This window comes from Platalea leucorodia (genome assembly GCF_965183815.1).
Source record: "Platalea leucorodia genome assembly, chromosome: W".
NCBI classification, from domain to species: Eukaryota; Metazoa; Chordata; class Aves; order Pelecaniformes; family Threskiornithidae; genus Platalea; species Platalea leucorodia.
This window is the reverse complement of record NC_138859.1, coordinates 8,342,531-8,414,619: the sequence shown is the minus strand read 5'-3', so window position 1 is coordinate 8,414,619 and position 72,089 is coordinate 8,342,531.

Here is a 72,089-nt window from a genome sequence, read left to right as displayed (position 1 = left end):
ATTTTTGCACAGCCACTTGGTAAAATACCATATAACTCTGTGAAAATGAAGGGACTAATATAATTGCTGCTCTGCTTTGCCCCAGTGAGAGGGGGGAGATCTGTCAAAATATGGGGAAGCAGGAGAGAGAAGGAAGGAAGATTATTAGCAACGCTTCCCCCATTAGTTCCTGTCTCCTCTTGTCAGTCATGACACTGGCCTGTGCATGCCTATCAAGTATGATAACAAACACTGTGAATGATTCCAGGGCTGCATCAGGGGAGCAGGAAACAGGAGCAAATAAGGTCCAAGACTTGTTTCTATGGCTGTGGCACACTGCCTGTGGGAACCCACTGTCTGTGGCATTGTGCCTATGCAACTGCCAAATACTGCTCTGCTGGGGACAGTGTAGTGATGCTGGGCATGCCTCAGCACCGCCACAGGACTCGTGGAAAGGAGGGTCATTTCCCTATCACAGGCCACATGAGGGCTGTGTCCAACTCTACCTGAGGTTCTTGACCTCAGCTGAAAGCAGCTGTGTAGAGTGCAGACCTAGTATCATCAAAACGACCAGGAATGTTCCCACTTGCTTAAATTGTAACAGGCTCCATATATAGTAAAGTTGTCATTGTACCTAGGCTTCTCTGCAATATGGAGGAACGGACTGTGGATATCACCAAGCCCACCTGCCAAGTTTTTTCATAACAGATGATGTCTCTGATGTTGGAACTTTTACTCTACAAGTGTCATTCTGTAACAAAAAATCTCATTTTCTAACTCCACATGCTGAATGGCTCTCAAATCCATTTTTTACTTACATTAGATTTACTATCATTTTCACTTCACTCACTTTTATCTTGACGGAACACTCAAAAGTTAATGTGACTCCGAAGCTTTTTAAATGGTCATTAGGCACCTTTTCCAGTGAATCAGATATGAACATAGAGCGATAAAACTGCCTTTGGAGAAGTGAAATTCTGAATGACCACAGATGCACGTTTCAGCAATGTTTGTTTTCAGCTGAATGAAAGCAGTGGTTACTTTCTCTAATGCAATGATTTCCAGCTGTGAATTTGACACAGAAAAAAAGCTGAGGTATCCTTAGGCTGATTAATGCTGCTTTCAGAAAACTACCTAGGTAAAGAGCTTTTATGAGGATATGGTATGTATACTGAAAGTGTTTGTATTGTAATTGGACTATTTGTGCAGTGCTGATAGGTCATTTCCCTTGGAAACGATACATTAAAAAAGATATGATGCAAATAATAGTAGTAAAACATGCTCTTCAGCAATTAGTAGCTGCAAAAGATGAAATATTGGCTACACTGAAGATAAAGCAAACTTTGACAGTGACATCACTGAGATCAGAATTTCACTGAGAGAGCTTTTTGCATCCTAAGTCAACTGCAAGCATTACTCACAATGACACAATCATAAGGGTCATATCATAGAATCATAGAATTGTTAAGGTTGGAAAAGATCCTTAAGATCATCGAGTCCAACCGTTAACCTATCACTGCCAAGTCCACCACTAAACCATGTCCTCGAACACCACGTCTACCCTTCTTTTAAATACCTCCAGGGATGGGGACTCAACCACTTCCCTGGGCAGCCTGTTCCAGTGCCTGACTACCCTTTTGGTGAAGAAGTTTTTCCTAATATCCAACCTAAACTTCCCCTGGCGCAGCTTGAGGCCGTTTCCTCTCGTCCTATCGCTTGTTACTAGGGAGAAGAGACCGACCCCCACCTGGCTACAACCTCCTTTCAGGTAGTTGTAGAGAGCAATAAGGTCTCCCCTCAGCCTCCTCTTCTCCAGGCTAAACAACCCCAGCTCCCTCAGCCGCTCCTCATAAGACTTGTGCTCTAGACCCTTCACCAACTTCATTGCCCTTCTTTGGACATGATCCAGCACCTCAATGTCCTACTTGTAGTGAGGGGCCCAAAACTGAACACAGGACTCGAGGCGCGGCCTCACCAGTGCCGAGTACAGGGGCACTATCACCTCCCTGGTCCTGCTGGCCACACTATTTCTGATACAAGCCAGGATGCCATTGGCCCTCTTGGCCACCTGAGCACACTGCTGGCTCATGTTCAGGTGGCTGTCAACCAACACCCCCAGGTCCTTTTCCGCCAGGCAGCTCTCCAGCCACTCCTCCCCAAGCCTGTAGCGTTGCATGGGGTTGTTGTAACCCAAGTGCAGGACCCGGCCCTTAGCCTTGTTGAATCTCATACAGTTGGCCTTGGCCCAACGATCCAGCCTGTCCAGGTCCCGAGGTCAGGCTGACAGGCCTGTAGTTCCCTGGCTCCTCCTTCCGACCCTTCTTGTAGAGGGGAGTCACATTTGCTAGCTTCCAGTCAGCTGGGACCTCCCCGGTTGACCAGGACTGCTGATAAATGATGGAGAGTGGCTTGGCCAGCTCCTCTGCCAGCTCCCTCAGTATCCTCGGGTGGATCCCATCTGGCCCCATGGACTTGTGGGGATCTAGGTGGAGGAGCAGGTCGGTGACTGCCACCTCTTCAACAACTGGGGCTTCATTCTGCATCCTATCTCCATCTACCAGCTCAGGGGCCTGAAAAACCCGAGGATGACTAGCTTGACTATTAAAGACTGAGGCAAAGAAGGCATTAAGTACCTCTGCCTTCTCCTCATCCTTCGTGGCAAAGTTACCTTCCACATCCAACAAGGAGGGAGATTCTCCCTGGCCCTCCTTTTGTCACTGATATATTTATAAAAACATTTTTTGTTGTCTTTAACGGCGGTGGCCAGTTTAAGTTCCAGCTGGGCCTTCGCCTTTCTGATCTTTTCCCTGTATAACCTCACAACATCCTTGTAGTCCTCCTGAGTCACCTGCCCCTTCTTCCAAAGGCGGTAAGCTCTCCTTTGTTTTTTTTCCTGAGTTCTAGCCAAAGCTCCCTGTTCAGCCAGGCCGGTCTTCTCCCCCGCCTGCTCGACTTGCGGCACATGGGGACGGCCTGCTGCTGTGCCTTTGAGACTTCCTCCTTGAATAACGTCCAGCCTTCCTGGACTCCTTTGCCCTTCAGGACTGCCTCCCAAGGGACTCTCTCAACCAGACTCCTAAACAATCCAAAGTCTGCCCTTCTAAAGTTCAGGGTAGCGGTTTTGCTGGTTTTTTCCTTACCTCTCCAAGAATTGAAAACTCTATCATTTCGTGGTCGCTGAGCCCAAGACAGCCTCCGACCACCACATCGCCCACCAGGCCTTCTCTGTTCGTAAACAGCAGGTCCAGAGGGGCACCCCCCTGGTTGGCTCGCTAACCAGCTGCGTCAGGAAGTTATCTCCCACACACTCCAGGAACCTCCGAGGCTGCTTTCTCTCTGCTGTGTTGTATTTCCAGCAGATATCTGGTAAATTGAAGTCCCCCACGAGAACAAGGGCTAGGGATTGTGAGACTTCAGCCAGCCGCTTGTAGAATACTTCATCTGTTTCCTCATCCTGGTTGGGTGGTCTGTAACAGACTCCCACCAGGATGTCTGCCTTATTAGCCTTCCCCCTGATCTTTACCCATAAGCACTCAACCTTATCATTACCTTCGTTGAGTTCTAGACAATCAAAACACTCCCTAACATACAGGGCTACCCCAGCACCTCTCCTTCCTAGCCTGTCCCTTCTAAAGAGCTTGTAGCCATCCATTGCAGCACTCCAGTTGTGCGAGTCATCCCACCATGTTTCCGTGATGGCGACCACATCGTAGTTTTCCTGCCGCGCAATGGCTTCCAGCTCCTCCTGCTTATTGCCCATGCTGCGTGCATTGGTGTAAATGCACTTCAGTTGGGCTATAGATCTCTTCTCCAACACAGGCATGCCACCCCTTGTCTCAACCCTAGCAAGCCTGGTTTTATCCCCTCCCCCTTCGCATCTAGTTTAAAGCTCTCTCAATGAGGCCTGCTAACTCCTGGGCCAGGATCCTTTTCCCCCTTTGCGACAGGTGAACCCCATCTGTCTCCAGCAGGCCTGGTGCCATGTAAACTGCCCCATGGTCGAAAAACCCAAAATTCCACCTCTGGCACCAGCCTCTGAGCCACGTGTTGATGAGGTGGGTCTTCCTGTTCCTTTCCGTATGCCTCCCGGCTACTGAAGGGATGGAGGAACACACTACCTGCGCTCCTGATCCTTCAAGCAATCGCCCCAGTTCTCTAAAGTCCCTTTTGATTGTCTTTGTACTTCTCTCGGCTACCTCATCACTGCCGACCTGAACAACCAATAGTGGATAATAATCGGATGATTTTACCAGCCTAGGGAGCTTCCTGGTAATGTCTCTTATCCTTGCCCCAGGGAGGCAACAGACTTCCCTATGGGATGGGTCCAGTCAGCATATCGGGCCCTCTGTTCCCCTCAGAAGGGAGTTGCCTATGACAATTACCCTTCTTTTTTTCTTACCAGTGGCCGTTGTAATGCGTGGGGCTGACTGGCTCCCCCTAGTCAACCCCTTGGATGGATCCCTGTCTTTATCTTCATCCTCCTGGCCCTCGAGTTTCAGAGCCTCATACCTATCTTAACTAGTCCAATTGCACTTTAAGTTTAACTGGACTATAGGTTGCCACGTAGTACTCCAGTGCACAGATTACACTTACATCAGAAGGCTCTAGCTGAGCTAGGTGGGATGGCGGAAGCAGCCTACCCAAAGTAGCTTGAAACCAATTTATCCTGCTGAGGATATTACATGGAGATAGCTTGGGCATGTCTGCACACCACTGCAATGTGCAGGGTGGACACAAGAAAGGAGCATCTCCTGGGAGTTGGCAGAGTCTCACTGTGGCTGTGATTCAACCTTACAGTTTCTCCTGTGGCAAAACTATTTTAAGAGGTTTCTGTCCTCCTTTCACCTTCATCCAACTTCCTCTGTGAAAGGATATGGATTAAATTAAGCCCTTCAAAAAGCATTTTTTTCTTTTTATTTTCTTTTTTTTTGAAATTAATAATGTTATTGATTGAATTGGTTCCATGATTAGTCTTGTCATTCTGAAGAATGGAGTCAATAGCAGCTTGATAGTGGGAACAAGTAATTCAGGAAAGGGAAGGGTGGGAGTCTTAACCAAGCTGTATGTCTGGAGGAAATGTCCATGGAGTGATATCTCAGAAGCGTGCATTGTTCATACAATAAACAGTTTGAAGAACAGGGATCATTTAAGTAGCCTCTGGATCTGCTTGTGAATAATGTCTCAATGCAGAGCACAGGAAACTTGTTCTCACTGGAAATGTGTGAGTTTTGATCTAGTTTTAAAGTGAATTATTTGCTTGAGGAAACTGTATGATTGAACTACATTTGAAATAACTTCTTTGTTTCCTTTATTGCCTGTCGTCGCATTAGGTAAATATGAATAAGTGATGAGGTAAGTTCATTTGCAGAAAGAATTAATATTAGAAGTGGGACTGTTTACAGGGAGAGTGTCCTGGTTTCAGCTGGGATAGAGTTAATTTTCTTCTTAGTAGCTGGTAGAGTGCTGTGTTTTGGATTTAGGATGAGAATAATGTTGATAACACACTGATGTTTTGGTTCTTGCTGAGCAGAGTTTACACTAGTCAAGGACTTTTCAGCTTCCCCTGCTCTGCCGGGTGCACAAGAAGCTGGGAGGGGGCACAGCCAGGACAGCTGACCCAGACTGGCCAAAGGGCTATTCCATACCATATGACGTCATGCTCAGTATATAAACTGGGGGAAGAAGAAGGGGGAGACGTTCGGAGTGATGGCATTTGTCTTCCCAAGTAACCGTTACGTGTGATGGAGCCCTGCTTTCCTGGGGATGGGCTGAACACCTGCCTGCCGATGGGAAGTAGTGAATGAATTCCTTGCTTTGCTTTGCTTGTGTGCGCAGCTTTTGCTTTACCTATTAAACTGTCTTTATCTCAACCCATGAGTTTTCTCACTTTTACTCTTCTGATTCTCTCCCCCATCCCACCGGGGGGGAGTGAGCGAGCGGCTGTGTGGTGCTTAGTTGCTGGCTGGGGTTAAACCACGACAGTCCTTTTTGGCGCCCAACGTGGGGCTCGAAGGGTTCGAGATAATGACAGATTTACTTGGAATGTGCTAGATGATTGAATTTATAGCTGTTAGTGCTGTTTAGGTATTAATCGGCAGGCTCCTGTGCTTGCCATGGGGCTTGCTTGCCTTACTGTATATTAGAGTCTATTGCTTGTTTGTGGCTGCTTTTTGCTTTTGCTGCTTGCTGAACTGCTTATCATCTTACTGTACTGTGCCTGGGAACATTTTGATAACAACAACAGCCCTGTGCCTGGGCTGGCAGATGGCCAGGGCATCGCTGCTGTTTCTGTGCTGCTGTACTGGACAGGCTGGAACTCCAGTGTGAACTCGAGTCAAAGGGACTGTGACATGCGGATGAGTCCATGCAGGAGCAGGACACCCCGAAGTGTCTGTGGATGTGGATAAGCCCATGCCAGAGCAGGTATGTCTCGAAGCATCTGTGGCCATGGTTATGTCTGTGCCGCAGCAGGGATACCTCTTGAAGGGATTGTGGCCCAAGGATAAGTCCACGCTGGAGAGGGTACACCTCGAAGCATCTGTGGCTGTGGATAAGTCCGTGCTGACACAGGTACACCTTGAAGCATCAGTGGCTGTGCATGAGGTCATGCTGGAGCACCTCAAAGTGTGTGGCCATGGGTAAGGCCATGGTGGAGCAAGTTTACTTCTGAAGAGACTGTGGCTGCGGGTAGAGGCCATGGTGGAGCAAGTTTACTTCTGAAGAGACTGTGGCTGTGGGCAAGGCCACACTAGAGCAGGTATATCTCTGAAAGCATTGTGGCCCATGGAGAAGGCCATGTGGGAACAGGTGCACCTCTAAGTGACTGTGGCTGTGGATAAATCCATGCCGCAGCAGGTATACCCCTGGAGAGACTGTGGCTCATAGACAAGGCTCCACTTGGAGCAGGTAAACCCCTAAGGGACTGCAGTCTGTGGATAAGTCCAAGCCGGAGCAGGGGCAAGTGGAGGAGTCCATTGCAGTGTTGAACCCAATGGTCTGGTCCAAAGGGGCCAGGGGTGGAGATTGTAATGGAAATACCTTTAAATTGTTGTAACCCAGGATTTGAGTTGCATGTTATGAGAATTACTATAGCAGGAACCCCTTGTTGCTAGCCAGGCTAGGAGCAAGGGGAGGAGTTCCTTGCAATGTTAATCCTGACCCAAAGGGGCCAGGGGTGGAGATTGTAATGGAAATACCTTTAAATTGTTGTAACCCATGATCTGAGTTGCATGTTATAGGAATTACCATAGCAGGAACCACCTGAACCAATGGAGGAGAAGCCTTACAAGAAGCAGTGCAAGTGCAGCAGTGACCCGACCTGAGCTGGCTTTGGTGCCCAATAACTCCACGCAACACACCACCTCTCCTGTCCTGAGTGACCACCATCACAGATGGAGCCCAAAGTCACGGACTAAATGAACTCAATGGACATTATGTGGACATTTGTGGATGTTTATGGACATTTTACAGACATTTTACAGGAGTGGTCCATAGAATAAGTGGGGTGATGGTTAATGAGGATGTATTGAATAATGTGGGACCTGAGCATGACGTAAATGGTATGGAATAAGGGGTGGATACTGTCCTGGTTTCAGCTGGGATAGAGTTAATTTTCTTCTTAGTAGCTGGTAGAGCGCTGTGTTTTGGATTTAGGATGAGAATAATGTTGATAACACACTGATGTTTTGGTTCTTGCTGAGCAGAGTTTACACTAGTCAAGGACTTTTCAGCTTCCCATGCTCTGCCAGGTGCATAAGAAGCTGGGAGGGAGCATAGCCAGGACAGCTGACCCAGACTGGCCAAAGGGCTATTCCATACCATATGACGTCATGCTCAGTATATAAGCTGGAGGAAGAAGAAGGAAGGGGGGACATTGGGCGTGATGGCGTTTGTCTTCCCAAGTAACTGTTACGCGTGATGGAGCCCTGCTTTCCTGAGGATGGCTGAACACCTGCCTGCCGATGGGAAGTAGTGAATGAATTCCTTGCTTTGCTTTGCTTGCGCGCGTGGCTTTTGCTTTATCTATTAAACTGTCTTTATCTCAACCCATGAGTTTTCTCCCTTTTACCCTTCTGATTCTCTCCCCCATCCCACCTGGGGGGAGTGAGCGAGCAGCTGTGTGGTGCTTAGTTGCTGGCTGGGGTTAAACCACGACAGAGAGTTAATACTGGAAGATCTTAAAATGTTTTTAAAAGGCTATGGGAATAACACCACCCCTTCAATTAGGAGGCATTTCTTTTAATAACTTCATAATTGTGCCTTGATTTCACTGAAAGACTGGGGAAAAGCTTTAGTAAATGAATGCTTTTGGTTTAGCTTTGTGTGTCGTTCCTCTGACTAGTTCAGCCCCTGTGCTGTCAGTTTTTCACACATCCATTGTGAGTAGGGTTGCATTTTTTGCATGCTCCAGATGATAGAATTGGTTTTAGAAATCCTTATGGCTATAATGCTAATCAATGATGTTGTTAGCTGAGCTACTGAAGAGATTTCCTTTGCAGTACCCAATTAACAATACCAAGATACAGAAGAACTGTACGATACTGCTGTTGCGAGCGATCCAAAGAAGATGTTTCTTCTCATTATTATTTGCTATCACTAAGGCAAATAAAAAGCAGTCAGAATCATGTATTTCTGCAGTATTTAAAATCCTCAGAGAGATAATAGATTGTAAAAAGGAAATCCACTCCTTTCCCAATTGTAACAAGGCGTAGATTGGATTTATAGAGCTGACGTGTTTTGAACACCTAGGATGGAATTTGTCTTGTTGGGCCAAGTTCCAGTTGCTTTCTGGTCCTCTCTTCCTCTGACAGCTCTTCCTTTACTGAAAGTTCACATGCCATAATGCTTTGAGATAGAAAAAAAAACACTGAAGAGAGGAAAATTGTACTTTGTGAGATCTGTGACTTCACTGATACCAAAGACAAACTCTCTTTTTATGCCTTTATTTATATATTTCTGTTTTAAATAAAAATTACACTGAACAAAAGACATTGGTGCCGTTATTAATAACACAGCTGAATCTCAGCTCCATTTAAAGAATTCAGTGAGAATTCAGGCAAGCAGTCAGTCATTTATAGAAACACCCTGTGGTCAGCACACTGACAGTTCTCTCCAAAAAACTCTGGCCAGAAGCTGCTTCTCAATGTATTGGTCTTTTGTAATCCTAGCCCATGTTAAAGATGTAGGGGCAGCATTGGAACACTGATGTGACTCGTTTTTAGTATAGCTTATCCCTGTATAATCGACATCAGAGATTAAACTTTGACAGATTTCTAGGGCAGCACAAAGCACTACATGTCTAACTTCTTCCAAGTTAGACACTTCCATTTTTATAGTTATGATCTGTACCTGATGTTTCAGCAGTGCTTAGGATAACCTGGCACTTGTTTTCAGAATACTTTATTTTAAAACTTATAGCTTTATTAAATTTTATCCACTTAATCTGAAATTTTCACTCCTAAAGATATGAATCAGTCCAGCAGTATGAGGAACATTTCACTCAAAACAGTTTACTCTCTGAGAACAAAGAGAAAAGGTATTGTTTTCCCCATGTTAGAAAATTCTGGAAATTTTGGAAATTTCTAATATCTTCTATTTAAAATCTGGCAAATTTGTGGCATTTATACCAAGGATATGTCTTGTGCTGTTATGGTGAAAATGTCCTAGACATTATTTCTGCATACAGCCCAGCCCAGAACTGTCTGAGACACTCCCAAGTTTTAACAGTGAGATGCTATGGGCAGTAGATGATACTGATCCAGGAACCAGAATCAGAAACAGGGACACTATATTGCCAGTGTTTCCTTTGACCTCATTGTTGGGTGCAGGCAATGAGAAGGAGGTGGAAGGCCCTGGACTGATATGAAGAAAATACAAGAAGCAGATGTGGGAGAAGGATGCGGACTGCACAGGGAGAGGGAAGTGCCTGTTGTCATGAAGCTGTAACAGAGATCCAGGGAAGAGCTAGGGAGAGACTGAGACTGGACAGGGAGCACAGAAAAGGAGAGTGGGCCTGGATCTGAAGCATATGTAAAACATGGTTCTAATTAATAAGCCAATGAAATGAAAGGCTTACAAGGGAGACAGACAAGTCAAATGAAACTGAGACTGCCCAAGCCAAGTGATATGGACTTGCTCCACACTGCTGAAGAGGAGACTGGAACAGACTGGATGTGAAAAATGTTATGAGGACAAGTGGCCTGGAGACTGGACTGCAACATGTGCTGTTCTTCTAATGCAGCTCATTGTGCATTTGTGAGGGTATGTCATAACCAGTACATTATCATATAGAGTTCAAATCTGTGTTCAAATTTCAAAGCACAGAGAACATGGAAAGAAAAAGTGCATAGAATTTCCAGCATTGCTGGAATGTAACTACTGAATTCGGGTAAGAAATCGTTCATCTCCCTGAGACTAGGACTTGCATTCATTTATTAAATGTAATTAAATAAACCCTAGATGCTGCAAGGAAGAACAAAAAATAAAAACATAACTCAGCCCTCTGTTATCAGCATAAAATGACAGTTATGTTTCCATAGCAATAGAAACTGGTGAATGAGCTACTCACACTGCATGCCAATTAACACATCCAACTCTTTGACATGACTTTAGGTTGCTATAGCAACCATTTTTATACTAGTGTGTCAGGTTATCAAAATTAATTACAAATGGTATCAAAGGAGTTGTAGTTCTTTTGATTCCATTAATCTCATCATATTTTTATATATTTGCTCATTGAGAGCTTGTAAGTATAGAGAAGGCAAACCTGTGAACAACATCCTGACCCCAGCATCACAGGCATAAACCCAGAGTAACACCCCAGGCTGCAGGAGGTGCACTCTAGAATGACGTGGGTGCTGGCAGGGCAGTCACAGTCCTTTTTGCTCCCTCAGGAGCATCGTCGGCTGAAGAGCTGGTGCTATGCATCTCAATGAATTTGCACAATTATGTGTAAATAGGTTATAATGTACAGGGAAACCTGAGGGATCATATGTTCAGTTATGATTTTATCTCAGAATGTAGGTCTTTAGGAAGTACAGTGATCTAAAGGAACAACAGTGTAAATGAGATCCTTTGCTACATGAACAAAGAGTTGTCATACAGCATGCATTTGACTGAAGACAAGTATCTTATGGTTTTCTGGGGAGAGGAAATTGAAGGATCAAATTGTTTTCCTTTTTTTTGGCACATATGCTCTTTCCTGTTAACCATGCTCTTGTATAAATAGGACTATTTCATAGCAATGTCAAACCTTCAGTAAACCCTTCTAATCTCGCTGGTGCAGCAGGACTGTTGCTTTGTGTTGTGTTCTGTGCAGCTGCAACCAATAGAGGCAGGCTGAGGTTCCACTTTTGAGTTTGGCAGATTACTTCACAACCTAAATCACTTCTGCAAAACTCCACCAGCTTCCTCTGAATGAGACTTTCCTAGACCAATTTAAGAGACAAAGGTGCTATTCGTTCATCAAAATTGGCACTTGTTTTCTCCCAAATCTGAGGGATTCAGTAAGTCAACCATGTTTACAATGTTTCCTTTGTTCATTTTTTTTTAGCTTCATGGAAGTTTCTTTAGCCTTTTAACAGACTCACAGAATCACAGAATGGTGGAGGCTGGAAGGGACCTCTGGAAGTCATCTTGTCCAAGCCCCCTTGCTTAAGCAGGGTCACCTAGAGCAGGTTGCCCAGGACCATGTCCAGACAGCTTTTGAATATCTCCAAGGATGGAGACTCCACAACCTCTCTAGGCAACTTGTTCCAGTGCTCAGTTACCCTCGCAGTAAAAAAGTGCTTCTATGTTCTTCTCTGAGGAACAATCCATCAAGTTTCCCAGCAAGAACATAAGGTTATATATATATACACAATAGCATACACTTCCAAAGATGGAGCTCATTTACACAGCAACTTTTTAGCCATAAAGCAAATGCTGATTCCCACTAATCAAATGCCCAATATATCTTTAACCCCTTAAAGCCAACTTGCACAGCCTTTGTAAATGGTCTGCAAAAGAACTCCTTTATGTCAGAACCATGACAAAACTGGCTAGTCATTAGGACACCATCCACAATGTCTTGACCAGCTGTGTCCCTACCAGTATGAGTGTGCGAGTGCTCAAGAGGCAGTAGTCAATCAGAGCCCAGAAAGCTCTGCAGCTGGATGTTCTAGATCCTCCAGCCCTTCTTATAATTCTGCCTAGTAGTAAGTCACTGGAGGTGTCCCATCTCTATGGATTTGTTTGTTTGGACTTTTTGCTTTCCAAGGTAGCAAAAGGCACTTGACGAGACATACAGCCCAAAAGTGCATGTATTAAACAAAGGGAGGTGAAGTGGTTCTTCCCAGAAAAAAGCTCTGAACTCCTTGTTCTGTCATGATCACAGATGGTAAAGGCTTACATGGATTCAGAAAGTGAGTGGACAAAATCACTGAAGATTAAATAATACTGACAACTTTTAAATGAAAAGCTATTCCCATACTGCTAAATAAAACAGGGCCAGAGTACTGAGGCCAGTCAACTCCAGTCAACTTTGTCCAAGCTGCATAGTACTTGGTCCCAGGTTTCTTTGGTGCTTTCCGTGGTCCCAAAACATTGTAATAAGTTTTGTGTTGGGTAGGGGGGGTGTGGGTAGCTGTAAGTGAATAATGTGCAAATAGAGTTGCAGTGCACCTGGTGGTGTTTTTGCTGCATGAAACTAAGGGGTTTTAATGTATATCCAGCAGTGCAGTATGAGGGTAGCTATGTGTGCTGGACTAATGGTAGAGGAAAAGCTGCAGAAAACTGGAGTCGGACCGGATGCAGTCTTGTTCATTCTGCCAGTGAGAATGGTCCTTGGCACAAAATAGTCCCTGAACAGTGCCTGAGCCAAAACCATGCCTCAGGGCATGCTCACAGTTAAGCAACACAGACACTTAACAGTCCAGTGCTCAGGCTTGCTCCCCAGCCCAACTCAAAATGACACTCCTAGTGCTGTAAGGTTGCCATTTGAGAGAATAATCTTGGGAAGCATCAATGTCTTCTGGTCCCATTCCTATAATCTTTCTAAAGGATTTACTATTGTCAGGATGCTTAGCTAGATGGACTGTGGTCTGGCTGAATACAGCCATTCTCAGTTTGTTAAGTTGCCCCACATGTAGGAACCCTGATAGAAAGCCTTGTTCTGACACTGAATGAAAGAACTGACTCCAACTGTGCAGCAGCAATTTCCTCCTTTCTAGGACCACACTCATTGTACTGTTCCAAACAAAACTGGCATCTGGCTGAGCTCTTTTGTTCCTGCCCACATCTTTTCTTTGGTTGAATTTCTATGGCATCCCCGCATGGCAGGAAAAGAAAAAGCCTTTGGAGAGTACAGCATCAACATTAACTAAGTATAATTCATAACGATTCATGGTCACAGCCTATTTTGCATCTAAAAAGTGAGTGTTCTACAGAGGGCATATCGTATTTCTATACTTTCCTGAGATGTATGAAAAAATGTCATGTTCTTCCATCCATGACCTTAACACACATGCTTTTTAACTAATGTTGTTTTAATGTTTGACCCTCGTGCTCTGTCTTCCCTGGAGGCCTGAATCATTACCAAGTTGAAGGCTGCAGCTAAGTGTTTTGAGCAGGCTTTGTGCTATGCTGGTTCAGTCTGCTTATAGTAGCCAGCCTGTTTTCTGTAAACAGTGCAGAAGGTAATTATGTCCTGTTACCAAATAAACATTCCTCTTTTCTCCTGAGCAGCCCTCTTGGGAAACAGGCACAGAAGAGGATGGAGAGGGAGATGGAGGTGAATCCTCCGGATTACTGTATCTGACTCTACCGATATCTCTCCATAGCTGTGATTCTCTAGATACTTTCAATGACATTCTTCCTTGGGTTATCTTGTTGACATGCCAGATGCCTGGAAAATGCAGTTGTTTCACCATGACAACAAGGATACAAACATTCAGTTAATGTTTGTTAAGCCCGGGTACATCTATATAGGAAAGCACCGTAGAGAGGTGTAGTCTGGTGCAGATTTTTGCCTAGGATACAAGATATACAGTATGGGTTAATTTACCTTGTCTTCCAGGGCTCCATGCCCTACAGATACATTGTAAGTGGCTAGTGCACTGGTAAGAGAGATGCCTTCTCAGAAGGCCACTAAGAAAAGGTCAGAAAAGGAATAGGACTATATGGATATTAATAGCTATGACCAAAAAGCAGCACAAACAAAAAAACAACGACCTTGAGTGTACACACTGTGGTTTTTTTTCCAGTGGGTATACATGACTTTACTGGAGTGCTTGGAATCATTACCACCTTATTATGTATTATGTCATGGAGGCATGAAGGTCAGGGTACAGGTAAGCATTAGTTTTGGAAACAGTTCTCCTCAGTCCTTAGATCTATTGAGAGGCCACAAGGCAACATGGCCTTTTAGGTTAGGGGAAACCTCTGGCTTGTTTTTTTCCTGGCTGCTTGCTGTGTGTCAGAAGTATCAGGAGCAGATGCACACTGCATGTACACACAAACACATATTCCTAAGACATAGCTTTTTCTTTTTTTTAAGAAAGCTCTATTCTAATTTAATAAATCCACATTCTAGATACAGTTGCATTTAAGGAGATGATTTCAGTCCCTCTTCCCTTTCTGTTGGAGAAATAAAGGGGCCAACACAAGCCAGATCTGAAACCTTTGCCGTGGCTGGTTTTGGTTCAGTATGGAGTTACATTGCCAGGAGCTCCCAGGTAGCCCACAGAAGTTGAGATTGTGATTCTCTGATGATTTCAGAGACGTGTATTAATGCACCGGGCCCTCTTTAGTTTCTCACAACAAATACCTTAGGACAAGCACCTCCAATTACCAGTTTCCTTCCTCTTCTTCCTTCTATGAGCAAGTGGCTCAGGCTGGCACTGCATGCTGGATAGGAGCACAATGGAGTTGTGCTGGCAGAAAAATTGGAAGTTTTGTAGTAGCAATGCTTGCCTTCTGCACTGAAACCATGAAAGAAGAGGCAGGCTTCTTTAGAGTGGTTGGTGTCACACAGACACATGCTGGAAATGGCTGTGAAATCTTCAGAACACTAGCTGCAACCATAGAAGTAAAAAAAAGGTGTGTGTGCAAAATGTGACTCCTCCTCACTCTCCTAAAAATACATCAGCAGGTTGCATTCACCTTACTGGGTAAAATAGCATTGGGGGGGTAACAATGAGGCCAAAAGAGTCACTCATCTACACTACTCAGCTATTACAACACCTGTGGGACCTGTTCCAGGAGGACCCTGCTTAGATTCACAAAAAAGGAAGAGCTTCAGGTACCTGGGAAACTTTAAAGATGAGAGCTGAAGCCATTATGACATTTAGGTGCCTCCAGAGTTATTCAGTAATCAGAGAACAGGTTTCAGAGTGAAAATTTTGAATATACAGACCTTTGTCTATATCTCATCTTAGATATCTAAAGCTTTGCTTGGTGTAAGTATCTAGGAAAACAGGGCAGGTTTGGGAGCAGGGTGTCCTGTAGGTACTGAGACACTGAGAGGTTTCAGTAGCTGAATCGAATGTATGGTAGCAATGCAAATTCACGGGCCCTGTGTCATTATATTTTCCCATGCACGGCACTCCCTGCACCTTTGTCATTTCACTGTTTAATAATCCTCAGCTCAGTCATACCAGCTGAGCATATAAGACAGCTACAGCAGATATAAGTCACCTCAAGGAAAGTGGGCACAACTCATAAAACCCCAGAATAGAGCAGGATGTATCCCTTTGGGTTTATTCTCCACTAAAAACACACTTCAGTGTTCGTGTACATAGAAAGCATGCAAAACTGCCTGAGGTTTTGGTGGTCACATGTATGACTGATCTCTAACCACTTCTTGAGTGGGTTACATTCATGCCAAATGAAGGAGTTGTTCATGGTCACAACATGTATTTTCTTCAGCCCACATGGGTTGTGTAGCCATTTTGAAGCCTTTCATTTTTAGATTTTAATAAAGAGAAAGGAGCACAAATACATTTCCAATGAAAATAAAAGTGCTCAAAATTTCAAACTGGACCCTTTTTCATAACTTTCTTTCCCTTTCAGATTAAGAAACTCTGAGTGTTATCTTTTCAACAAATATTTCGTTAACAAACTCTAATCCATGCCCAATTTGAGTGGATAAGAATGAGGGGATTTTGCCCATGATAACACAAAAATCCCCATCATTTTGAATGACAAATCTGATTACATTAATCAAATTCTTTCTTCATAAATTCTTCATAGCAAGAGAGATTAGCAGTACAATTATTTTCAACTGACTGGAAGCCTAGAGGAAGAAACATCTGTACATTTTGGGAGGATAAAAGGTGTTTCTTTCTTTCTGTGCAGAAACAGAAGTATCCAATTCAAATACATAGTTCAAGAATGCAGAACAGGTAAAGGTTTAGATTTGTTTTTTTAGTTAATTTGTTCTCTGACATGTGACTTGAGCTGAACATGTCAGCATAAATTCATTGCAGCTTATCCTGTAATTATACTTCCCATTATAACTGGGGGGAAAAAACAGCATGCTTTCTCAAGAGCTGCTTTAGTAACATTCTTTACTGACAAACTGAGACTGTATCAGAGAGGAAAAGAATGAGTCAAATTGGAGGCACATTTCCTGCAGTCAGAATCACTAAAGGTCAGTTGAGCAAAGCAAAACAGTTGTCACTGTTTCTTTGAACTTAAATCTCTTCCATCTAGCTGTCCTTGAAAAGAAGTCAAAATAGCATCTTATAAAGTCAAGGTTGATATTTCCCTGTTGATATTTTTCATGTGTCTTAAGAGAGGTTAGCACTACAGTCTTATGCTGAATAAATCAGGTGCAAACCTTGAGTAACAAAGCTGGTCAAGATGCTAGTGGTGGTTCTGGAGCCCACTGTACTAATGAGACACCATTTTTTTATCACTGTACCTTGTTTTCCTCAACCTGAGGCTTACATAAACTGAGGCCTTACCCACAGGTCAACTGATTTAGAGGCTACCGAGGCCTTCTGCATATCACTGGCCACATAATTTCACTCAGTTTTCCTGTATGGAAGCCAAGCTCATAAAACCATAGCTCAGGGGAGGATGTATCCCTTCCTGTTTATTCTCTACTAAAGACTGGTTTTAATGATTGTGTATGCAGCAAACAGCCTTTTATTTTTTAACTTGAGACAAACCATGAAATCTGATATCTGTAGCCCCAGTCCAATAGAGCTGAAATTACTAGCTTTGCCCAGGCTTTAACCATAGCAATGGTAATCCACACAACGAACAGTTTCCTCAACAGGTTAGACTGCATGGGCAATGCACAGAGATCACTGATATTTGCCAGTGCCAGAGATTACACTTTTTTTCTCCACATGGGCTTTCACTTTCAGCAACATCCAAGATATTGGCCAGGATTGTAGACATTAGTAATAGTGTTATCCATAGGGATGGATCAGGGACCTTGTGTAGATGCAATGCAGAAATGTAGCAAAGATGAGCTCAGGATGCCATTTCCAAAAGCCCTTTTACAGACATAGTGAGTTTAGGATTAGCCTCCAAGCTAAAGCTCCAAGCCAAGCTCCTCTTAAATGTGTTGTTTTATTCTTTAGTCTTAGGCTTTGCTTAGAGGCTATACTAACCATTGGGGAAGTAGTTGTGTGGTGCTTTGCTCTGCCACTGTACATTACATTGCCTGTGACAGTCCTCAGCTGCCATGCTCTGGGTCTTCACTGGCACACTATGGCTGGCCGAGTATCTGCCCTCCACAATGCCACAACTCACCATGTCACTCCATGCTTTCCTTCTGCCAGGCTGTACTGGGTTTGTGTGGCAAGGTTTGGGGGGGGGGGGGGCTACAGGGGTGGCTTCTGTGAGAAGATATCAGAAGATATCAGACGGACCCCGCTGTTGGCCAAGGCTGAGCCAATCAGCAATGGTGGTAGCGCCTCTGTGACGACATATTTAAGAAGGCTTAAAAAACTGCTGCGCAACAGCAGCCAGAAGAGAGGAGTGAGAATATGTGAGAGAAACAACTCTGCAGACACCAAGGTCAGTGAAGAAGGAGGGGGAGGAGGTGCTCCAGGCACCAGAGCAGAGATTCCCCTGCAGCCCCTGGTGAAGACCATGATAAAGCAGGCTGTCCCCCTGCAGCCCATGGAGGTTAACAGTAGAGCAGATATCCCCCTGCAGCCTGTGGAGGACCCCACCCCGGAGCAGGTGGATGTGCCCTGAAGGAGGCTGTGACCCCGTGGGAAGACCATGCTGGAGCAGGCTCCTGGCAGGACCTGTAGAGAGAGGAGCCCATGCTGGAGCAGGTTTGCTGGCAGGACTTGTGACCCTGTGGGAGACCCACGCTGGAGCAGTCTGTTCCTGGAACCCCACTGTATTGAACCACACAGTGAGCACCAATTCACCTAGTATGCTTTAATAATGGATGGGATATGCATAATATTAACGTGAAATATTATGAGAATTTTGTGAATATTATATTTTTGTGAAATATTAATGGCACTACATGAGGATCTTACCCCACTGTCTGGACAGCAGAGCAGATGAGAGCACATGGATGTGACACCCAGTACCAAGATGTTATTCCACTGTTGGTGGAAGTGAGCAACCCCACAGCTTGTGGCAACTATTTTGGGGTTGGCAAGCCTCATGCTGGTGGTGGGATCATAACTATTTGGAGGCAATGAAAGCTATGTTCTCTTCCATGGAAAATAATGGAATTATTAAATATATATAAATATATATATATAAATAGTACACCTACATGATCTATCTATCTTTCTATATCATAAATAAACCTGTCTTTGGCCAAAGTAGGCACTCTGTAAATGCTCTTCCTTCCAGAAACCCTGACTGGGTCCCTGTGTACAGCAGTCACCAGTCCATCTTATCTTCCAGTGCACTTGCTCAGTATGTGTCCTGTGTAAGTAAGTCAGCTAAGGCTAGATCCAGAAAGAAATTTAAGCACACATTTGCCAGTTCAGATCTTTAAGTCTTCAAAGATGAAGATCATCAAAGTCTTTACAAGACTGACACTGAACCCCGGAGGTCCAAAGTGCTATGCACTAATGTTTCCAGGTGCTAAATTCCACTGGGCTCATGGAGCAGCTCTGTGTATGTGGGTACCTGGTAAGGCTGGGATCGGCTGTGAGCAGCACACCTCCATACCCTCCCCCAGGGTGAACTTTCTCCCCACTTGCCACTGCAAGGCCAGGTCTGTGGGCAGGCACGTTGAGACCAAACACACTGAACTGGGCCTCTCAGAAACCACAGGCAGAGGAGCCAGCGCTGCCCTGCCTCCGCAACCTCACAGTTAGGGCTCTTAGCTGGGAGGAGGGAAGTCTAGGCTTCAGTAGATGCTCTGGGAATATTTAAGTACTATCTTTGTATTAACTGTTCATTGGAGAAAGAACCAGAAGTTCTGTCTCCCATTGCCTGCATTAGTGCCCTAATGAGGCTATAGGGTCTTTCTCAAGCCCTCTTTTTGTCCTCATGAATGTTTCATGTGTGGAACAGCTAAAGCAGTAGTGCATGATAAAGTCCAGCCGTGGAATACCTCCCATCCAGATAATGCAGCAGAGATGTTGGTTCACACTACCCCAGAGGGCGAAGAGACAGGAACCTGTGTTTGCTTCCTCCCACGTGGGTGCTGTAACCCCAGGCAGCCGAACAGGAGCCTACCTAATCAGGACATATAGATCCCCTGTCGCTTTTGGAAGCAGACCATCTGTCAGCTGGATCAGGCAGCCTACTGAGTAACTTGGCCTCAGCCATGCTAAATCTTCCCTGTGCCTTCAAATAGAAAGAGTAGCTGGGCATCTCCAATGCAAGACAAGGGCCTTGCCAAGTGGCAGCTGTGGGCCTCTGCCTGAGCTTGGAGACAGCAGTTGCTGCCTTCATGCTCTCCTCATGCAGCCTCCATTTTGTTTGATCATGTGACCAGGGTTTCCCCCCACACGCCCCATTCTTACCTTGGGTTTCACTAATTTTTAAGCCTTCCTTTCGTATTTACCAAGTCAGTATTGCTGGTGCCTGTTTAATATCTCTGCATTGTGTGCAGGTGGAAACATTTTGACAGCAGCAGGCTGCAGGGGTGAGGAGAGGCTGGGGCTGCCCAGTGCTGGATACAGCCAGTTCCAGCTGGTTCCAGCTGGCTTCAACGGACCCACCACAGGGCACAGCTGAGCCCCTCAGCCAAGCTGGTGGCACCTCGGAGAAAGCATATTTCAGAAAGAGCAAAAATGCCAGGGAGCAGAGAGGAGTGAGGGGAAAAAAAAGTGTGAGAAACAACAGTGTAAACAAACACCAATGTCAGAGGAGGAGGGGGAGGAGGTGCTCTGGGCGCTGGAGGAGATGTTTCCCTGTGGCCCATGGAGAGGACCCCATGCCAGAGCAGATATCCACACTGCAGCCATGGAGGACCCCATGCTGGAGCAGGTGGATATGCCCTGAAGGAACTGCAGCCCCTGGGGGACCTATGTTGGAGTAGGTTTATCCTGAAGGACTGCAGCCTGTGGAGAGGACCCTTTGGAGCAGGGGAGAAGTGTGAAGGGGAAGGAGCGGCAGAGAGGAGCTGTTATGGACTGACCACGGCCCCCATTCCCCATCCCCCTGTGCCACTCGGGAGTGGCGAGGTAGAGGAGTAGGGAGTGAAGGAGTGAAGTTGAGCCTGGGAAAAAGGGGGTGTGGGGGAGTTTTGAGCTTTGATTTTGATTTTGTCTTTGTTTCTCACCATCCAAATCTACTTTAGTTGACAATAAATTAATTTTCACCAAGTCAAGTCTGTTTTGCCTGTGACAGTAACTGGTATGTGATCTCCCTGTCTTTACCCATGAGCATCTTGACCCATGAGCTTTTTCATCTTATTTTCTGCCCCTGTCCTGTTGAGGAGGGGGAGTGAGAGAGCAGCTGGGTGGGCATCTGGCAGCCTACCAAGGTCAACCCACCACAATCTCATAGTCCAGTGTCCTGAGTATCTGTTCTTCTAAGACCATGTTCCATAAGCAGAACCTATTTTCCAGGAACTCTTTATAAGGTTTACCTTCTGGCTATTTTCTTTCACCACTCAGACAGTGTTGCAGTTACAGTTAAACATCTGAATTGTTCTAGTCAATATCTTTAAACAGAAATGAACCTGCTCTTATTGTTTCCTTCTCAAGCAAAAGCCCTTCAAGGATTAAACACTTTGCAGCTGCTGTGCCTTAATCTTTATTAATCAAGCATATAAAAGTTCCTAGATCTCTTTGAAAGGCAGAAACACCTGTTTTTACAAGGGCACATAGTGATAGGACAAGGGGTAATGGCTTTAAACTGAAAGAGGGTAGATTTAGATTAGATATAAGGAAGAAATTCTTTACTATGAGGGTAGTGAGACACTGGAACAGGTTGCCTGGAGAAGTTGTGGATGCCCCATCCCTGGAAGTGTTCAAGGCCAGGTTGGATGGGGCTCTGAGCAACCTGGTCTAGTGGAAGGTGTCCCTGCCCATGGCAGGGGGGTTGGAACCAGATGATCTTTAAGGTCCCTTCCAACCCAAACCATTCTATGATTCTATACTGTCCTGCTTTCACTTCTCACTTCATGAGATGATTGTCTTCATACCCTATTATTTTGTTAACTATGTATGTCATTTGGTTATTCAGTCTACTTCAGTGCTCTACATTACATTTGTGACTTTCTGTAACAGAACCTCTTCTCTCTCTTTTCCAGCAAACATAAAAAAGGATTCTAGTAGAAAACAGAGCAGCGGTGTCTTACATAGTAAAGGTATACACTGAAGATGAATAGGAATTAACCCTACAGAAGTTCCTGTATGTTGATAAGAGGCGGGTATACTGATATAAGCTGTCTAAAGTAAGCTACTGTAACTAAATCCTGAATCAAGTTCTTCAGTTCTTAGGAGTTTGGTTACCAAACCTAGGGTTTGTAGTTCATCCACTAGAACAAGGAACAGCTGACCTTCTGTTGCTGTTAATGTTCTGGGTTTTTTTTTTATCTGATTGGCAAGAGACTTATACACTGCACCAGGCTGCAAATACATCAGAGCATTGAGCAGATTTGCTCCAGCTGGGCATCAGCTGCAGAAGGATAGATGAAGCTGTGTGGCCAGCCCTGCTGCTGCCTCTCCTTGTGGGGAGGCCCAGCAGCACCAGCCCTGGCAGCTCCAGCCTGGCTGACTCCATTGGGTACATCCAACCCAACTCATGTGTGAAAACCAATATCTGGGGTTTGTGTTATAGAGCTGCTTATTATTGTGACTGAAGATGATTTCCCATGCAGTATATTTTGTCAGTGAGAAGTAAGCTGCTATCTGCAAGCATGCAGAAAGGCTGTGCACTTCAGCACATGCAGGACTTGCACTTCTGTAAAGAAAGAATCCTCTGGAATCCCAAAAGTAAAGAGGCTGTGCCCTAAAAGCTTGGTTTCAGCAACAGGAAATATATATGATTTGTCCCTTTTGTACATGCTAGTGAATATGCAATCAGTTATCCCCATCTATAGTAAGTATGTGATATCCTTATCTGTAGTGAGTATCTGATAATAATTGGCACATAACAGTAACTTTAGGAAATACAGAGGCCCTCTGTACCTTGCTTTCTAGAGAGTGTTAATCTATCTCCTGGAGTAATTCTCAGTGCTATACCAGTAGCTTGCTCACAGTACCGTCTCTGTTCTTATAGAGCACATTAAAAAAACCCCACTTGGCCACACTAGCATGGTACCTCTACAGACTGAGGAGGGTTATTTTTTTAATAATTAATTTGCAATTACTGTTATAAAACAAAATGGGGTAGGGCAATTTTTTAATGGGACAGACACATTAAACTAACAATGTAAAGAGCGTAAGCTGAAACTTCAGATTTGGGTCCCACAAAAACTGCACTCCCATGTCTTCCCAGCCAGCTAAGCAAATCAGATATCATCACACACACGGATGGTTAGACACTTACATCATGACATGTGTACAAGTGCCTGTTTTACAACCACACTCCTAGTATTTCATTGTGATTTAACCCCAGCCGACAACTAAGCACCACACAGCCGCTTGCTTACTCCCCCCACAGCGGGATGGGGGAGAGAATTGGAAGAGTAAAAGTGAGAAAACTCGTGGGTTGAGATAAAGACAGTTTAATACATAAAGCAAAAGCTGCGCTTGCAAGCAAAGCAAAACAAGGAATTCATTCACTACTTCCCATCAGTCATGCTCAGGCCCCACACTATCCAATACATTCTCATTAACCACTACCCCCCTTCCCATCCTTTGATATAATGCACAGATATCATTCCCTTAGTCATTCGACCACCCCTGTGAAATGTCTGTAAAATGTCCATAAATGTCCACAAAATGTCCATTGAGTTCATTTAGTCCATGACTTTGGGCTCCATCTGTGATGGTGGTCACTCAGGACAGGAGAGGTGGTGTGTTGTGTGGAGTTACTGGGCACCAAAGCCAGCTCAGGTCGGGTCACTGCTGCACTTGCACTGCTTCTTGTGAGATTCGTCCTCCATTGGTTCAGGTGGTTCCTGCTATAGTCACTCCTATAACATGCAACTCAAATCCTGGGTTACAACAATTTAAAGGTATATCCATTACAATCTGCACCCCTGGTCCCTTTTGGGCCAGGTTATAGGGTTTAATGTTTCAATGAACTCCTCCCCTTGCCCCTGCTCCGGCTTGGACTTATCCACAGACTGCAGTCCCTTAGGGGTTTACCTGCTCCAAGTGGAGCCTTGTCTATGAGCCACAGTCTCTCCAGGGGTATACCTGCTGCGGCATGGACTTATCCACAGCCCGCTTTGAGGTGCACCTGTTCCCGCATGGCCTTCTCCATGGGCCACAATGCCTTCAGAGAGATACCTGCTCCAGCATGTCCTTGCCCGCAGCCACAGTCTCTTCAGAAGTAAACCTGCTCCAACATGGCCTTACCCATGGCTGCAGTCCCTCCAGGGTTGTACCTGCTTTGTCATGGGCTTATCCATGGCCACACGCTTTGAGATGTTCCAGCATGGCCTCATGCACAGCCACCGATGCTTCCAGGTGTACCTGCTGCAGCACGTACTTATCCACAGCCACAGATGCTTCGAGGTGTACCTTCTCCAGCGAGGACTTATCCTTGGGCCAAAATCCCTTCAGAGGTATACCTGCTACCGCACAGACATAACCACGACCACAGATGCTCTGGAATGGGCTTATCCATGGCCACAGATACTTTGAGGTGTCCTGCTCCCACATGGACTCATCCACAGGTCACAGTCCCTTCGACTTGAGTTCACACTGGAGTTCCAGCCTGTCCAATAGAGCAGCACAGAAACAGCAGCAATGCCCTGGCTATCTGCCAGCTGAAACAAACCTTTGAGTTTTATTACTTTGAAAACCAAGCTATTATGGGCCAAATATGATGTTTTTTCGTAACATACTTGATCTAAGATAATGCAAAACTAGTTTTTTAAAAACCAGATTTCTTATGAGCATTTGTCAAAGCAAGGAATTTTGCACAAGGGGATGAAAGAGGAAAGGAAAAGCCTTGTGAAAACATTTAAAAAATCTCTTGTAAGGCCTTTCTAGTAAACAAAAGGCATATTGTACCTCTAGGTCTGAAACTCTGATATTTCCATAATTCAATCCTGTTGAATGATACGTGTATTAACCTCATGGTTTTCAATTACTGGTTATGGCAGGATGTTTATGTGTGTCCTAGTTTCGGCTGGGATAGAGTTAATTTTCTTCCTAGTAGCTGGTATAGTGCTGTGTTTTGGATTTAGGATGAGAATAATGTTGATAACACACTGATGTTTTAGTTGTTGCTAAGTAGTGCTCACACCAGTCAAGGACTTTTCAGCTTCCCATGCTCTGCCAGGTGCACAAGAAGCGGGGAGGGGGCACAGCCAGGACAGCTGACCCAAACTGGCCAAAGGGCTATTCCATACCATATGATGTCATGCTCAGTATATAAACTGGGGGGAGTTGGCCAGGGGGTGGGCCGCTGCTCGAGGACTGGCTGGGCATCAGTCGGCAGGTGGTGAGCAATTGCATTGTGCATCACTTGTTTTGTATATTCTTTTATCATTATTATTATTATTATTATTATCATCTCTTCCTCTGCTGTCCTATTAAACTGTCTTTATCTCAACCCACGAGTTTTACTTTTTTTTTTTCTGATTCTCTCCCCCATCTCTCTGTGGGCAGGGGAGAGTGAGAGGCTGTGTGGTGCTTAGTTGCCAACTGGAATTAAACCATGACGATGTGCAAAGCAATTTTTACCATATTTTAATGCAGGTGAGGAGAGACTTTCAAGGGCACAAATCAAGGTTATGTCCCCAGCTCTCAATTATTTCAAGTAAGAGTTAGTCACATAACAGCCAATGTTGCTTTGGAGAAACTCTTTCCTATATTTTTTAATATATTTTGTTGGTTTCAGTCCCTTCATTTTGCAGGATGTGAGCCATGAGCTGCCTGTCTGTGAGGATATTAAGGGCAGACATTGTCAGACTAGCATAGCCATGCAAAAGTGAGTTTGCCAAGGGAAAAAGACAAATATGAAACTGAGCTGGGGTTATAAATAATCTGAATCCACCAGAGCTCCAGGCAGCAGGAGGCATGTGCTATTCATACTTGCTAAGCAAGAGTTGAGTGACTCCAAGATCCTGCCTAACCACTGGCCTGAAACATTGGAAAAGGACTCAGCAGACATTTCTTCTTTGGATTCTGTGCTAGCAGCACTTTGACTACTGATTTCTACCTCGCTGCTCTCTCAGGATAACCTCCAAGTATTATTTGGCTCATGTTTCTTCTCTCTTACCCAATACTGTACTCTGCAGCTGGACCTCAAAGACATGGCTTGACAGAGAGAGGTATGAGTCAGAGTGCAAACAAGCACACAAAATTTACATGCACTATCCTGACGTCCTGCTTCTTGTACATACATGTGAGTCCTCTGACTGTTATTCAGCACCATAAGTAGGTGGCTAAAGGAAGAAATACTCCTTGTATGAACAGGACAAGAAATTTCTCCAAGATTTCCATACTCATACAGATCGAATACAGATCTGAGATTAAAATGTGATAGGGACACAGGAATCAGTGTGATGGATGAGTGTAATGGCCTACCTAACATAGTATCCAATCACTCACATGTGATACAGAGAAGCTGGAAGTTCCTTTTAGAACAATGCAGCTGAGAAAGGGAAATTCGTGTAATTTTTTTCTACATATCATTGTTTTGTTATTCAGTCAGGCCATTAACAGATTCTTTGATTTGTAGCAAAGGTTGAAGTGGATATCTCTGTAACTGAAAGGCTGGGTTTTTATGCCCCCTTCCTCCTTGATATTTTTGCTGTTTTTCACCAAGCTGAACTAGGATTCTTTATACTGATGCCTAAAAATGGATTTGGAAACCTGGTATCAGTTGGATGATGCATTAGAAAGTTATTGCCTAGCAGGCACACAGAAAAATGTCATTTAGTTGCATGCTACATCTCAGCTCCCAGCAGCTACTAGGTTATGATTTACCCACTTTGCCTTTTTGTCTCTTTATTTCACCTCAGACTTGAGTCTTGCAGCTGCTTTCTCCAGAAAAGCCTGAAGTAGAAACCAGTGTTGTAACACCTGAAAACTACTTCAATCCCCACCTCTAATGCTATAGTATATTAACCTCTGATTTTAGCAGCTGGGAAGACCTCAGCTGTTTAAATAAGATCACAGATGAAATCTAGAAAAAAATGCAAGAGGTTAATAAGCAAAATATTACAGCTTTAAGGTCTGGTATTTTGCCAGCTGCCAGGACTAGCAACACATTGGGGGATGCAATGCTTTGCTAGAGGATGCTGCTGCTATCAGTGTACTGTGTGAGTGCACCTGAGAAGACAGAGGAGGTAGAAATAGGTTAAGGACAACTCCACAAAGGCACTTGCGTGGGGCTTTCTTAGTTTGGGCCAAAGTATGTTTTCTGAAAACAGATTGCTGTGCCCAGAAAGCAGGTACCTAATGCTGTACTCATTCACAGACAGATTTCAGATAGACTAGGATGGAAGAAAACAACTTCTGGTGTGACAAAGAAAGTTGTGAAAGGCTTTGGGGAAGCTCCCTGTTCGATGAATGATTGAAGTGTAGGAGCAGCTCTGCTGGTGAAGGGGCAACAAAGGAAAAAGCATACCAACTAATTCTTACCACAGCATCAAACTTTTAATGAAACATATGACATTCTTTTTCATTGTGATCAAAGCAGGTCAGTAGGCCTCAGATGAGCCAGGAGTCTCACACAATGCAATAATCTCTCATTATTATGAATGGTAGTATTCACACAGCATACTCACCCAGACTATTCAATTGCTTTTATAAGTCAATGAAGGCTCAAAACATATTTATGTGGTGTTATTATATAGTCTGTATCGAGAGAAATTAAATCAAGGGAAAGAGAGGCTGTATCATGCAACAATCCAAAAATAAATGTTTGGATTTAAATTTAAGATTACTGATTGCCTATCCTCTGCTCTAAACACTAGACAACACTCTGGTAAAGAGACCATTTGAAAGCATAATCTTGTTAGTTCTCAAGTAGCTCTGAAAAATCAAGAAACACATAACCAGTCAACTAGCATGTAGTATCAGGAAAGTACATCTACTGAGCCGACCTAATGAATTAATATGAGCAGGAAAGAGGTATCAGAACATCCATCTAATACATGAATGACTTATGGGTAATGTCTCTGTCTGCCAATGTGCAGCCAGATCTAGCAATAGCAAGCATTTCAAATGCTTATGTACAATTTTCTATTACTGTGAGGGAAGACTAGAAAGGGATCAGGCCATAATATTGCATTGAATCACTTAAAGCATAATCACAGCTGCATATAATTATTGTCCCAAGTAAGTAGCAGTTACTGACAGCCACTAATGCTGGATTTTATAGAGGTAGTCAAAACTACAGATGACTACTTTTCCAAAACACTAATGATTAGGATTAGTCTCATAAAAGCAGTTTGATTTCAACCTCACTATTCTCTAGACCTGCTGCTAATCAGGTGCTAATTTGGCTGAAACAATTACATATTGAGCTTCAATCCAGCACACAAAATGCCAAGTGAGGTTTTAATTCAGCAAACTCCTAAAGCCTCACTTTCAGCACACAAGTAATCCCTGCTGAATCCAGTGGCACCACTCAGGTGCTCAAAGTTGAGCAAGTTTAAGTCACTCTTCAGAACTGAGGTTTTATGTTATATGTGGTAATGAAGATGTAGCTAAAAAAAAAAAAAAGCTTTGTTGTGTTGTGCTTTATGGATTTATAAGGATGTGCCATGTGATCTGCAAAACTGGGGAAAACACCAGTCCTGGATTAGTCTAATGGGCTCGGTTGCCTAGTCATGCAACAGAAACAGCATAGCCAAAGGAATGTTAATGTCTCTGATCTAACTATTTTCATTGTTGCAACATCAGCAAGGTGCTACTGAAATAATCATAAAGGTATTTTCAAAGGAGTGGGGCAATGCTGTTTCAAAATCTCCTTAATGATGTCCCTGCCTTTAGCCATACCTATGGAGAAACTTCAGTGCTAATTTCTGGACCCACACCTCTGTATCAAATACCAGAGTATTTATACTTTTGTATAATAATAATAATAAAAAATACAAAAATGGCTTTTCAATACTAAGACTTGTATTACAAGCCTCACAATTTTCTTTTACTTCTTATTAATGGTATGTATATGCTTTTAAAGGAGCCTGGGACCAAGTTAAGGTATGTCTTGGTGAGATAGCTCTCACTTGGCTTCTGCATGAATGTGTTCCATGTCTGCAATCTGTGAACAAAACCTTAAGCCATTTGAAAATACTGAAATGTGTATTGGGACAGCGATTTGTTAGGTAAATCCCTCAGTTTGCTTCTGTGCCAGAGCTCCAACACATCCTAGTCTTCAATTAAAAGAAAAGAGATGGTCTTTCTTCTGAGTCACTGATTGATCTTAAACTGGCACAGACTTTTTTAATGTCAACTAAAGTCATTGTAACTCAGTCTACTAAGATTTGCTATAAATGGTCTATTCCATAACAGAGTATAAGGGGTTAAGAAATGATGAACAGCTGTTAAAAGCACACAGTGGACAATCCCATCAGGAAACACTGCAGTGAGACTGGGGCTATAAACAAACCGCTGGATTCCAGGACAAATTTTAAAAATACTGTTTCTTATAGGAACTGATAAATTCTATAAAGGTGTCCAAATGGAACATCAAAGTAAACTTGATATTCATCAGGGAGTGGAGGCTGCAAGGCTGTGAGACTTTAAAGACACCTCCATTGCCTGAGCACCATGACACAGTGAATGACTTATGTATGCTGAAAATTCAGAAGCCAAATGATAATTTTTGGTGTTCATCATTCAACAGCTTTTGGTTCTATATATGCATCAGTGGGTATAAAACTCACTACAATGGAGATGCTGCTTATGAAAAAAAACAGGTTTTTTTTTTCCTGTCGATCAGCATAGTTTATTATAGCAACTCTGATGATGATCCATGAAACTGTCAACCTCACTTGCATGAAATTCCCCATGAATTTTCTTTTTAAGAATGCTTTTAGTTGGCAATTACAATTAAAATGTCATCCAAAGTTGTAGTCTGAAGATATTGTAGCAAGTATGTAAGAGATGGAAGGAATGTAAAGGAGTAATTGAATGAGAGAAAGTGTTTCTTGGTTGTTGTAGCTCAAAAGGAGGGCTTGGAGTTTTTTAAGCTAACCAGTAATTATTTAAGAACAGGCCCTACAGAAAGAACAATAAGGTTTTTCTAGATTAAAGCATCAAATGAAGGCTTAAGTGAGATATTTTAGACAGTCTGTTCATTTCTCAGCTTTTAGGGATTTTTATCTTAATTCTGTGCAGATTATTTCTGAATTTACACTACTTGTTAAGAAAATAGAGAAAGGATTTTTAAAATTGTTTTTCAAGCATCCTTACCTAAGGAATTAAAATTATTCTGTTCTGCAAAAGTAATATTGATTAAAGCACTGGAAGTGTATGCTTTAGTGTGTGTGGAAATGCTTTGGGTAAAATTTGGCCCTGTGCTGAGTACAAGCCACTGCATCCGTCAGTCAAATATACATGCAGATAATATTAAATATTTAGCTGAGGTATATATACCCATTATAGATTTCACATCATTCTTTGTGAGGATGTTTAAACAAAGGAATGACTCTTCTGACACAATACAAGTGACCAAAGCCAGGAAAATCAAAGTCTAAGAATCAGTCTGTAAACATCAGGACAACATCTGAGACAAGGAAAGTTTCTCTATCTGAATTTCCAACTGTTGTTAGTTTGTGAATTTGCATGTCACAGTTACCTTCCTTTTCTAAGAGCAGCCTTTCACAGCATATATATAAAATAAAATATTTATATATATATAAAAATAATATGGATACATTCATATGACTATATGTATAGAATTAAAAACCTTTTTTTAAAAAAAAAAAAAAGCCTTTGTCTCTCTTTCCTTTGTCATCTGCCAGGCCCTGCCAGCATGGTTCTCTTGACTCTGGAACTGTAAAACTGCCTAATTATCTGGACAGACTGAATTAAGGCTTAACTGTATTAGATCTGAGCATTTATTTCAAAGACTCTAAATACCCCAACACCTGTGATGGGCATAGAGAATGTTATTACCGTCTTGGCAGAGTCAGGCTCTTCAGAATAATAGGACAGAAGTAGGAGATAGGAGACTTACAGGTCTGTATTTTTCTAAATGAATGTTTACTTCTCTACTGGTGACTTGGAGAAAGAGAGGTGCTGAGGAGTAGAGAAGACAAAAAGAGAAGAAAGGACAAACCTACATAATATAAATGTTTTCTCCCCTTAAAGCTGTTTTTGTGCAAATATTTTAAAGGAAAATAATTGTGTGAGGAGCAAGACTCTTAATTCAGTAGTTTTGGAATACCTACCTGAATGCAAATAATGGTCATCTGCTTACTAATTGTTTTCATTTCTGATCACGTTGCAGAAAATTCATGGTTAATGGCTCTAATTAATAACATGAGAAAAAAAATTTCCTGACTCTGGCTGTATGTTTATTATTTACATACCTGAATACAGAGGAAGGTGTGTTTCTTGTATGTGCATGCAAAGCAACTATGGCCTACCAGTGCATGGGAACTAGCAAACCTTAACCTCCATATATAGTGAAACTGAGTGGCTATTCCAGGATGCGATACCCCAACAGATGTTTACAAATAGAACAATTAATTCATCTAAGAGATATGTTTTGTATTTTCTACCTAATTGTTCTCAGGCAGCTATTTTTGCAAGTAGTAACTTGCAGATTCACAAAAAAACAGTTTAGAAACTTTTTCGGATGGATTTTGATTTTTGAGGTCATACCAATGCAACCAAATTGCTATAGTTCTGGTGCAACATTTTCTTATTTACGTGTATTGCTGTTTCTTAGAAAAAGAAGTTGCAGATCATGGGAGAAATGCTGTACCAAGGACTTGGCTGAGTGAGGCACAGCCTAGGAAGGTACTGTGCAAATTACTCAACATTACTCAAACAATGCAGCTAAATCCTATTCTACCACACCTTTGTTATTCCAATCCCAATTGTCTCTTGAACAGAAGCTTCAAATTGCACTGTATTTTGCAATCAAATTGCATGTCCAACAGACAAAGATGAGATCAGACTCTGAACATTTGTCCCAGGTGTTATTTGGTTTTCAGTCTCCAGGGATGCCCTCACCTTCTGTGTGAGTCAGCCATTCATCGTAGATGTTTCACTAAGAAAATGAAGCAAGCAGTAGCCTCTTTAGGCTTTTTAGACCTTTCTGTCAGGATGAATGCTTTAGCTGTGTAATGGGATTCACAACCATTGTCTCTTAGACCAGGATTTCTAAATTTAACTTATTTAGGTACCACCATTAGTCTTCTTGTCCTGACCTACAATACTGGACTACAACCAGTGGAAAAGTCCTGGAGGGTGGAGACATCCACATGGAGGGCTAACACTTTATATTCAGAGTATGGACAGATAAACATACAGAATTCAACTTTCACTTAAACCAAGACTGACTCAGATGAATCCAATTGTTTTGTCTGTTGGAAAAATCACAAGCAACTAAAAATAGTTCTATTCCTCCTGTCTGATGCACATAGGAAGAGCTTTGCTCTTCTATACATCCTCCAGTTGAGGAAGGATGGAATTGTATAGAACAGAAATCCCTTCTCAGTCTTAGTGCTCAGAAAATGTTTCCTATTGCATTGCAAGAATATTTTACTATATTCTTCCTTCCTAAAGGCCCTAAAACCTGTTTCATCCCCTTTGTATTCAGTGCTGAATGGCACAGCCTCAAGCCTTCTTGTTGCCAGCTGCTAAACTGTATTAGAGGCAGTTAACAAATATCTGAATATCTACCTGATGTTATTCTGCCCTGTAAGCAGTGAGTGCAGTTTGCAGAAGGACATTAGGTGGCTGTGACAATGGAAGAGAAGCCCACAAGTCCCATCTCTGTGTGTGGGCCACTTCTGGGTTTAAGATTTGCTCCATGAGTGAATGAAAACTTATCTCAAGTCTAGCTACTATCTAACCAAAGACACAGAAAACCTGATCTATAGCCATCTTCCACGTATTTCTTGTATATGGGAATCATCTAGCGATGTGGATCTGTTAGCCATGGCAGAACATCTGCAGATCTTGTAGAGATCCACATGGAGAGTGGCCTTGACCAAGGAAGATGAAGCATCTAGAAGGTCTTCTGGAGGTGGAAGGACAGGGAGAATATCTTGGGGCTTTGGGCAGACAGCTTAAATTATTCTACTAAGAACACTGATGTGTGTCGAAGGTCTCAGTACTATAACAGTCTACGGCAATAGACTATGGGAACATAAAAGTGGCTCAGACTCAGCTTTTGCAACCCTTTTCTCGCTGACTTGCACGAGCAGTTCCAGAGACAGTCTACATGCTCCAAACTGGACAAAGTGCAAAAAGGAAACAAATAGCAAGCATGGTGAAAAGTAAGTAAGTAAAAGTTTCTTACGCTTTCTTTAGAAAACAAAGTTCTAAAGCAATATTGGTAGCAAAAGTATGAAAATGTATTTTAAATCAAATTATTTTTAAATCAAAGGTATCTTCAAAGGATATAAAGCTTGCACATATTTAAAGCACCAAAACTAAGAGTATTACATATATATATAACACTTTACAGTAAATCCTTTATCACTTCTGACTCAGTTACAGGGAACAGTCTCACTTCTATCCATAAATTCCTTCTAATGAGATGCCACTTATCTCCAATAGCAGGATGTTTTTAATTAAAAGGGGAAAAGATAAATTGAAATGATACCTCATGTCTGGTATCTTTATTACTGTAAAAGGCAAATACAAATTTTTCTACTGTTTTCAGTCCAGCTCGCATTCTTAGGAACCAGATATGTAAACCTTAAAAATAAGTGTTTATGGGAAGTTGTCTTGGCCGCATCAGATTTTATTGAGCTCATATTATAATTTTACTTTTCTTTCGTGGATAAAAGAAATGTAATCTAACTTGGATAATCTGTTCTTTACTAAAGCAAACATTCCTTACAAAAGGTGGAATATGTGTATGAACTAACCTACTCACTAACCTTCAGAGATGAATGCCAGGTATCAGATAATAAAGCAAAAGAAAAAAATTTCTATTGAATTTCTGTGAGCATCCGGCATATTTAATGCTGTCATTTTTTCACACTCTCCAATGACACACTCTCCAAGCTACCCATAAGAAAACAAATCATCCCATTAAAAAGGAAAAAAATGTGAAGTCTTACATTTGATTTCCTTTTGAAACCAAAGAATTCTGTACTTTTTCTGCACCAGTGCTAGTAAAAAAAGCATCATTCTGAAATGGGAACACAATATCTGTTTTCCTTTGTTATTATCACTGGAATAGTACTTCAAAGCACACAGGGGAACACGTGCAAACAGACCAGTGAGCCCTGTGTATACAATCTGCTGGAGTTCAGAGAAAGAGAAGGAAATTATTTCCTTATAATCCCTCATGCTGGCAGTATCAGCACACACCTCGGAAGACACACAGATCAGGGAGCACACAGAGCAACACACAGTCGAATCCTGCATGAAACTGTCAGCTGCTTTCCTCTAGCATGGGCCCAGAATGCACTCCCAGGGGTTACTAATATTTAACAACCTGAGCTCGGGATTTGACTTAATAACAAAACTGGGGAAGATTTCTGTGTTTTCACATCCAACTGCATGCAGATACTGGTTTCCTGAGAATTTATACAGACAGAAAAAAATCCATCTGCCTCTCCCGCCCTTCATTTTCTTTCTTCCCCAACATCAAGCTCCAGTCCTCAAATAGCATCATGATGTGAGGAACACTTCAGTGAACAGAAGAATGACCAATTACTTTTAGTCACAAACTGAATTATTGGATACATGTTTGTCTTTCTCTTCCAAAAAGTATATACAGTGCATTAATTCTGATCAAATATAAGGATTAATTAATAACATTGAGGAGAAGACCAGAGAGGCTAATTCATTCCTTTTAAAAATTGAATTTTATCTCATATTTTTATTTAGTTTTAAACTTTTAAATGGTTAGGCCAGCAATCATGATTCCAGCAAATAAATCTGTCTTTAATTGATCTGGACTACTCCAAGTGAAAAACACTATAACCACTTGTAAGTGCCTGCTGATTTAGCTGTTTGGGTTGGATTATCAAAAGAATCCAGGAGCTGCTTGTCCAGTTTCAGAAAGATTGAAGTCCACGCTCCCTTGCGCTTCTTGGAAATGCTAGCCTTTATTAATTTAGTAAGGATAATGTCAAGCTTTTTTTTTTTTTTTTTTTTTTTTTAAAGAATCTTTAAAAGAATTGACATGCATAAGACTATCCCAAAAGAAGAAACAGTTTTCATATGCTGTGAGTATAAAGTCAACTCCCCCAGGGAGATGGTGCACATTATACGTTTTTACGCTTTTAATTTAATGCACACTGAACTAAGCTTCTGAGAAATGGTGTACTGTTCTGCAAGCATAATAATTTGTATTAAACTTAGTGTAATACTGTTCTTTCATATCAACTTTGCTTCATATTTGTGAAAATATCTTTCCACAATTTACTCTGAATGGAATTCATCCTTTATCCATTAAGCTATTTATTCTCATACTGAAGATATAAAACTACCTATCACTTACAGAAACATCCCTGGCTGTGTTCTTTGCCTATTTAAAGATCATAACTCTGAATATCATCTGTAATGTGTAGGGAAACTATTTCCAAAGCATAGCAGTGCATTTGTTTGTTCAGATGGTTTTTCTTTCCTTTTTCGCCATTTAATTTCAACACAACAAAGCACAAAAAACTATATGAACTGGGAGGTGTATGAGGGCAGTTCAGTTACAGCATTATAGAGTAACAATAAAAGAATAGCCTTCGGCTGGGGCTGCACGGCTAGAAGGCGCGTCCCCTGGGTGGCGGATAGGGGATCCCTCTCTGGAGGGTGCACCGGATAAAATTGAAGAAGGTGCCGCGAACCAACACAGCCTAAGGGAAGGCCACCCTGACAGAAAAACCACTGGCCCTCCAAGTCATGGGGGTTGGGCAGGAGGCCAACTACCTCCTCCCGGAAAAAAAAAATAAAAAGTTGCAGAAACGACGAGCATCAACTCGGAGATGGAGAAAATCAGTAATGAAGTGAGGAGGAGGAGATGGAACTGGATCGGTCATGTCTTGAGGAAAAAAACAACAGAAGACTGCGCTGTGGCCCTTGGGTCTCAAGAGCACGCAGCCGCAGACCGATCGAAGTGGAAGAACGATGTTCGATGTTCGCGCCTTGTGTGCCTCCTGGCACTGAGAGAATTCAGATCAGATCAGATAAAAGAATAGGGAGGATAAGGATCAGGGCAAAGTTCTTTACAAGAAAAACAAAGGACTAAGCCCATCTTTTGAACTTCAGTGATAGCCAGGTTTATCACTATAATCAAAGCCCAGATCCAAAATGGGATTTAGACACCTTAACCAGACTTCAGATGTTTCAGTCAAAAAGTGAGATTCAACTGCTGCTTATTTTCCTGACTTCAGTAACCACCTAGAGCTTTCTAGGTACTTCACTCTTGGTCTACAGCAATCCAGAAAGGCCTGTAATTTTGCTTCTCCAGGGGCATAATCCAGCAGGCATGCCTGATCCTCTGGATGGGATTTATCTCATCTAGCCATAGGCTCTACAATTTAGTTGTCCGCAGCTGAGATATTCACCCTCAGCTCCATTTGTGGCCAATGAAGCACTTGCAGGATGTAGTTCACCAGCCTTATTGCCTGCCTTAGTGTCCACAAAGCCCTGTAAATTCCTAATTCTCGCCATTGACTGCAAAGGGATCTTAGACAATTAGTTCAGACTTTGATATCTACTGTTCATATTAAGCCGGATGAATTCTAGCCTTTCAGACTCTTCATAAATGATAGCTTTAGCTGCTTTCTGTATAAAATGCACCAGAACACCAGGAGGCGGTAGAGGAGCCTACAGCCTTTACAGAACAGAATAGGGGTTAATGCATTCATCCAGGAAACAATTCCTTGACCTGAGGGGATTCAGATCCATCTCTTCCACTGATCGACATAAGGACCTCTTTACAATACAGACAGACTGTATATAGAAGTGGGAGAGAGGTTTACCTACCACACCATTTGCTGAAACAGGGTCAGAAAGGGATATGGTATCTTTTAATTTCCAAGATTCACTTTAACGTTAAATCTATAAGCAGCAAGGGATGTCAAGACTAAAATCCAGGACTCCTACTATTAAATGAGTGCGCTAATGACTATGCTGCTGATTGATTGATGCTCCTTTAATTCTTCTGCCTTGGTTCCGTGAACCTTGCATTCCTTTCTTCAAAAAGCCTAGGTCCGACAATAGAGGTGGACAGTAGGAGACACATATGCTGTAACAAGATGAGGGGTGTTGTCCCAGGGGTCAGCATATGCTGGTTTTGTTGTAGGGCCCTTCGAGAACGTCAGCTGTATGAAAAAGGGACCACCACTGCTATGTCTTCTCACCACACAGAAAAGGAAATCAAATGCACTGAAGAGATCTGAGCCAAGTGCCTAAGCTCCACAGGTCAGGGGCACGTCTGTGTTCAGCGTCTCCTATTTATCATCTACTCATTCAGCTTGAATTTCTGAGATGATTCTTAAATGCCTAACTCTTCTCATAATTTTATCAGGAACCTAAGCGTCTAACTCTCGTTTTTAGAGCTCCAGTCTGGGGATCAAATGGCTAAAAGCTGTATGCCACATTGCCTGACTTGCAGGCTTCCACATCTTTCCCTGGATTTGTCTCTAGAAGCTTATCAAATGTTTTATCAACAACATGAAATAACCCATATGACCAGGTCAAATTTAATTTATCCCAAAAGTCCATAGCCATAAAAGCAACTAGTAAAGAAGTGCCAGAGAGAATAGTGACCAGAGAACTGAAAGTCAAGAAAAAAAAATGGTGGAAAATTTAGCAGATGATTGAAATATTTTTCCATGTAACTGGCAAAAAAAAAAAAAAAAAAAAAAAAGGGGGGGGGGGGAGAAGAACTGGAGTAACCATTACATTCAAGGAAAAGTTCTAAAAAAAAATTCAAAATCACATATTCACTGTCCAAAGAGAGTCATGATAGTCTGAATTAGGCTGCCTTCTCACCCACTGAGTTTAGGTTGAATGCAACGCTGAAATCATAGTACTGAAGGCAGGAGTCCATACTCTTAAGCACACTGTGTAAATGGGGCACTACATCACTGCAGCTTTAGTATAAAGTATAATGCACACAACAGGAAATGGCAGCAAAATTATCAAATGCAAAATTTTATTCAACACGCAGAGCAATCTGTCTCATTTATGTTTACCTTTGGCCCCAGTTTAAGTGGCACTTCAAAGACTGCTCTCCTAAATGGGGCAGTCAAATATCAGTGTGTCATGGCTTAACCCCAGCTGGCAACTAAACACCACACAGCCACTCACTGCCCTCGGTCGGATGGAGGAGAGAATCGGAAGGGTAAAAGCGAGAAAACTCGTGGGTTGAGATAAAGACAGTTTAATTCGCTACTGCCCATGGGCAGGCAGGTGTACAGCCATCCCCAGGAAAGCAGGGCTCCATCATGCATAACAGTTACTGGGGAAGACAAATGCCATCACTCCGAACGTCCCCCCCTTCCTTCTTCTTCCCCCAGCTTTATATGCTGAGCATGGCGTCATATGGTGTGGAATAGCCCTTTGGTCAGTTGGGGTCAGCTGTCCCAGCTGTGTCCCCTCCCAACTTCTTGTGTACCCCCAGCCTACTCGCTGGTGGGGTGGTATGGGAAGCAGAAAAGGCCTTGACTCTGTGTCAGCACTGCTCAGCAGTAACTAAAACATCCCTGTATTATCAACACTGTTTTCAGCACAAATCCAAAACATAGCCCCATACTAGGTACTATGAAGAAAATTAACTCTATCCCAGCCAAAACCAGCACAAACGTCTATGTTTTCTTTGTTTTAGAAAATTTCCTCCAGGCATTTTACAGAACCTTGTCAGAGCTATTGTCATTTGCCATTACACAAAAAGGGTATGCCAATGTCCTAGTCCTGTTAATTCTTCAATATCCACTTAACTTTTAATGTGAATAGTACTAGTGACTCTTCTGAAGTTTTCTTTTACAGGAGAGCTGTGCACATGCAAAAGTGATGGTAAGATTCAGGCCTAAGCTTATAAATAATCTGTTAATAAAATGAGCATAGCTCTCATTGCAGTTGGGCTTAGGTTATTGATCAATGCTTCTAAGCGCTATCACAATATAAAGACATACTAACAGATCTCTCTTCATACACCACAATTTCTCTCGCTCACCTGAGGTGGTAGCCATGTTTTGCAATATACAATGAAGAACAACCTTCTTGAGTTCTGCTGGGCTGGTGGTAGAAGGAGCATGTCAAGTCCTGTCAGACCAAAATGCCGTGAACAGAAGTATTTCTCTTGGTCTCAGTTGTCACAAAAAAACAGAGGAGAAGTTGCCAGCTCAAGCAGATTAATGCTGCTATTGGCACTTTATGAGGTTTCACAGCACCCTTATAGCAGTGTGTTTCAGCAGACTGTGTCATCTCTGGATCACTGTGTATCCTGTATTCCTGAGGGATGCTCTGGCTTCTCCATCTGTGTCTGTCTCATTTCAGTGGCTTTCCATGACAGCTAAGCTTGCAAATGTTTTTAAGGTATGTTGGGTGTAACTGTTTATGGTCTAGTGTTCATACTGCCACAGATATTTCACTCCAGCCAAGCAATTTCATCTTCATGGCACATATTGAAAGAATCTGTACATCACATTACTTGTCAGATATCTTTGCTTTTGGTCTTCATTAATTCCTTGACACATTTCAGTTTCACATAGTACATTTTATCATTATTGCAAATAGCCTGTAGAAAATATTAGCTCCCTGTATAATTTCACTGTTATATTTATTTTATTAGCCACTTCTCCTCTTTGTTCTCTGTTATCCTTTCTACTCATGGAAGAACAGACCTGGAATATGATCACTTCTTGTCTTCTTATCATCATTATGAAAGCCTATAAGATTCTTTTATATTATATGTCATCTTACTGAAGGACGCTTGACCTGAAATTAAGCTATTTGCTTAGAGAGAATGAACTCTAAGCTGAGAAGTGCAATTCATAGCACACTCTGTTAATTTGATCACCTACATCCCAAGAGTGATTCTGCCAACTTTTCCTAGGAGCACCCAGTTTCAGCTGTAAATCAGGCCCGAGAGATACGTAGGTTTGGTACCCCAGTTGGACAATGTCAACCTCCTACAGTCACTGGAAGAAAAAAAAGAAGAAAATTTATAGCTGCCTATAGTCTTTACAAATTCATCAGCTCATGGGTTTTATTGTGCTATGAATCTTCTGCTTTAATTACAGTGGAGCCTACTGAAGAAGACTGGAGGCGAAAAGGTAAGTGGCAGTGCATTCAGACTCTGCTTTCCAGATGGTATTCAGCAGTTATTATTAGGTCAAAGTTTGGCTTTGTCCCCATTCGTTCATTGTGGCTAATATTGAAATTCAAACATCACTCCATTCAAAATTCAAAATTCACTCCATACTAATGTGTTTTCTATTTGGCAAACACAGATACCTCATTCTTCCACCTCGTCTTTCCCTGAGATCACTGCTAGGGCTATGGGAGGCAGTACGGTTTAGTGAGGAGGGAAATCAGGACCGTAAGCTAGGCCACAGGGCTGCTGTTTGACCTTCCTGTCCTTTGCCTAGCCTGCATCTTTCTGCCCTACGCTCTGTGGGCACTGCAATGTAAGGCTCTGGTCTTGTTTGGCCCCTAGTTGATATGTAATCCAAACATTAATAAGTATTAGCAGAACAGGCCAGTAGAGCCCAATTCTGTTTCATGACTTTTTCTGGAATTTCAGTTCTGGAACAAAAAATTAAATCCTTCAAATATATTTTACTAACGGAATTGACCCAAAACACCTGTCCTTGGCTAGCACATGTCAAGTTTTCAGTCTGGTTTTCTCTCACTTCTAGGTTGGAAATGCATAGAAGAACCATAACCTCTTAAACCTTCCTGTGAAAACTTTTCTTGCAACTGATATGTCTCTTCAAAACAAATGTCACTCTAGTGAAACGGTATGTTTAGATGAAGGTACATTTAGTTGAAAATATTCTGACTCTGGCCCCAGTTGTTAGTTCTCTGTAACTGAACACCAGGGCTTTTTCTCCACTAGAAAAATTACATAATCTTTGGCTTTTGAGAACTATCTGTTCTCAAAAGTGGTGCTTAAATGAGGTAATATCAGTAGGCATCTTTAAACCTAAACTGTATTCTAGACCTTGGCAATGCAGCTCTGCTGCTGATGAAGAACTGGGTAAATAACGTTTTCCCAACTCCACCCGATGTCACCAACTGTCTGTAATTTTTCCAAATTTTTTTTCCAGAAATTTTTTGTCTGAAACATGTCACCCAGACCTAAGACAGCTGAATAAGCAGGCAGTGTCAAACCTTTTTAAACAGTGCTTGAATTCCTTGATTTGAAGCACGATCTTTTTATAGTTATACAGCCTGAAATCTGTTTTATTCTCTTAGGTGTTTCAGGGTTTCCTTCTGTCATTTTCTTTATGTCCTCAGAATAGGCTCTGTAATTTAAGAAGTTTAGTAAACAGACTAGTTTTTACTGAGGACTTTGTACATTTATCAAGATATAAGAATAATTCAGATAACCAGGTAATAATGATGCCTGAAAACAGAAAAAAAAGGTCCTCATTTAAATACTTACAAAGGAGGAAAAGAACTGTAAAGGTTGCTGATAGCCCTGAAACAGATGAAAAAAAGATGAATATAAAAATTATATAAATTATATATATAAATCCCTGTATTATCAACACTGTTTTCAGCACAAATCCAAAACGTAGCCCCATATCAGCTACTATGAAGAAATTTAACTCTATCCCAGCCAAAATCAGTACACACATTGCTAGGATAATATTGGCTATGTTTGTAAAGCAATAAATGGAGGGTTTGGGGATATTGTTATAAGGACTTTCTTGGTATCTTTTTGAACCATACTCATGCTGACTAAAATTCGGAACACTACAGAAAGCAGAAGACCCAATTAAGCACCTCAAAATTTGCAAGGGATGTTAGAGATATGCAGGACTCATACTTGCCCTCTGCATATGGTCAAATGTCACTTCTGAAAATGAACGAAGATTTTGGTATTGCCACTTTGAGCCATTTGTTGCCCTCCCGAAACCTGCTGTCTAGTAGCACGCTGCCCTGGTTTCGGCTGGGATAGAGTTAATTATCTTCCTAGTAGCTGGTATAGTGCTGTGTTTTGGGTTTAGGATGAGAATAATGTTGATAACACACTGATGTTTTAGTTGTTGCTGAGTAGTGCTTACACTAAGTCAAGGACTTTTCAGCTTCCCATGCTCGGCCCAGCGCACAAGAAGCTGGGAGGGGGCACAGCCAGGACAGCTGACCCAGACTGGCCAAAGGGCTATGCCATACCATATGGCGTCATGCTCAGTATATAAGCTGGGGGGAGTTGGACGGGAGGGAGGGACCGCTGCTCGGGGACGGGATGGGCATCGGTCGGTGGGTGGTGAGCAATTGCATTGTGCATCACTTGCTTTGTATATTATTATTATGATTACTACTACTGCTACTATTTTACTTTATTTTATTTCAATTATTAAACTGTTCTTATCTCAACCCATGAGTTTTCTCACTTTTACTCTTCCGATTCTCTCCCTCATCCCACCGGGGGTGGGGGAGTGAGTGAGAGGCTGTATGGTGCTCAGTTGCTGGCTGGGGTTAAACCACGACACACACCTGGACCACTTTTCTGCAATCTGAACCAGCAGGGAAATTCCATCCAGAGCTCTGGAATTTGCAGGTTTGAGTCTACTTGCGGCTATGCAAAGCATTCCTCGTTGTACAGGAAAGCATGAATCCTCTGTCTCTGGGCTTTCAAATGCAGCCACACTGGACCAGTAGACATTGCCATGACTTGCCCAAATTTCTCGTAATGAGTTATTATTGCTTCTCCATGATCTTGATGTCTACTACAGATACTGCTACAGATAAATAAAGATTTATTCTTGGCAGTGGTTTTCTTCATATTTGGCTGTCAATCTGTACAACTGACTGCCTTCTTTTACCTACACCGGTGGCTGTATCAGCTGAAAGAAGCAACTAAGCCCTGTGTAATAGATCGAACTGACACTAAAAGTGGCCTGAAGCCCATAATGCAAAAAGTCACGTGATCCCCAGAAAAAAATAAGTTGCGTTTAGAACTGTTGCCAGATTTATAGGTTTGAGGTTTGACAGGTGGTATTTTTCATGATGTTTCTGTACTTAACTATGTTTGTTGCCTTAGCTCAAAAGTAGAAGAAAGGAAGGGATATTTCTCTTGTCTTCCTTGCAGGGCTGGAATATCCCTCTGGAGAACTACTTGTCCATGTTTCCAGTCCAAGTACTGCAATTACCTTTTCTCTCCAAGATAGCAATGAACCTGTGCAAATCACATAAGCATTTTATTGATGTAGATTAAGTGCAGACCACCAGCAAGCCAAGAGATGTTCTATGCCACAATTTCTAAAGAAGCATACAAAAGTTAGATAGTGGATTCCTACTTAAATCCTATAAATACCTATCACTGTTTTAGGAAATGCAACTCATAAAATATGAAATATTTGATGTATTGTTACATGAAAAAGGGAGTAAAAATGGTAGATAAATTATATATCTTCTACTACTATCAGTAAAAGAGATATATTTGGCAGCATGCTATTGAATTTAGTCCTTCAACAACGGCAGCAAATCTGAGTGGACTTAAACCTTATGGTCACAGCTAAAATCCCAGCAATGTACAGATGCAGCTGTTTGCTGTCTGTTATCAGTAATCTTTTATCTTCTCTTTGAAGGTAATCTATCCATCAAGTTGTACAAAGCTCAGCAGGGGTTTTTTCTGATTTCCTTTTCAGAAAGGAAACAAAAACTGGTTTTTGGTATAAAGTTTAACTAGTGGAGGCTTTTATTCTTTTCCTACTGATCATACATCTTTGGAGTAGTGAGTTGCAGGGGATCATGGAAAGAAAAATGACAGCCTTTGCTGATCTTCTCAAACATCTAAAAAAAAAAAAAAAAAAAAAAAAAGCCAAATCACTTCTGCATTAGTGGCACTCTTCCTAAACCTTTAAAATTTAGGGGGAAGTGGATACCAACAGGAATTGTAGTAGGTAAGCCAAGGGTTGGCATGGCATCGCCTGAGGGTGGCAATGCTAGCGGGAACATTTACACTGCTCCTGGGAGCATGGAGGGCTCAGGAGCATATCTGAAATGCTTGTACACCAATGCACGCAGTATGAGAAACAAACAGGATGAACTGGAAGCATTGGTTAGTTCCCAGAACTATGATATCATTGGTATTAGTGAGACTTGGTGGAATGAGTCCCATGATTGGAGTGCTGGGGATGGAGGGCTACAGGCTGTTCAGGAGGGATAGGCAGGGCAGGCGAGGTGGAGGTGTCGCACTATAAGTAAGGGAGATGTTTGATTGCACAGCTCTTACAGTTAGCGATGATATGGTTGAGAGCCTCTGGGTGAGGACTAGGGGGATGGAAAACAAAGGAGATGTTGTAGTGGGTGTCTACTACCGATCGCCCAGCCAGGATGTAAGCACTGATAATAAAATTTTTTTTTCCCTCTTAACAGAATCTTTCATTAATTTTTACAGGTTTTACCAGTCTGACACTGAAAGCACTAATGCTGATGATGTGGAGAATGTAAGTAATCATCCTGGACCAGTTTAATGCATCAACCTTTGTCTTATCCTTGTAATCAGAACTCATTTGGGGTAATGTATTTAATTAAGAGTGTAAATGGCATGATGCTATGTAGTGGGAAGGGAACCATGGCAACAGTAATAACAGCACTTACTGCCAAGTTGTTATCAATACAGATATATTACCTTGTGGTGAGTGGTGAGCAGGTCTTTAAAACTGTGCAGTTAAATCACAGAGCCATGCACTAATATTTTAGGAACACGGTAAGTGCATTTTGCATACATCTTTGTTTTCAGGGTTACTGCCTTGGACCAGAACTTCCTTTTGCATTTAGTGAATGTTTGGAATTCTTTAGGGACTGATGGCCTGATAGCTAGCAAGTAGTTCAATCTGGGTCACTTGCTTTACTCAGACAGGCTTCCCACTCATTTCAGTTTCAAGTCTACACATACTGAGAAGGGGCTTCTCTGTGTGGCCTAGTATATTCTTATACATTAAAATTACTAGTGATTAATCCTGATATTTTGCAAGAACATACGCTTTGCCATGCTTTGCCGTGCATGTGCTTTCCAGATCCATCCTAAAACTCCTTGTTATTGTCATCTTGGCTAAGCACAATGTCTAGTGCCTGCAACAATCTACATGATAAGACACTATCAGCATAGGATGAAAGCATCAGAGCAGATAGGACAACAGCAGTGCTCTTTTAGTTGGAGGGTGTTCAGACACTTTGAAGCAGGCACCTATACAAATGTAGAAGCATTCCTCAAACCTTTTACACAGCTGCCTATTTTGTAGTGTCTGAATTTCTTCTACCTGAAACAGTCTGTCAGATGCAAAGTTCTATGTGGAGTCAGAGTCTAGCTGTCACCCCATTTCAGTTTCTACATAGCATAAAGATGATAGGCAGCAGAATTGTTATGTATTGTTGGTCCATTTTTTTGTTTGTCTTTTGCTGAAATTTCTGGCACTTGTGAGAGGATAGCAGATGATGTGAATGGGATTGTTTATAGTGGGAAATCTTTATCAAGTAGGAAGACTTTATATAATTTCCTAGCTATGGTCATATTTTCATTCCAGTCTGTTCTGGCTTGTTTGCTCTATGCTCAGATCCCCTCAAAACAAGCCCTGAAGGCACTGATCTCCACTGGCCTGAGACATTTTCCAGGCACTCACAGTTCTGTTTCTGTGCAAATTCTTAATGACCCCAGTCTGACCAATGTACCAGCTGCCTTAAGTGGGACTCCAGAGGGGTTAGTCATAGTCTCTGTTTTAAGTACCTAATAAAGGTATAATTCAGGGGATCAAAGCTGCATGCTGAAGTCCCTCTTGTAGTCAATGGAGAGAAATTGGTGCCAGTGAAGGTTAGTTTAAAACACTTAAAACCAAAGGCCAAAATTAGACAGTATGAATATCTCCATAAGTATTCCTTACCTAATTTTTGAAGTGACCCAGCTGAGCAGAGGTGCTTTGAGAATGTTACACACTAAAAGAACTACTTTTCCAAGTAAAATAATGTTTCCGCTGTTTCTGATGGTCAAGGTATGCCTTACCTTTCTTAAAGCAGTCCAGTGATTACTGTAGAAAGTTGACTGGGAAGTGGTAGATCTGGTTTAAATTACCTTAAAGAAGGTCAAATCTCCATTTCTCAGGCCTGAGAATACCTTAGCCACCAGGCTAGAAGCCTCCCTACCTGCTATTGCTGCACCACTGTGCAAAAACACAGGCAAGGTTGACTGAGTGTGAGTGAAAGGGACTCCTTACCACCATGGTAAGAACACGGTCAGAAGGGCAGCAGCCCTGTGCCCAGGCTGAGCCTTCTCCCTGCGTTCCCACTCTGAAATGGGCTGTACCTTGATGAAGCCAGAAGCAGCAGACCCCTTCAGCCCAAAACTGGGCAGGAAGGTCCAGTTTGCAGGGGATTTTGGTGATTTGAAGAGAAAACCAAGAATTTTAAAATTCTCCCTGGAAAATTTTCTGTGGACATTTAAAATCATGAGAAAAGGGGAAGAAGTTGCTGGCTGATGCAGCTGGCCCAGTGGGCTGCAGCCCTGTACTCAGGGCCCAGCCTGGTCTGGGATCAGGGCCAGAGTTTAATGTAGTCAGGATCAAAAGGTTAAAATTATTACCATGTTCCTGCATTGCTGGGATCAGGGTCAGAGTCATCTGGGGCCCCTCTCGATAGGTGGTGTGCTGCTGGAGAGCAGGGAGTGCACTCTCCTAGAAATTTGGTCAATTAGCAAGTGAAAGTATAACAAAAATTGCTTTAAGATGCAAGAATTTGAATTGTGAACAGCAAATCCCTTTTAGCAAAAAAATTTTGCTAATATTTTCTTAAACAGAACTCCAAGCCTTTCAATAAGGTCTCATTCATAGCAATGTAGTAGTTGCATCTTGTGAGACTACTGTATCTGCATGAGCAGGTTGTAGCCCAGACCATAGCTCAAATAAAAGACAAAATACAACAAAAAAGAGCTGTGCAGGAAAGAAGGGGGTTGGAGCCTAGCACTGCTTTTTAAGTCAGCCCTGATGGTAGAGATAATTCTTTGAATCATTTCACTATTAGGTCAACCAAAATTGGCTTGGAAAGAACATGGGAAGACTTATTCCCAGATGCATTTCTATTCCAAGGCAAATAGAGAAAACATTATTGATAAAAGCTTCTCAAAAAGCTAACACTAAAGAAACCACTGCCAAAGTAATGAACAGCAATTAACTACAGTCAAGGAGGGCACACACACTTTATATACTCTTTCAGGTGAGTCTGTTTTCTTAGACACAAGTCCTCTCAGTTTGCATTCATTATAAACATACCTCATGGACAATGAGGAGATAATGAAATCTGTTTAAGATAGCAAAACTTAATACAAAGGCATTAATATGATAGATAAATGTGCAGTTCTATATACTAGCTTAAGTCATAAATTAATCTGTTTAATGGTTAAAAGTTCAAATTGTGCACATAAGGAAAACAAGGATAAGTTATGCAAGAAAACGTCCAATGCAGATTGAATTATATTTCTTGGGCTTTCTGAAAGTCAGCTTTCTAATGCAAAATCTCTTTTTACTGAAGTAGCTAACACTAAAAACCATAGTTTCCTCCCATCCCTCCCCTAAAACCAAACCAAATTGCTTTCCCATTAGTCATATGTTTACTGTGGTGTTTTTCATAAAATTAATATAAAAGCAATTAATATGATTGGTAAGGACAGACATTATTAGAATCCTCCTTTTGTCACTAACTTGCTGTATTTCATGGCACAGCAGTTTTGTTTTCTATTTACTTTTTTACTTTAATCTAAATCTGTGGGGTTTTTTTTTAAGCTTAAATATATTTCTTAAACTTGTTTGAAGCCATTCTCAAGTTTCTTCAGAGAATAATTCTTATTCTGCAGATCATATGTAAATCTGATCTCTTACTTAACCCACCATTTTCTTCTGTTCAGGAATTGGATGGGTAGTCAACATAATGCAAAAAGCTATCTATAAAAACATTCATAAAAGAAGTGAGAGCAATAGCAATACTTTTGAACTGAACACAAAATTTCAAAGGAATAGTTGCAAAATATTCTGCCTAACTGTAATATTCACAAGAAATGTCACAAAAGTGCACATCCATCAGTATTCTGTAGGGACTGTAGGGCTTAAAGCATTTTTTTTAATCAGCAATGCAAGAACATGGTAATTTTAACCTTTTGATCCTGACTACATTAAACACATCTTTCAGCATTTGCAGACAGAGCTGAGAATCACATTGTTCCTTTGATAATTTGATAATGGGAGCTGAATTTGATAATGGGAGCTGAAAACATTTGGCTTCTCACATGTCATATCCCAGTGCCATCCCACACCAAATCAAAACCTCATTCACTTTGAAAATATTGCTAATTAATAAATATAAGGGAACTTGACATAAAGATGAATCTTTATTACAGGACCCCAAAGGTGAATTTCGAGAGTGTCCTGAAAGGTCATTTCGGATCAGTGCTTATCTAAAACTATCATCTAGCTTGTTTGGGCTTTCACACAGCTATTACATTAATGGAATACATTAGACTGATGGCCACTCTGGGCCAGAAACGTGAACCTGGAGATCACACAGGAATGTAATTTTTCAGATTTTCCTTTTATTTACTACTTTCATTTGTGCTAACAGTACAGAAAGTAGGCTATCTTACTACATTTTATCAGCTCATCTTCTGGTCCTGACAAGAAAAAGTAGAGTTCCAAAAATGGAAGGTAATAATTCCATATAAATGTATTTAACTATTTCAGAATCCCTAAAAGGTATCATTCTGTTTCACCTTGGACAATGGTTCATATCGGTTCTTCTTTTTTCCTGATCCAGGAGTCTCTAAGACATCTCTAAACATCTCTAAAATATTTAATTCACCTGCTGGGTTGCAGTGAATACAGGCAAGCAATGGAAGCAGAAAAGACATGGTTTGATTTATGCTTTTTATGTATTCCTTTGAATTTATGCTAATGTGTCAGAGTATTGCCCCCAAAGGAGAATCATTATGATATTCTGAGAGACAGCTGGATATTGCACTCAAATTTGGATTTTGTCATGAGTAACCTTTGATTTAATGAGTGTATATTACAAACAGGTAATAGGTATATTACAAACAGTTTATCATCTCAGAAATCAATGAAGGAACTTCCAAAAGAAGCTAAAGCAGTTTGTTGCTGCCCATTGCCCTAATATACTTTTAAGGAATTAAAGGAAATAAAAATTTTCCATTAGGGACAGCAGGACCTTGAAGCATATAAAGGAATAAACTTCATTTTATGAGACTAAATGAAGAGGTTAGCAAATGGCTTACAGTCAACACTTAGAAAAAGTTGTAGTTTTCAAAATGATTAAAGGCCATTTGCTTTCCTAGAACTCTCCCTGGAGTGACAAGAGGTCACAAAGGGATGGTTCATTTTATTCCCATCTCTTTGCAGTTTTATGAGGTGGGTAACATTAGCATCCCTGCTCCTTTGTTCCCAAAATCTCAGTGGAAAGACCTATGCCCTTCAGGTCTTACTGAACTGACTTTCCTGCAGGAGATTGGAAGGATTAGGGAGATTAGGAAAGAAAATGGGATTATGGAGAAAAGAGGAAAAAGGTGGTTTATATTTTTTAATGATAACATTGTAATGTCTTATTTCCAAGTGAGGAGGTCAGGACTTTCTCCCTAATGAGTGTATTAAACTCTGGAAAGTAAACAGCTTAAACTAAGGTAATCTGGAGTACAAGTTACTTCAGCATCTTCACATGTGTCTATCTTTGGCAGCTCAGCATTAGACAGGCATTGAACTAGTAAATGTCTAGGAGCAGCACTTGACTATATTTCATATAGTTGCAATTTTTTTGTTTCGGCAATTGACACAGATACATAAGGATAAAGGTGCCAGTAGCATTTGTTTTACCTATTCATGTTTTATCCATGATACTTAGTATTACCTTAGAGGTCATTTCTCATTTCTCAGATATGAGGGATATGACTTCACATTCCCAATTTTTAAATCTTTGTACAGTGTGTGTCCTTGATACCTCAGTAAAGTCACAATTTAAAGAGAAAACACATCTGTCTCATAAGACCTAGGTGGAGTCACCATATACCAAAATATACTACTTATTTTGGGATGGCTTATGAGAAAAAAAGAATCCAAAAATAGTCTGAAAATAAGATACAACTTTAAAAGAACATTTGTCTGTTGAGAACTGAAAGTTGTATTTGAAAGTTATTATCTAGTATCATATCCAGTTACTAGATCACTATAGGGTCATAATGAAAATGCACATAGTGGGACTGTAAGACTTTATGGCCATAGCTCCTAAATTAAGACTGACTCTTAACTAGGCATTACTGGAAACGTAGCAATTGTGATTAGCTATTCTAGAGCCTCTAGTGGACTTTGTTGTCATTCTGTACCCATATTTTCATTTTCTAGGTCCTGAAATATCCCTTCCCTTTCTTAACTTAGCTATGGTGCTTCAGAGAGGACTCCATGTGCAATAGCAGTAACAGGAGATGATGATTACTGCATGCTTGGAGTGGTATTATAAGGTACAAAGTGAATGACTTCATGTAAGAAGTCTGTCAGTGACTTTTAAGTTATACAAAAATCAGAGTTCTTTATTTTAGATGTAAAATGACTTTTATTCAAAAAAGCAAGGAAAGCATCAGGAAAGTTCATTTCATATTCTTTGAAGTAAAAAATCAACAACACTCCATCCAAAAGCTTGAAATGTGTTCTAAAGTACTTCCAAAACAATTTTTAAAGTATTGAAGTATTGTGTATTATAAGCAAGCATAGTTTCAAGGACTTTTGCACTCTCTTAGGTCCTTGTGACATCATAAATCACAATGGCCCTAGTTTATATTATCAACAAAATCCTGCATGGAGATGTAACTTCAGAATTTAGTATTTGCCTCTTTTTAATTATACACAGTTCTTACATACAGGATCTACCTTACTTTCTCAGTATACTCTCCTTGAAAACTCCTTGTTAATGTAGAGAACAGGGATGCATCCAACTTTGCCCTTCTCTGGAATGACATTCCCAAGCATCTTTTATTTCCCTTCCTAATCTCTCTGACATTTGCTTCTGGGTATAACATTCCCATAATATTTTCTGGCCTTCACTGCATCCATCTCTTTCCAGTTCAAAATTTCCCAATGATTCCTGCTTCCTAATGATAGTCTGAATAAAATCATGCTTTTTGTGATTTAAAACTCCTAAAGGTGAAGTCCTTTTCAGGGTGCAGGGTATGTGAGAGGTTGCTTTTTATAGCATAGAACAATGATGATAACACACTTGACTGCAGATGCCGTAAATAACAGAAGTATAGCTACAACTGCAAATCATGCTTTTTCTTTGCTTACTTTTTTTTTTTTTTTGATCTGACAGCAGTTGAGTGGCAAATGTGTGTAGCACAGACAATTCTTTTGGTCCAGTCCACAAATTCTCCTTTAAATATTGTCAGTATGTCGAAAAGATTGGTATCCAGACATGCATGCATACACACAGTCACAGACATATTAGCACCTGTTATATGGGGAATGGACACATCACGGCTTATTTGCCATGGATAAATTGGTATGCAATCTCTTGCTTGACAGTAAGCCACATACATAGGCAAGTTACTTACCAACAAGAAATAATACATTGTTATTTTTCCTTGGATAAACAGAGCTGCCAGTACACAAATCAAGGTAATCTGTTTTAATTACAACAAATGCTAGGAAAAATCTCTTTATTAGTTTAGATCTCCACTGATACAGGTGTACAAGGACTCCTCATAGTAACATGCATTAATATTCTCAAGGACAGATATACTGAATGTCACATCTGCTCTCGCTAATCTCTGAAGAGGTATGATGCTCTCTCAGAACTAATGCAAAAATGAGTGTCCCTGTCTTTGATTTGACTATCACAGTACTTGTACTTTTTGTTTTCTTATAAAGCTTCCTCGTACAAAAATAATTCACAACTAAAACGGGATCCTTCTGATCAAGGTTTCCTCATCCTGCTTAGTCTCTCCACTCCACATTCATAAATATCTTGAGAGCTTTCAAGCATCTGAAGCCATTGTGCTTCACACAATTGTTCTTTTTTGTACTCTGTGAAGGAAATTACATGAGGGCAAGCTAAAATTCCTGCATATCATATTTCTCACTATTGAAGGGCTGTCTCCTTGAATAAAAAAAGCAATAAGTCTATCTGAACTGACATTGGCAATTGTTCATGTACTTTACAGCATTATACAATTAGATGTGATTTCAAATCAAGAAGTCCTGGAAAATCATAGGGATCACTTTCAGGACCGATAATGTCTCTGAACTGGTCAAATTTTGCTGGATGAAGGATACATTTTCTGAAATATAGCTCTAGGCATCAAATTATTTGATTAGTGTTTTCCTGCATGATTTAACCCTGGCTGTTATAGTACCCCATTGTCAGCAATTGCTAAGCTATTAATCCCTGTAAGCATATTAAAATTAAACATATGTAATGGAAACAAGTTGCTGCTCACTAGGGGTAATTCTTAGTAAGTAGAGCCAAAAAGCAAATTACAAGGAAACTCATTATCGCTAATTGAATATTACTAATACAACTACTTGCTGGCAGATAATAGATAAAGTATTCAATACCATATAATAGAAGAATATGCTAAATTGCTTTTCTCTCCTTTAAGCTTGATGAAAATGAGACATGCAACTAAGTGCAAGGGAAAGAGTCTGTCTCCCCCCTCTAAAACTTTTTGGTGCCATTCCTTAGCGAGAGAGGTAGGAGATCTCCAAGCTTCCAGACTGATAGCTTTTTGATAAAAACCAACCAACCAAACAAAGAAACAAAAAACCCACTATTGATTTAATGTAAACCTTTTTCAAAGTGTGACAGTGTTATCCCAAAAGCGGGGTCGTTCACCCATTGTGCAGAAGCCAATTAACACACACAGAGCCAAGGTATTTTATTCCCTTCATATTTGCACAAAGATGGGTGCTAGGTGGCAGTTCCACAAATCTAGCACACCTTTGTACGAAACTACAGCATATTTATCCTGCTACATGATTAGTATAAACCTGCCCAAATTTACACTTATTGGTTAGTGATTAACATTTCATACACTATTGGTTTACTGTATTTAAATTAGCCTCACTTGCTATGCAAATTAGCACGCATGCTCCTTTCAGGTGGGAGGGGGGCAAGTCTTTTCAGTCCTGAATTGAGTCAGTGGTTGCGATCTCCCCTCACCGCATTTACCTTTCACCCAGTTTCTGCAGTTTTATCAGATTTCATGTTTTTCTGGACACCATCCAGTCTTTGGTGCCAAGATGGTCCCTTTTATCAGTCCGTTAGCTCTTCTTCAAGGGTATAGCCGTTAGTTTTCCACAGTTCGTTAATTAAACAAATACTTTTTTATCTTTTAGCTCCTTCCCAGATTCCTTTCTCAGAGCACAGGTGGTTCGTAGTTTTGCTCAGTGGAAAATTCCACTTTTTTATCTGCAGGATATCAACAGTTTTGTTTCAGGAAGACAAACTATAATGTCAACAACTGTCAAAATGCATTATTTCAACATCCAGGTTGAACTGAGCTAGAGCCAAAGAACCTTTCTTTTTTTTTTTGCAAAGTAGTGTCAGAGTAGTGTTTCAATGTATTCCAAACAAACATATTGGATTTCCTTTCCTATGAGACTTATCAGTGTTTCAGTTTTATTTCCAAGAAAACAAAACTTCTGTCAAGTTCTGGTATCAACAATTCCCCAGAATGAAGTAGTGCAACAAAACTCATGTGTGTAACAAAAAAAAAAAGGTCCTTATATCCTTATTCCGATATCTAAGGACTTCCTAACCAGCTTTCCAGTTTTTGGAGTCCTAAAAAAAAAAAAAAATTTTAGATGAGGCAGGAGAGAAACATCAGGTAAATATGTCAATAAAACCTATAGCAGGTAGAACAATCATCAAATGAAATAGTGGAATCTTGGCATTAAATTTGGACTTAATAAACTCAGTAGGATATAATTTAACTACCCTTTATAGCCAGACATGTGGAGACAAGTAGGGGCAAGACCAAGTTCACTGAAAGAATATAATAGCCTTGCATAGGGGAAATAAAAGTATCTGAAATATTCAATACATGGAGTCTTCTGTGAAAAGCAAAGGCAGTGAGAAAGAAGAGGAGGGACTGCAATGGGAGCATTTGAAACTGCCACCAGAGTCCAAACCTTTGTAGACCACAATTTAGCAGAGGTGGCATTCTGCATGGAGGCAGAGGTCAGTAACAGTATCTTAAAAGTAGGTCATATGCCTGTACTAATATGGGCCCCTTAAAGATCTGAAGAGTCTGGATATTTGGAGGGATAGGAGGGAGGAAGGGAAGGTTGTCTGCTTATGCTAATGGAATGAACCATGTACCATTCAGCTTATGCAAATCCTCCTATTTTTAGGCTTGTTTGACCTTCACAGTATGCAAACATTTTAAGTACAATAAGCTTCCGATAAATATTTATTGGCATTATCTATCAAGTAAACTATTGTAGAGGATAAAGAGGAAAAGTTTTACAGGCATTTTAATATCTTTTGAAGCAAATAGCTTAACGAAAAAAAAAAAAATTGACCTTATAGCCCCTTTTCCAGAATTTTAGTATTTTGTATGACTGGGAAATCAGTAGAAGTAGAGAACATTTTTCTGAATTTGGGAATTTGATAGCAATTTTTAATAGAAGTATCCTGGGTGTTAAGGAATTGATGGCAATTTTCAGTCCTAGGTTCTCTCCAATGGTACTTGAAGGTACTGACTTCTGTGGATACTGCTCTTCTAGAATTCACATGATATTTGGGTAAGACGGATGGTGAATTTTTGCTTTTCTTCCTAGAAGACTGGTTACAGCTGTCTACATCTGTTAGAGGCTAAGGCTAATTTCAGCACAAAAGGCTCACTATTTTTTTTTGTCTTCAGAATTCCAGGTTATTCCCAAATTTGCTGGGTATGTTGCCACTGATTTAATGCTCTGGGGTTTATATATAGGTATCTGTGCTAACACATTCTCCCTCTAATCTCCCAAACTCCAGATGAGCTTGCCCCATAAAAGGTTTGTCTTGACTTAAAACTTTTAAAAGCAAACTCCTAGCAAAACAGTTCAAGAGATCAAATCCTGAATTTGCATTTGTTATGAACATAAGACATACACTATTACTAGTTTCTTAGTATTCCAAACGCAAGTTGGAAATTCAAGATTTTGGTCATTCTGGAGAAGTTTGCCAAATGTCCCAAAGACTTTTCTGTCAATGTCTCAGCCAAACACTGAGCAAATTCATAATGTGACCTACCACTGATAGCAACTGGGAATGCTTAGTGCTCCCTAAAATCAGCCTTGAAAGCATTTCAGATCAGCTACCAAAATGCTTTGGTAGTCTTGGAAAATGCATCCAAATATGCAAATTTCTGACAGTCACTGGGCTAGGACCAATTTCTCCTAACTTTAAACATTTTTTCTGAACTAACTTTTCTTAGTTTACTTTTTGGTGAAATGAGAAATACTGATACTTCTGACTTCTGGCTCATCTAGCTAGCAAATGTGATGCCCCTCTACAAGAAGGGACGGAAGGAGAATCCGGGGAACTACAGGCCTGTCAGCCTGACCTCGGTGCCGGGGAAGGTCATGGAACAAATCATCTTGAGTGCCATTATGCAGCAAGTGCGGGACAACCGAGGGATCAGGCTCAGCCAGCATGGGTTTATGAAAGGGAGATCCTGCTTCACTCACCTGGTCTCCTTCTATGACAAGGTGACCCACTTAGTGGATGAGGGAAAGGCTGTGGTTGTTGTCTACTTGGACTTTAGTAAGGCCTTTGACACTGTCTCCCACAGCATTCTCCTGGAGAAGATGGCTGCTCACGGCTTGGATAAGTGCACTCTACGCTGGGTTAAAAACTGGCTGGACGACCGAGCCCAGAGAGTGGTGGTGAATGGAGTTAAATCCAGTTGGCGGCCAGTCACGAGTGGTGTTCCCCAGGGCTCAGTGTTGGGGTCAGTCCTGTTCAACATCTTCATTGATGATCTGGACGAGGGGATGGAGTGCACCCTCAGTAAGTTTGCAGATGACACCAAGTTGGGTGGAAGTGTCGATCTGCTGGAGGGTAGGAAGGCCCTGCAGAGGGACCTGGACAGGCTGGATCGATGGGCCGAGGCCAACTGTATGAGGTTCAACAAGGCTAAGTACTGGGTCCTGCACTTGGGTCATAACAACCCCATGCAACGCTACAGGCTTGGGGAGGAGTGGCTGGAGAGCTGCCTGGCGGAAAAGGACCTGGGGGTGTTGGTTGACAGCTGCCTGAACATGAGCCAGCAGTGTGCCCAGGTGGCCAAGAGGGCCAATGGCATCCTGGCTTGTATCAGGAATAGTGTGGCCAGCAGGACCAGGGAGGTGATAGTGCCCCTGTACTCGGCATTGGTGAGGCCGTACCTCGAGTCCTGTGTTCAGTTTTGGGCCCCTCACTACAAGAAGGACATTGAGGTGCTGGAGCGTGTCCAGAGAAGGGCAACGAAGCTGGTGAAGGGTCTAGAGCACAAGCCTTATGAGGATCGGCTGAGGGAGCTGGGGTTGTTTAGCCTGGAGAAGAGGAAGCTGAAGGGGAGACCTTATTGCTCTCTACAACTACCTGAAAGGAGGTTGTAGCAAGGTGGGGGTCGGTCTCTTCTCCCTAGTAACAAGCGATAGGATGAGAGGAAACGGCCTCAAGCTGCGCCAGGGGAAGTTTAGGTTGGATATTAGGAAAAACTTCTTCACTGAAAGGGTGGTCAGGCATTGGAACAGGCTGCCCAGGGAAGTGGTTGAGTCTCCATCCCTGGAGGTATTTAAAGGACGAATAGACGTGGTGCTCGAGGACATGGTATAGTGATGGACTTGGCAGTGATAGGTTAACGGTTGGACTCGATGATCTTAAGGGTCTTTTCCAACCTTAACGATTCTATGATTCTATGATTCTGTCTCTTAAGAGGCATCTGAAGTAGGTTGGGCAACCTTAGTGTGGATCATCCACCTGTCCCCATTCATTGCAAAGGTAGCTCAGATGTAGATGGCTGTGTGCAAATGAACCCCACCAACATTGTCTGGGCAAAGACAAAAACACAGTCCTTTGTTCTTTTGTAACTTTGACTGTCATAAATCTCATGTTGCATGTTGTAATTATTGCTAGGATGATGAGAAAATTTGGCCAGGGGCTTTATACTACCAATTTCTACATGGAGGAAAATATATGCTTGAGATATCTGAAATGGAAAGTTTGCTGCTTCTCACTGAGGGAAAACAAAAAAAGCTAAGAGTAGAAGGACAATGATAGATGGAGACAAAATTTAAGCCAGGCAAGTTGGTCGGAATATTACCTGGGAGAACAGAATGGCATGTTTAATTTAAAAACTATTCTGAAAACCCAGAACAGTTTCCCTGGAAATATTACCTTCTTAATAGTTTTATTCCTTTTCAGTTTTCAGTACACCTTCACAGGCTAAACGTACTATGCTGTCTTATGAGTCAAAGGTATATGCTCACAAAAATGAAGAAGAGTTATCAAGTTATTGAAAAATGTGTGGGATATTTTCAGGATAGCAGGTGTTCTGAACTAACTGGTACAATCTTACACAGGAATATCAGTGATCACTTTTAAAAAATCTCTAACTAATGCATATCTATATAATGGGTTAAAAAAAGGCATTAACAGCTGAAAAGTGAAATAGCTTTCTTGGGATTTTGAACAGGCAAAACCATAAGGGGAAATGAAAGAATGTTTTTCCATGGGTCACAGGAAGTTTACCTATAAATAGAGCACCCATTTGTTTCCTAGCTGGCAGACAGCAGAAAACAGCTCTTGGTGCAGAATTACTGTAGAGAAAAGGCAGAGTGAACTGCTCTGGTGGAAGTTATATGCATCTACACCAAAATGCTGCTGCTGGGGCTGGAAAACTCAAACTAGACAAGGCTTTACCTCTTAAGATTTTTCTTCTCAGCTGCGAATACTGAGAATTTTACCAACAAAGTCTCAATTCTGCAGGCAGCCTGAAACAATTACTCAAATGCCTGAAGTGTTCCAGTTATGTCAATAAGCTGTTAACTCAGGAGCAATAACCTGATCTTGTATGACCTAAATGTCTTTCCATTACTTCCAGGTTACTGAAAGTGGCAGTTCAACTCAAATGCTAAAATCCCTGTTTTTAATCCTGTTCTATGTAAGACAATAAACGGAAGACAAATAGCTCTTTTATTGAACATTAAAGGGAAGTACTAAATAAGTACCATAACAAATATGGAAGGTTTCTGTGTTATTCATCTGCATATTTCATTTAAGAAAAAGAATCTGTTACTACAGCAATACAGAATCCATGGGACTGTCACTTTCTGGCAAGCTAAACTCAACTTTGTATGTGAGAACTTGCTTATAAATGTGCTGGATTTTGCCAGCTACTCTATGGCTTCTATACAGAAGAACAAAGTGCTGCTGCTAGAGAGATCAATATTAATATAATTGGCCCTCATACCAGTTATGTATGATTCTTCCAGTCAAACTACTTACATCATTTTAGGAGCAGAATATGCACCTGATGATTTGCTTGCTTTACTGAGGTGTTACTGTGTTGACTCTAACTTCTTGCAAAGGACTTATTTGTCAAACACAGCTTTGGGGTTAAAAAAAAAAATCTGCCTGTGCACTTTCGCATCTCAAATTGGTTCTGCTGAAAAAGCTGAGGAAATAATTTAGTTAAAATTTCCATATTTCAAACCCTAGCCTTGATGGGATGTCCTGAGCCAGTGTCCAGCACCCTGCTCCCAGTCTGCCATGTTGTGCAGTCCTCCCAGAACTGTGGAAAGGAATGTGATTGCTGTTGTGCTAGACTACATGGCACATAGTGTATAGTGTACATACAGTACAAGAGAGTCGTTTCAGCTGTTCTGTTCATCTTGGAACTCTCTCTGTACCTACTTCACCTTGAAGTAATCACTTCCAAGAAAAATGAAAATCCTGTGGGTATAGTGCTGTGGAAGGGTTTTTTTTGTGGTTTACACAGCATCCCTTAACACATGTAATTAGGTCTCTCAGCTTATCTCGACCTTTGGGAGGAAGAGTTTGTTTCAGAAAGACACTCCCCATTTTAGATTCATCTGAGAATAAAAATGTCTTCCAGGCTCCCTTTTAGCCTTTGAGCAAAGAACTTAATATGACTTGCAATGCCCTACTTGCACTGCTACATTCACATGCAGCTCAAGAAAATGTTTGTCTTGCATGGCAGGTTACTGCAAATAATAGTAATCACATGTTGTAGGTGCTTTATAATTAGTGCTGACTGAACAACCTGAACCCTTTGGCTCTGATTCCAGTTCATTCTATGGCCTTCATCCACCAAGAAACACATCAATAATTTTATCTTAAATCTTGGCTCCTAATAAAATCCATGGAGAAAAGTGAAAGTTAGGGGCTTAAGTTGGGAATGTGACTGTTTGCCCAACATACAGCTCTGTTCTCCAAAGGGTGCATCTGGGAAGATCCAGCAGAAATACCTAAGCAAGAACGTCAGCTGCTGTACTGGGGGTCTGGTAGTCACCAAATTATTTCTTGTAACTGATCAGAACCCATGTCTGGGAGCTGTACCCAGAAGCAGAGAGGCCTGGGATTTGGTAGCATGCAGGTGTGTCATGATTGCATGCATCCCTGATACTTTGTCTTGGGTAGAAGCTGCCTTAACCAGCCAAGTGTTCTCTCAGCGTGCTCCAAATTATAAACATTTTTGGTGCCCTGTCTTGTAAGTGACAGATGACTCTGGCCTGGTCTCCAAGGAAAAAGCTTGGTACAAATGGAGATAACAATGTTGGCTTAGAGCAATCATGTTCAGATGTATCTCAAAACTCTTAGTTCCTTTGGCAAAATAATTACATAAATTGTACAGGGGTTTCAATTGCTCAGAGGCTTTTGTTACCTTGACAGATCTTACTATCTTGATTTTCTTCTGAGTTGAAGTGACTAAAATCCATTCTTATACTGTTCTTAGCACAACTAAGGATCAGGTAAGGGAGACAATATACAATCCATGTCTGATAGATGGCTTAAGTGCCATTAGCATACAAATCAATCTGAATCAGAAAAAACTTACTGCATTGGAGGGGTAGAAATAGCATCTTCAGGTGGATGCCTAAAGGCAAATAGGGAAATAGAGCATGTATCCGGAATGCTGATATTGTCCAGATTTTATGTAAAGGAAATCAAAATGTAAGGTGGTGCTATTCATAGCTTTTTTTTGGTGGAAAGTCTTTCATCGCTTCAGGTTCTCAAACCGTCTGGCACGTGCTTCACTGATCTTGGACAGAAGTGTATGAAGTGTCCCTTGGCTTCAGCCTTTTTTATGCTGCATCTCATGTGGAAAGTCTTTTGAGTACTACCTTCCCCTCCCAGGTCCAGAAAATGTCTTGTCTTATTTTAGTCTTTTGTATCAAAATGTTTGTTATGTCATCTATCTTTAGCCTAGAATTAACAACTTATTTCATTAATGTTTGTAAAAGACCTGTGGATAGGAGGTGATTAACGCCTATTACCTCTCATTAATTTATATTACATACGTAAATACTACATTAGAAAATTAACTCTTTAATTTTGATCTCTCCAGAAAATTCCGACACAACCCAAATTACATCTCAGCTATCAGTTAGTCAGCAAATCATGTCTACACTGGAACCAATGCAATTTATTAGACTGCTTGTCACTTATTGTCGTGGTTTAACCCCAGTCAGCAGCTAAGCACCACACAGCCGCTCGCTCACCCTCCCCTGCCCACAGTGGGATGGGGGAGAGAATCGGAAAAGCAAAAGTGAGAAAACTTGTGGGTTCAGATAAAGACAGTTTAATAGGACAGCAGAGGAAGAGATGATAATAATAATAATAATAATAATAATAATAATAATAATAATAATAATATACAAAACGATGCACAATGCAATTGCTCACCACCCACTGACCGATACCCAGCCCGTCCCGAGCAGTGATCGCTGCCCCCCAGCCAACTCCCCCCAGTTTATATACTGAGCATGATGTCACATGGTATGGAATAGCCCTTTGGCCAGTCTGGGTCAGCTGTCCTGGCTGTGCCCCCTCCCAGCTTCTTGTGCACTGGGCAGAGCATGGGAAGCTGAAAAGTCCTTGACTTAGTGTAAGCACTACTCAGCAACAACTAAAACATCAGTGTGTTATCAACATTATTCTCATCCTAAACCCAAAACACAGCACTATACCAGCTACTAAGAAAATTAACTCTATCCCAGCTGAAACCAGGACACCTGTATAAGATGAACAGTATGCCAAGTAGAGGAGCATTTTATGGATATCTTAAGTGCCATGTAAATAGAGCACAGTTAAAATGGGTAAGGAAGGGGGATCATTTCTTAATGATAGATCAATAGATTAAGTGCATACATTTCTCATCATGAAATATCATTTTGCTCAGTTTTGTCTTAGCAGTGTCTGATGGACGAGGGAGTATGTTCTTTGTATTATCATAGTCTACTGTAGCTCCTGATTTTTTTTTTATATCCCCCCTTTCTTATTGCCTCTTTCCTACCAATGTTTCTCTATGCTACTTGCGGCTTTCTGTTTATTTTTTCCTCTAAATTCTTCTTTCTTAGTTTTTAATGGGTGTCCTACAAAGTTTCCCGAGACAGTGTTAGTCAGGTGTTAGGAAATGTACCCAAACCCATCCCAGCAGTTGAATGACATCACTGTATGGTGTTAACAAAGCCATGCCATGCTGTGTGTCTGAATTAGCTGTGCAGAGTTAGACTCTCCTTGGGACTTGGTCAGGCTATTGAGAACTTCTGAGTCTCGGTGAAGCAGCCTTTGGTCATGCTTTTGCTGTTGGGAGCCCACATCTGTGTGCTGATGGAGGATATAATTTGGCTGACCTGAATCAACTTAGTTTAACTTTTCAGAGAAACCCCATTTTAAATACTGGTACCCTACAGCTCTAGTGTTATGCAAACCTGATCTGGGAACATGTGCCAGCTGCTACGAAGGGGGCTTTAATTCACCACTTCCCTGAGCTTTCTGTTCCCTGCCTGCAAATCCACAGATGCACAGATTCCTTGAGGAAAGAGTTTTCTGGATGGATTACATCCCATGCGATGTGCTAGGCTGCTTTACCTTTTTGATCTGCTCTGGTGCAACACAGGAGTAACTAGCCATGGCTAATCATGGGAGACAGGCTAATCGGGGAGCCTGGAAAAGAAAATCAAAACTTAATGCACTTTTATTCAGCAATTTAATATTGAATAAATAACCAAAGTATTTTGATAGAAGCAGGTCTCAAACTTTCAGTTTTCTTTTTTCTTTGGTGGTTACTGTAAGAAGCTCAGTGTACTACAGTTCCTTTCATCACCCAGGAAGGGAGGCAGTGTCAGTATCAGAGGTTCCTTGTTTATTTTGTTCTGTTGGATTTCTTTCATCATCTTTTGGAAGAATTTCTAGCTCAATGTCTCCCTTGGTACTTATTTTTTCCCAGCTTTTTAATTTATGCCTTCTCCTAATGAAGTTCTTAAGAATCTTCAGCTGCCTGGGACAAGAGTTTTCTGAATGCTAACCTGGGGCTGTGTCCTTCTGTGGATCATGGTAATTGTGAGATGACTTACAAGAATGTTAAGTAGCTGCATTTTGCTTTAAGAAGCATACCAGGCTATCATTTCAAATCTGCAAGGAGGCATATGTATGTTATGGTTCATCTCCTGTTCTTTATTTCAGTACTTCCTACTGAGTCTGTGAGTGAAACTGGATGCTGTATTGAACAAAGTTAACCCTCTTCTGTGTGGAAGAGAACAAACATAGCAACAACACTTGTGGTATTTCCTTGTTTTTAGAAGAAAATGCATGGCCACAAAGCCTGCTGATCAAGAGGGGTCACACCGTCCTGGCAGCAATCTCTGATCTCATGCTATGATGTTCTTTCCAGTGATGAGCTTGTGGCAATAGACATGATAACATCTGAGCTTAAGTTATGTTGTTAGGTTAGTTTACTAGACAAAATGGGGGAAGGAGAAGGAAGAATCAGGATTTGCATCACAATGCAAGTGCAGAATATTCCATATCAAACTGCTCATCCAAAGCAGACATCTCTAACCACTTTTGTCAACTGATGTGATATTAAACTGTACGTGCCCTATAATCTAGCTCTTCTGATTTGTGCTTTCAGTTTCTGAATAAAAAAAAAAAAAAAGAATCTATAAAACAGGATTCATTGTCTTAGCTCCTGAAATATATTTCAAAAAGTACTACAGGATCCATTCCATGTTTATTTGGAGAAGTCATAAAAGCAGAGGAAAGACACACTTTCTTGTCAATCGGGACTATATCCATGTCGCAAATTCAGCCTTTTCATTCTTCACATTCTTCAGCCTTTTATTATTATTTGTGCAGCAATACCAGAAGCACTAACCACAAATCACCTGCTGTGTCTTATAGCACCAGTGACAAACAAGGTGGGTGCTACCTACAATCCAATCATCAGGCACAGTCAACATGGGTTCACAAAGGGAAAGTCCTGTCTAACTAATTTAATATCTTTCTATGATAAGGTCACCCGCCTAGTGGATGAAGGGAAGGCAGTAGATGTAGTTTTTCTGGATTTTAGTAAGGCTTTTGATACTGTAGTATCAAACCCTGGAACAGGCTTCCTAGAGAGGTGGTCGGTGCCCCATGCCTGTCAGTGTTTAAGAGACATTTGGACAATGCCCTTAATAATATGCTTTAACTTTTGGTCAGCCCTGAAGTGGTCAGGCAGTTGGACTAGATGATTGTTGTAGGTCCCTTCTAACTGAACTATTCTATTCTATTCTACAGGAGCTTATAAACTAAACACAAGAGGGCACATAGCTCAGATAAAGAGAAATGTTTGAAGCAAAAGACAAAGCTGGGAAAGGGGACAAAGGAAGAGTTGGCATGACCGATGTGACAGGCTATATTTTTGCAGTAGTATCTCCTGATGAATATTGGCAATGGGTTAACATACTGTCTGAAGCAGGGAAATGCCATTTTTTGCATGAGAAAGACTGATACAAAAGGTCTTAAGTAAAGGTACCCCACAAAAAGAATCCATCAGTTTTAGGAAATGTGTCGATGAGTACTTCAGGTTTGGAGTGGGAGAAGGAAAAAGCTCTGTGTTTTGAATTTAAGTGGATATATTTGTCCACGATGACTGAGAAATAGGCTGCTAGGTCTCAGTTTGAGCTTCTGGCAAGATCTTTATGAGGAAGCATCAGAGTAAGGCTGAGATTTTTAGTTAGAGGAGAAAAAGACTGAAATTTATTTGCTGTGCATTTGTTCTTTTCTTGTAATGATCTGCTGGATACTGAATACTTCTTAATCACAGACATGTTGGTTGGAAGGGACCTCTAGAGATCATCTAGTCCTACCTCTAGTTCGAAGCAAGGTTGTCTTCAACACCAGGTCAGACCAGCTGTAGCTCTGTTTAGATGTGATGGCAATTCTACAAAATCTCTAGGGAAACCCATTCCAGTGCTGCACCAACCTCCTACACAGCCAGGAGAATGGCATAAGAAAAAACAGTGGCTGGGAGGTGAACCCAAGTAAACTGAAGTTAGGCACATTTTAAAATGTTGAACTCATCTTTTAAACTGTGAGAATGTTTAATCACTGGAGCAACATTTCAAGGGAACTGATAAATGCTACATTTCTTGTTATCTTCAGGCACAGACTGCATTTCTGCCGTGTATTTTAACATATACAAGGTATATGTCACTGAAGTGCAAGTTATCAGGCTCTGAGCAAGAATAAGGGAGAGAAATTTAACATTCTGTGATATAGAGGTGATCAGGGAAAATTATACTCATTCTTTTTTCATCCCATCTATGAATTAATACAATATGTGTATAGTGATTGTCTGCACACAGATGAGCACTAGTATGTCTGACCTGGTCATTTTTATGCTGTCTCATTTGTGGGTGAACATCTGGATTCTTTCGTTGTTCCACAGGGGGCACAAAGTAGCTTTGCAGTGCCCCTCTCCTTAGACTCAAGGGGAGAGCTTCAGAGCACAGCACACTGTCTGCAAGAGATCTGTAAAAATTTCTGTCTTTAAAAAGTCTCCTGAATCATAAGCTCATCCTAATGTTGGAAAGCCATTAGTGATTGCTTATTTAGCATAATGACTCAGTGCCTTCCTCATCACTAAAAAAGGTCCTTCCAAAATAATATAGAGTCTTGTTGGCTGGACACTATGGAGTAGCTTGTATTTCTGTCCAGTTTGCTGTGCCAATTTTTAAACATGACTTCTGAGATCCTGAAACATGCCAGAAGTATCTGCCCAGTGATGATTTTCTGGCAACTTGCACTAACACTGAAGTATCGTAAAATACAGGATTGATTCTAATTATCATCTGCAGCATTTCCCACACTAGAATCCTAAATTTTCCAGTCAGGATAATAACACCTGGTAGCATGGAAGTAAGTCTTTAGGCTTCTAGTTTCCATTAAAGGCCAAACTTTCTTTTTTTTTTTTTTTCCTTTTCAGTTTTCCTGTTATGTTGAAAGAAACCAAAACCTACCAAACAGCAATTTTAATTTTTAAGAGGGGGACTTGTTTTCAGAAAAATTAAGTCAAATGTCTAAATACCATATTAAAAAAGACACCTCATCTTTTCACTGAGTCACAGTTGATGCTGCGTTGTAACACTACTTTAATGAAATTAGAAAGCAAAGCTCTGAAAAATATTAAACATGACCTCCATGAAAAATGGACTTTTCAAAGTGGTTTTATAAAGACATTAACCAGGTTTCCATTGTTCTCTTATGGTAATTTTATTAGTTTCCTTCAGCCAAAATGATTTTTGAACAGACAAAAGAGAAAATAGCAATAAACCAAATTTTAAGCCAGTGCAAATGGATTTAGTTCTTTTAAAGTCAATAGATTTATCCCAATTTCTACTAGCTAAGGATGAAGTGCAACCATTCACTACTAAACTTTATGCTTTATGGCTTACCACTCTTAAGTGGCAGAAGCTGCTTGGCAAGCATCATCTTGTATTACTTTACAGGACAGCTTTTATTTCTTTTTTTTGCCTCAGTGGGACATTCTACCAGCGATGTGGGCTGTCTGTCCAGCATCTGTCTGAGCGTACTGCCTGCTTTTGATTATTTCTAACAGTAGCTCTTCTCCATCCATCCTCTTAGCCTCAAAAGGAGATGTTTGAGCAGATAAAGCACTTGTGGGCTTCAAAAACTTCCTGTAAGAGATGAAAGCAGCCCTTAAATCTTGAGAACCGGGGGAAGCTACAAAGGAGGTATAGTATTTATCTGAATCCTGGACTATGTCTTATCCCATGAGGTGTGTACACAAGGGGACAATGTGAGGGCTGAGCAAACCACTTCTCTGTGACATCTCATGACTTCAAGTTTTAATGTTTTCTTAACTTTCCCTTTTCTCTTTTAATGAGCTTCTATGTATTTCATGAAGCTCCCATTTCCAAAGATTTTCAACTCCTACAGGCACCTTAACCCTTCAATAGTGTGCTGGTTTTGGCTGGGATAGAGTTAATTTTCTTCATAGTAGCTAGTATGGGGCTATGTTTTGGATTTGTGCTGGAAACAGTGTTGATAACACAGGGATGTTTTTGTTATTGCTGAGCTGTGCTGACACAGAGTCAAGGCCTTTTCTGTTTCTCACACCACCCCACCATTGAGTAGGCTGGGGGTGCACAAGAAGTTGGGAGGGGACACAGCTGGGACAGCTGACCCCAACTGACCACAGGGATATTCCATACCATATGACATCATGCTCAGCATATAAAGCTGGGGGAAGAAGAAGGAAGGAGGGGACGTTCGAACTTATGGTGTTTGTCTTCCTAAGTAACCGTTACGCGTGATGGAGCCCTGCTTTCCTGAGGATGGCTGAACACCTGCCTGCCAATGGGAAGGAGTGAATGAATTCCTTGTTTTGCTTTGCTTGTGCACACAGCTTTTGCTTTATCTATTAAACTGTCTTTATCTCAACCCACGAGTTTTCTTGCTTTTACTCTTCCGATTCTCTCCCCCATCCCACTGTGAGGGGAGTGATCATGCAACTGTGTGGTGCTTAGCTGCTGGCCAGGGTTAAACCACAACAAATAGGAACTGCTTGGAGAGCAGCAAAGGGAATATTGTTCAGCAGGAGTTGATCTAGACTCTCCATTGAGGGGTGCTAGGAGCAGGGAGCAGTTGAGTTAAAGGAAAGGTTTAATTCTCCACTTGTTCTAATTATCAAAAAGGTGCAGTGATTCCTTTGATGGAGTCTCTTCAAAAAGGTGGCAGTTCCTAATGCAAGAGAAAGTGGATGAAGCAAGAAAATTAAATTGGGGATTCCTCTGTGATGAGTTCAGTGCACTTTTGTCCATTCTGCTATTCATGAGTCAAGTAATAGCTTCACCATCTCAGGAGACTGGATCACCATGCTCTTTTCCCATGGCATGAGCAGGTAAGAGAGGTACTTAGATAGCAAAATCCTGCTTTCAGGTGGATGACAAATCTCAGCCAGCCAGCCAGTCATCTCACTGACAGCAGGTATCTACGTGGAAGATGCACAGCAAACAAGGGTTCTCGGAAATAAATGACCAGGACATTCGTGTTCTTCTGAGTTGTGCCAATCCTACTCATCCAGGTATTGACTTACAATAATACATGCCCTGTAACCAACCTGCATAATAAATTAAACTCACTGCTCCTTCTGCAAAGAACACTTTAAAAAAAAAATATGTGAAGGAAGAGAAGCAGAGGGAGGTTGCAACGTGGTCTCCAGACCATGTTTGCCAGTGACTGCAGATCTAAACTGTGCACCTGTGTTATTTTGAAGATGTAGACCAAAAAATGATGTTTATAATAATACATCTTTATATAGTGTGCCTTGCCTGCATATAATTTTCAGTAAGGGCAAATAAAGGAAGGTTTAAATCTGTCTGGTATTTGTATTTGTTGGTGGTAACAATGATTTTCAGTATCAAATCTGGATTATTCCTTTTCAAATCTAATCTAATTAGTTTATTGATATAAAGCAGTCAAAGTCCTCTTACTTATATGATCCTTTTGCAAAGGAAGTGTGTATTAATTTTCTATGTTGATAAAAATATCAAGGTAGCAGTTACTTAATTAGGAAAGTTTTGTCTTAGCAGATTTTCATGTAGTTATGGCAGTTTTAAGTATTTGATTCAACCAATTTTATGACTGAAATTGACACCATAGCAAGACAAGACATACCACATTTGAATAAGAACATAACAAAAAGTCGGGGGAGGAGCTGAATTTCATTTAGAACAGCCTGCTTAGATGTAATGTGAAAACTGGAAATAATGGCTACAGCTTTGTAAACAGGAAAAGTCTGGTTTAATATCACATTATAACACAATTTAGGTTAATTATGCCACAAACAGAACAGAATTTTGGCCACATAAATTGATAAATACATAGCAATTAAAGATACTGAAGTGACTTCAAAATGTATTATTTTTATCCAGCAAGATCTGTTTGTTTACATCAGTGTAGAATGATTTTAGCTCTGCTCTCCCTTTGTTCCAAAATTAAAGAGCATTTGATAAATATATCTCCCAGCAATGGGTGAAAGGTTCAATAGACATTTCAGAGATTTTCTGATATCAGTACTGTCCAGATAGATAATTGCCACATTTGCTTGAACATATGAGAAAAGGCATATGAAATTTCTGCAGAATTATTTATAAGATCTAAGTAGACCAGATTTGCTCCCTGTGGACCCCCATTTCCTCTGCATGTTCAACCTATGCTTAGTGCAAGGTTGGAGAGCAGCTATCATCATAGCTTCAGGAAACTGAGGTGACCAGCCACTAACAAAGGGCTGCTTTCTCCCTCACAGCAGATCAAGAGCCATTCTGGTTTGCTCCCAGCTTCCTCGTCAGGATGTAGTGATACATCCAAGCCATGAGCCATTTCCTTTGATTGCACGTCCTCTGCTAGTGGTTGGTTAGATAAGGGATATTATATAGCCTCCCAATCACTTTGATGGACACAATTTATCAAAGGGAAGTCCTACCCTTCCTTGTGCAACTAGGACTACGTGGTGCTGTGTACGTGTTCCTGGTCATGGTACATTGAACTGTCCAGGCAGTTGACCAGCTCTGCTTCTGCTGAGGAAATGCCTGGCAGTGGTAAAGCATTGGCACAGGTCCCAACATAGATCCACAGTGAGTTTTAGAATTCTTATGGTACTTGACCCCCAAAATTTTTGTCATTTCTGGCCTAGATACCTTAAACTTATGACTGCTTATTCACAACAACTATAAAATTATTCTCATTAGTGATTACAATCATTCATTTTTAAAAAGGCAATGAAGTTAAACAAAGGTGGCAAATAGCCACAGATACCACTCTGTATGATAATGTACACAGAAGATAACATGTCCACAAAATTTACAATTTAAAACCAGTGTCTCCTGAATTTCTTTTTGCAGCCAGCTCCTGTTTCCATTGGTAGTTGAGGGTTCACAGCCTCAGTTCAGTTCATGCAATGGGGGTTCAAGACACCCACTTGAGAAGGACCAATATAAGAGACAGCAGCTGGGTCCAGGCAAAGGAGGAGATGGTGAGATGATGCTGGTCAGCAGAAGAGGCAGTGTTCAGGATATCAGGGCTTTATAAAGATTCTTACTGTGCATTTTGGAAAAGGGATATTTAAGGAGGAAGCATAAAATAAATATGCTTTTTTTTTTTTCCCCACAAGGAGATTCTTCCTTGTATTAGGGACAGCATGAAAAAAGCAAGGAAAGGCTTACTGAGAAATGTGAAATTTGGGAGTAGTTAGTACTATGGGTTCACATGGAGTAGAAGGCCACAGTGACAGGGAATGAGAAGGGGAAAGTTCATGTCAGGCTTTACCATTTTTTAAAAATTTCTTTTAGAGTAATGCAGCATAATTTTCATCTCCACATCTCTCCCTCTTCACACAGGAGAGGGCTGATATGTTGAAAAGGCAGCCAGTATTGCAGGTGGAGGATGCAGTGATATCAAGGTAAAAGACAACCTATCTGTTGTGGCTAAATGACAGAGAAGCCACAGCTGCCAAGAAGGAAAAAGGGGAGAAAATGAAGAGCAAATAAGGATTCTTAGTTAATCAACTAAGAGGTTGATTAACTTCTCATCAACTGAATGTCATAAGAAGAGCAAGTGGAGGGATTCAACATTTGAACTGGAACAAGAAGCTTTTTCCATTTAGATAAATATTCTGACTAGGCTTCTCTTGTTACAGAGCAAGAGAATGAAGTAGGAGTTCCCAAGGTTTAGTTGGTACCACCTAGAAAATTTAAAACTGTCAAACCTTGTGTCCTGGTTTCAGCTGGGATAGAGTTAATTTTCTTCTTAGTAGCTGGTAGAGTGCTGTGTTTTGGATTTAGGATGAGAATAATGTTGATAACACACTGATGTTTTGGTTCTTGCTGAGCAGAGTTTACACTAGTCAAGGACTTTTCAGCTTCTCGTGTTCTGCCAGGTGCACAAGAAGCTGGGAGGGAGCATAGCCAGGACAGCTGACCCAGACTGGCCAAAGGGCTATTCCATACCATATCACATCATGCTCAGTATATAAGCTGGGGGAAGAAGAAGGAAGGGGGGGACGTTCGGAGGGATGGCGTTTGTCTTCCCAAGTAACTGTTACGCGTGATGGAGCCCTGCTTTCCTGAGAATGGCTGAACACCTGCCTGCCAATGGGAAGTAGTGAATAAATTCCTTGCTTTGCTTTGCTTGTGCGCATGGCTTTTGCTTTACCTATTAAACTGTCTTTATCTCAACCCATGAGTTTTCTCACTTTTACTCTTCCGATTCTCTCCCCCATCCCACCGGTGGGGGAGTGAGTGAGCGGCTGTGTGGTGCTTAGTTGCCGGCTGGGGTTAAACCACGACACCTTGTTTGTACTGTTGGTGAAGAAAGTATTAAATATACTTTTGATTTAACCCTTTCATATGTGTTGGAAAATATATCAAGCAAACATCAGAATTAAAGCACAGAATAAAAATTAGTGTGTTGCAACACTTCAAAAACTGTTGATAAACATTTAATCCTCAAACTAAAAGTAGGCAGATGGTCAGCCATGCAACTGATAAAAACAACTTTTATTTTTGGTACTGTAAAACTAATAATATTTTCATAAATTATGCAAACTGTCTATCATGAAGCAGAAATAGAATTGCTTTTTTTTCTATATTGAATGCAAATTTGATCAAACAGTAAGTTGTACAGTGCTTACTAACGTATCACAAGACTTGCCAATCATATATTCATCTCTATTACTTAAGGGAAAACTAGATGTATTCTTGAAACTCAAGATCTATTATTCTACCTCTCAATACTCATAATATTAGTTTCTAATTTTTTTTTGTGCTCAGCATTATTTTTTTTTTTTTGCTTCTTGGGAGTTACACTTTGTAATATTTTCTGAAGTTGACAGTATGCTCAAAACCAGCACATCTTATTACATTATGGTAATTTAAAAATGGAACAAGCTCCAATTAAATGACAATTATTTTAGACTTTATGAGAGCTCAGCTTACTTTGATTTCCCTTATCTAAATTTTTCTATACTGGAAAATCTTCTAATTATTGTTATAAAGGTTTTAATGATAAAATCCTTGAGAAGATTTGGCACACAGCCTGCATATATAAGGAAACTCACATAATATAATTGAGATTTGTTTCCACTTTCTTTTAAAAAATAAAGTGTTCAGAAGGAGGTTCACCCGGCAGGGTAAGATAGCAAAAGTAAGATGCTGAAAATTCAGGTCCCAACCCCATGAAGCCCTGGGACATATACTTCATGTTAAGTTCTGGGATCACATCAGAACCAGTGGCACCATTGACTTAGCAAAAATAAGTGTGCTCAAGTGACCTACTGGATTAGAGCCAATATTTTCTGCCTCTTACAGGATGGAGTTCCTTAGATGAATATTTAACAGTGTGTTCAAATAAAAAGGCTAAAATTTCCATCCTAACACAACTACACCTTCCCCAACAATTTATTTCTACTTTTCAGTCCCAGTTAGAGATTAACAAAGGCAAGGTATCCAGCATTTTTAACTGCATATTTTTAACTGCAGCGGAGGATTTGTGATTCACAGGCTTCCTTCCCCTTCCAAAAAAAAAAGAAAACTAAGAAACTACCTCAAACTTTTCCATGTCTGTTTTTTTTTTTTTTTTAAATATACTGCCACAGACATATATCCTAGGTTCCACAGCAGCTGAGTGAAACTGGGTAAGTGGCAGCAATTTCCCAGAGACACATGAGGATGATAAGGGTTTGCTGCTCTCAAGAGT